At 46.1% G+C, this 72,089-nt stretch overlaps 1 protein-coding gene and 1 long non-coding RNA gene across 7 annotated transcripts; both read left to right on the top strand.

Moving 5' to 3' along the window:
- Positions 1-19,004: 19,004 nt before the first annotated feature.
- Positions 19,005-20,517, top strand: LOC142774418 (uncharacterized). Its single transcript, XR_012886390.1, has 4 exons — positions 19,005-19,122; positions 19,830-19,941; positions 20,300-20,362; positions 20,463-20,517. It is a non-coding gene; the product is annotated as an uncharacterized LOC142774418 (long non-coding RNA).
- A 15,726-nt stretch (positions 20,518-36,243) lies between these two features.
- Positions 36,244-71,502, top strand: LOC119180718 (uncharacterized). Of its 6 annotated transcripts, none has more exons than XR_012886389.1 (10): positions 36,245-36,414; positions 46,885-47,007; positions 47,108-47,275; positions 47,374-47,436; positions 47,539-47,589; positions 51,458-51,618; positions 56,571-56,638; positions 65,731-65,858; positions 66,708-66,773; positions 71,345-71,502. XR_012886389.1 is itself a non-coding variant. In XM_075874780.1 (10 exons), the coding sequence occupies exons 2-9, from the start codon at positions 46,900-46,902 to the stop codon at positions 66,734-66,736; spliced, it is 735 nt and encodes a 244-aa protein (XP_075730895.1). In that variant the 5' UTR covers positions 36,246-36,414; positions 46,885-46,899; the 3' UTR covers positions 66,737-66,773; positions 71,345-71,502. The 6 variants fall into 6 exon arrangements, 5 of the variants coding, with proteins under 5 accessions (XP_075730894.1, XP_075730892.1, XP_075730895.1 ...); XM_075874780.1 differs by having other exon boundaries at positions 36,246-36,414; positions 65,772-65,858; XM_075874779.1 differs by lacking the exons at positions 66,708-66,773; positions 71,345-71,502 and adding an exon at positions 69,956-70,094 and having other exon boundaries at positions 36,244-36,414.
- The last annotated feature ends 587 nt before the right edge of the window (positions 71,503-72,089 follow it).

Here is a 72,089-nt window from a genome sequence, read left to right as displayed (position 1 = left end):
GGCAATAGCGAACGCCACTGGCATCACCCACGATCGCGATATTACAGAAAGAAATACTAAAGACACTACATTTGTCACCGCTGTTTTCCTCTCTGAGCCGTGATCTGAAAATCTGGTGGCTACGTCAGTTTTGCGTCATACTATAAATTGGGTCTCACTGACATTTCGTCAACTGCAATTATGAATACCTGATCTTCTACTGGCCAATTTTTTGCTGCATCTTTAAGAATGTCCAATACATTAGAAATAATAAATAATTCCGGGTATCACTGTAATTTCAGATAACCACATTGGATGGGACCTCGGTGATGGCAAAGCTCCCCGCAATGGTGGTCTAGTGGCTAAGGTGCTCGGCTGCTGATCCGCAGGACGTGGGACCGAATGCTGATCCGAAGGACGTGGCGGCGGCGGCCGCATTTTCGACGAAGGTGAAAGTACTGTAGGCCCGTCTGCTCAGATTTTGATGCACGTTCAGGAACTCCACGGGATCGAAATTCCGGAGCCCTTCACTGAGACGTCTCATCGTCATATGATGGTATTTGGACGTTGAACCCGGCATCTCAATCGATCAATCAGTTAACCAATTAATTATTAATTAAATAATTAGTATTAATAATGATAAATAAATAATTAGCCAATCAGTCAATCATTCATATAAATAATTATTCAATCAATCTTAAATTGTGCTAAACAAAAGGTAAATGAATGACATGAATGACTGACTGAATGAATGAATAAAAGTCCAGCAGTTTCGCACGGTTGAGGCAAGGCGGAGAACAAAAATATGCACGAATATATATATATATATATATATATATATATATATATATATATATATATATATATATATATATATATATATATATATATATATATATATATATATATAGTCAAGTTATTTAGAGACTAAGCAAGCTTCTGCTTCTTCTCACATCTTTCTAAATGAGCATTTCCAGGTGAAACATCAGACGAAGCACACGAGCTGAACTGGGTAGTTGCGTATACGGTGTACTTAGGCGGCGGTTATGCAAGCCGTCATGATCAATTCAAGGTAGTTATAATAGCATCCGTATTATCGCTTATTTTCTTCTACATAAAATGCATAGTCCCATTGCAGTATGCCAGTCATCAATAAGCTTTTGATACGTTTGAGTGTCGACCAAGCTGGACGCATTGTGTAGCGTGCGCCAAATGCTGTACCGTGAACGAGCCATGTCAGTTGACATCATCGTTCGACTGTTGTCGCATTTTTGTGTGAGAAGTTTATTGAAAGTGCACCACGGTGGATCAGCGGCTATGGGCTATGGTGCTCGGCGGCTGTCCCAAAGGTGTCGCGGCTTCAATCCCGGTCATGATAGTCGCTTTTCGATGCAGCCGAACTGGTACCCGTGTATTGTGCGATTTCAGTGCGTGTTAAGAACCACCACATGGCCGAAATTTCGGAAGTACTCCACTACCGCGTGTCTCATAGCCATATCGTGGTTTTGGGACGTAAGATCGCAGATGATATTATTATTATTATTATTATTATTATTATTATTATTATTATTATTATTAACAAAGAAAAGAGAAAGTCTACGAGATTTCGAGCACACAAATTTGCTGCGTCATGCCGATTGAAAATCACTGACGGCTGTGCATGACAGTACTACGTCTACCTTTTGCCGCAGTTACGAGAAGCCCTATTGCGTGGCAAGCGGATGTTCCACCACACGCACAGTCACGCCTGTGCTTGTACGAGAAGCCCCAGTTAACGGTATAGAGTTACTCACAGGTGTCCGGAAAAGCTTATCATGTCACGCTCCTTTTTTATTGTCATTTGCCAAATAGTGGAAAGATCCTCTGTGCATGTTTTTCTATACTGATAAGAGCAAAGGAAACAGAATGCGAGCTTATGGCGCCTCATGTGCTTGTCAGCCACCATGTATAAAGTTACGAAAGCCATGAGCGAAAGTCAGGATGTTCAGCTGGTTCTGACAGGAAGAGGCTCGTTGAAGATAGCCGTTACGAACGAACGAGGATCACGAGGCGGACTTATATTTTACCGTGAAAGCTGTACCAGTTTCGCAAGCGTGGGGAATATACCGTTGCTGGGTAAATGCGGTCGTTGCTTCCACCTAAACACGACAAGTGAAAGAAAAACAAAATGCACACATATAAGAAAGCATACGCATGCTCACACACACACACACACACACACACACACACACACACACACACACACACACACACACACACACACACACACACACACACACACACACCGCTGCGGTGGTCACATGGTTAGAGCGTCCACTTTCAATGTGGAAGGTGCCGGGTTCGATTCGCAGTGGGGACCCACCGGCTTTCCAAATGGGTACAGGAGTACACCGACCTGGTGCTCGGTTGTTCCTGGGTACTCATCTTGAAAGGTAGTCCCATGAGGGTCTGCGAGGGTTCCTGGGCGTACCTTAACCTACCATAACCTTGATGAAATAGTTGAGCATCCGCCACTGCTTTGGGAGGCAGAGAATTGCTGTCGCCAGGTACCTACTGATTAAATAGGACAAGCGCACTTCCGGCATGATGCTCGGCAGAATTAAGTTGTAGTCGCTTGGAAGGGCACCCACCTTGCGGAAAATTCGCGGCATGGGACCACCAGACCTAAAATTAAGGTCATCCTCTCTCTCTTTATATATACATATATATATATATATATATATATATATATATATATATATATATATATATATATATATATATATATATATATGTATATATATATTGTAATGAATTAATGAATCTGAATAACGGACGCTCTGCTGGCAATGAAGAAGACGATGATGATCGGTGGCTGCAGTAGTAGCTCGCGCACGCCGCTCGCCATTAGCCGGACCTGCCTGATAAAGGACATTTTGCCAAGCTACGTCTGAACCTTTCTCGACGTACAACACCTCTATTTTAAGTGGTGGAGGTGCTGGGTAGCGTCCGATTGCGAAGTTCCAGGTTGATGGGAACCCCAGACGAGACCTTTACGAGTTACATTGAAGATGTCTTGTCTCTTTGCAAGCGCGTCGATGAATCTCTAACCGAACGCGACAAAATCAAGCACATCATCAAAGGAGTTGACGACGACACCTTCCAGATGCTCGTCGCTAGGAATCCACAGACCGTCACTGATGTTGTCCAGCTCTGTCAGGATTGCGACGAGTTGTGTAAGCAGCGTGTCTCGACGCGCAGGGCCGCAGAAGATACGGCTGAAGTTTCCGCCCTCGTACACAACGTCGCTGCTGATCACACCGTCTTACTGCCCCAAATCAAACAATTCATTCGTGAGGAAGTTGCGCGGCAGCTTTCTCTTGTGGCCGAAGCATCCGCGCCAGTGACCTCGTTAGACCCACGTCTACGCCAGGTCATTGACACACAGGTCACGCAGGCACTGCCTCCATCGCCATCTGTTCCTACGCCGCTGACCTACGCTGCCGTCGTTGCTAGACTCCCAGCCCCACCTATCTCTGGCGCATACCGGGGAACCGGGTCCTCCTACCCTACGACGCTGCCTACATACACGGCACCCCATCCCGTTTCGCCCCCTGCACCTTCTGTCGTTAACCCATGGCACACCTTAGATAATCGACCCATCTGTTTCGCATGCGGTTTCGTGCGACATATAGCACGCTACTGTCGCCGTCGCAACTTCCAGCCTCCAGACCATGGGAATTCTGCAAATTACCAGGCTGCCCAGAATCCCCAGCGACCATCTTCTCTTATCACCGACTCATTGTCCCCACGACGCCCCGTCGATTCTCGCCGGTCATTGCCACCCCGTCACCGATCTGTCTCCCCGATGCTTCGGCGCACGAGCCCCGCTCGAGAGGAAAACTGACAGCCGCAGTTCCGGAGGCAAGAACTGCGTCGTCGTCGGACTTTCTAAGACCTCCTCTTTGTCCGACCAACGAAATCGATGTGCTAGTAGAAGGTGTTGCTGTACGTGCACTTGTCGACACAGGCGCCGTCGTTTCTGTAATTAGTGAAAAACTGTGTCGCGATTTGAGAAAAGTTACAATGCCGCTTACGAATCTTGCTCTGCGTACAGCCACCTCCCATTTCATCGCGCTGACAGCTCAGTGCACAGCACGCGTTCTTATTCAAGATGTTTGGTACGCCGTCAACTTTGTTGTTCTCCCACGTTCATCTTACGACGTCATACTAGGATGGGATTTCCTTTCTACCCATCAGGCCCTCGTCTACTGCGCTCGTGCTGAACTCACGTTGACGAATCCGTGCCTTGATATCGACCACCACAGTCCCTCAAAAGTGTTTGCCGCAGCTGACGTCCGCATCGCGCCGTTTTCCGCCGTCCTAGTGCCTGTGTTTTCCCCTGCTGCCGCTAACTCGACGCTCCTGTTCCAACCAACTATAGCTAGTGTGCAACACCGAACCATCGTCCTCCCGTTTGCCGTCATCAACTTTTCCAATGGTTCGGCGGTACTTTATGCGTGCAATGTTTCTGCTTGTTCGTACATCCTGCTACGCGGTGAGTGTCTGGGAAGCCTCGAGACCTTAAATTGTATTTTCGAAGACCAGATCTATCCAGACAAGCCATTTTTACCGACTTGTGCCATTACACCCGCAACTGACGCTAATGAACCTATGGATGTATTCCACAAGTCCATTGATTGTAACCTCACGCCTGGGCAGCAGGAACAGCTGATCAAGCTCCTACAGCGTTTTCGAGCCTCGTTTGACCACAATCAGCCTTCCTTAGGTCGAGCGTCATCTGTTGTTCACTGTATAGATACCGGTCAAGAGACGCCATTACGGCAGCGTCCATATCGTGTGTCAACTACCGAACGCCGTGCCATGAATGAACAGGTTGACGACATGCGGACACGTGGCATAATCGAACCATCAAGCAGTCCCTGGGCCTCTCCAGTTGTGTTGGTGAAGAAGAAGGACGGATCCATCAGGTTTTGCGTGGACTCCCGGCGTCTAAACCGAATCACGCGCAAGGATGTCTATCCGCTGCCACGCATTGACGATGCCTTGGACTGCCTACAGGGAGCCGAATTTTTCTATTCTTTAGATCTGCGCTCTGGATACTGGCAGGTACCCATGGCAGAGGCCGATCGTGAAAAAACTGCTTTCATCACGCCCGACGGGCTTTACGAATTCATAGTCATGCCCTTCGGCCTCTGCAACGCGCCAGCTACTTTCGAGCGGATGATAAACTATATCCTTCGAGGCCTCAAAAGAAACGTTTGCCTTTGTTATTTAGATGATATTGTCGTCTTTTCAACTGATTTCGCAACCCATTTAACCCACCCCGAGAAAGTCCTCGCGTGTATTTCTGCCGCGGGGCTGCAACTGAATCGGAAGGAGTGCAATTTCGCCGCTCGAAAGCTTACGATCCTTGGCCACATGGTTTCAAAAGACGGCATTCTTCCTGACCCTGCCAAACTTACAGCCGTTTCAGTGTTTCCTAAACCGACCGCCATAAAAGAGCTCCGAAGCTTCATAGGCCTTCGCTCTTACTTCCGACGCTTCGTCCGCAATTTCGCGACGATCACCGCTCCTTTGACCAAGCTCCTCGCCGGCTCTAGAGACCTTTCAGCCTGGTCTGCCACCTGTGACAACTCTTTCAATGAACTGCGCCGCCTCCTCACGTCGCCGCCTATTCTGCGACATTACGACCCATCGGCACCCACAGAGATCCACACCGACGCTAGTGGTGTCGGGCTAGGCGCTATTCTTGCACAGAAGAAAGACGGCTTCCAAGAGTACGTGGTTGGCTACGCAAGCCGAACTTTTAGCAAAGCCGAAACCAACTATTCTGTCACTGAAAAGAAATGCCTCGCCATTATTTGGGCGATAGAGAAATTTCGACCTTACGTGTACGGGCGCCCTTTTGACGTCGTGACTGACCACCACGCCCTCTGCTGGTTGTCGTCACTGAAGGATCCAAGCGGTCGCCTCGCCGGATGGGCATTACGCCTCCAAGAATATAATATTCGCGTGGTCTATCGCTCCGGCCGGAAACATCCGGACGCAGACGCCCTATCCCGTTCGCCTCTACCCCCTGACCCGGACTGCTGCGAAAGTCTAACCTGTGATGCCACTGCCGTCACCATCACCGACATGCCATCTGAGCAACGCAAGGACCCTTGAGTTGCTTCGATTCTAGACATCCTCTCTGGGCGGACGGCTTCCCCCCCTTCTCGCACGTTGCGTCGGCAAGTCGAGCACTTCACCACTCGCGACGACGTGCTGTACCGACGCAACTACGCACCCGGTGGACGTCAGTGGCTACTCGTGATTCCACGTCATCTGCGATCTGAAATTTGTTCCACGTTTCATGACGATCCCCCATGTGGCCACGCAGGTTTCCTGAAGACTTATTCTCGCATGAGTCTCCGATATTACTGGCGTGGCATGTACCGTTTTATACGACAATACGTTCGGGCCTGCTCGACGTGCCAGAGACGAAAAACTCCCCTTGTCACGCCAGTGGTACCTTGCTACCCTTACCATGCCCATCCCGACCATTCGACCGCGTCGGCATCGATATCTATGGTCCCCTTCCCAACACTGTTGACGGTAACCACTGGATCATAGTTGCCGTCGACCATCTCACGCGGTATGCCGAAACTTCATCCCTTCCCTCATCTACAGCAAAAGACGTTGCGACTTTCGTTCTTCACAATGTCGTATTACGTCATGGAGCACCTCGGGAGTTACTGAGCGATCGTGGTCGCGTATTCTTGTCAGACGTCATCACAGCATTGCTGCGTGAGTGCCACGTCGTTCACCGCACTACAAGCGCCTATCATCCCCAGACCAATGGAATGACAGAGCGCTTCAACCGCACCCTTGGTGACATGCTGTCTATGTATATCTCGTCCGACCACTCCAATTGGGACCGAGTGCACCCGTTTATCACGTTCGCTTATAATACCGCCATTCAAAGCACTACTGGGTTCTCTCCTTTTTTCCTCCGTTACGGACGCGAACCTTCTTGCACTATGGACACCATTCTTTCGTACAAACCTGACTCCTCAGAGTCCACGACTTTGTCTCAAGCCGCTACATACGCTGAAGAATGCCGCCAACTGGCAAGATCATTCACAACCCAAGATCAAGGACGCCAAAAGCACCAACATGACGCATCAAATAACACTACTTCCTACGATCCAGGTTCACTCGTCTGGCTGCATGTCCCTTCTGCTACACCTGGCCTTTCTACCAAGTTGGTCCCCAAGTATCACGGCCCATATCGTGTGCTACAAAAAACGTCACCGGTGAATTACCTCATCGAGCCACTGGAACCATCTTCTGACCAACGTCGTCGTGGCCAGGAAATTGTCCACGTCTCGAGACTTAAGCCCTGCTACGACCCTCCCGTGTTTACTTGTCCATAGGTCGCCAAGATATCTCCTTATTTTGAGGGGAGTAATTATAATGAATTAATGAATCCGAATAACGGACGCTCTGCTGGCAATGAAGAAGACGATGATGATCGGTGGCTGCAGTAGTAGCTCGCGCACGCCGCTCGCCATTAGCCAGACCTGCCTGATAAAGCACATTTTGCCAAGCTACGCCTGAACCTTTCAACCTCTCGACGTACAACATCTCTCTCTCTCTCTCTCTCTCTCTCTCTCTCTCTCTCTCTATATATATATATATATATATATATATATATATATATATATATATATATATATATATATATATATACATTCGTTAGATAGATATATTACTGGGGTATAACGTTTACGAGTGTATGCAGTCCCAGTGAAAGTGCAAGTTACGGGAAATGAGCAGCAGTGTTTCTAATGCCCTCCAACGACGCTGGCGTTCGCGGGAAAGCACGCACTAGCGTTTCAAGTGTAGTGCCTGCTCAGAGTGTATGGCGTAAAAGTTAGTAACGAATGGGCGCTCTTGTTCATTTCACTCCTCCACATCCTCACAGGTCATGTAATAACCTCAGTTTCTTTTGTCAACCAATTTTTCTTATATACTATCTGCAGCTATAGGCTATGCTTAACGCTCCCCTTTTTTTCTTTCACTCTCTTCAAGCCCACATTGTCATTTTCAGTGTCGCTTCGCAACCCCTGGTTATGCTGTACTGTCCACGGATACAATAGGCTTTATCGTTCTTTTCCTTTTCATACTCTCCACCGTCCGACAACTCTTCTATGGCGTGATTTTCCTTTAATACCACATTGCTAGGTGATAGCATAGATGCTCATGGTATACATGATTTTGCTTGCATAATGTCACATATCTATACGCTATTCATTATTCTATCTCCTCATTTCCACTCTGTTCACCCTGACATTTACTATACCCTACAATGCAAGGCTACGCTGCTAATGGTTTTGGCTTGATGAGGCCACTACAATCCTATGAGTTACCTCCTTCCTTCTTTTTTTTTCCTCATTGCACACACATGCTCCTCGCTACCCTTGATTCTGTAAGCTCTCATCATATTGTCACGTCACTCCAGGGGGTGTCGACAAGATTTACTGACGTCTGAGCAACAGGGCTCTAACCAAGCGCGTCGGTTGGGCTTGTTTGCCAGAGCGAGGGCCCACGTGCACTTCTTTCTTCTCTGTGGTGTGAGCCTTCACCTTGGCATACGACCCACTACTAGAAGTAGGTGGCAATATTCCCCCTCAACAACAAAAAAAGAGCATCGTCCCGATGCTGCAAAGTTATTGAAAATAAAAACCAAAACAAAGTAGTTTAAACAATGAAAAAGGGCACCAATAATGAAATGTTAGACGCGATTAGTTCACCAATGATGAGGCAATTGTCGGAGCACAAATAAAAAAAAACACAGGAAAAGTGGTCTTTTAGGAACGCGCAAAATAGGGCTTCATGCGCACCACGTGAACTATGTCAGAGGTCGGTTGTTTTCGTTGTACCCATCGTGACGACGTAGCGTCCGGAACCACTTCGTAGTTTACGTTGCTCACGCGGCGTAATACTTTATACGGACCGAAGTATCTGCTGAGCAACTTTTCGGAAAGGCCACGGCGTCGAACAGGGGTCCAAATCCAAACTTGGTCTCCCGGTCTGTAAGATACGTCATTGTGACGCATATTGTAACGTCGTGCATCAACCTGTTGCTGCTGACCAATGTGTAGCCGGGCGAGCTGGCGAGTTTCCTCGGCACGCTCTGCAAATTCTTCTGCGTCAGTTGTTAATTGATCGGCGCCTTCACAAGGAAGCATCGCATCCAGCATCGTCTGAACTTCGCGGCCGTAGAGAAGGCGAAACGGTGTAAATCGGGTTGTTTCTTGAACGGCGGTGTTATAAGCGAACGTCACATAAGGCAAAATGCGATCCCATGTTTTGGGTTGGACGTCGATGTACATGGAGATCATGTTTGTGACTGTCTTATTTAGTCGCTCGGTTAAGCCATTGCTCTGCGGATGGTAAGCAGTCGTCGTTCGATGCCTAGTGTTACTTAGTCGAAAAACTTCATCAATAAGTTGTGCAGTGAACGCTGTTCCTCTGTCGGTTATCACTGTAGATGGAGCACCGTGGCGCAGAACAATGTGGCACATGAAGAACTGTGCTACCTCAGAAGCCGTGGCTCGTGGTATCGCCTGTGTCTCAGCATAGCGGGTCAAATAGTCAGTTGCAACAATGACCCATTTGTTGCCGTCAGACGATAAAGGAAATGGGCCGAGAATGTCCATGCCAACTTGGTCAAATGGCTTGTGGGGTGGATCAATTGGTTGAAGTAATCCAGCCGGCTTGCTTGGTGGTGACTTTCGACGCTGGCATTCACGACAGCTTTTAACGTACTGCTTCACGCTTGCAGAAAGTCCGGGCCAGTAGTACGCCTCACTTACTCTGGCGAGCGTTCGCGAGTAACCTAGATGACCAGATGTGGGCTCGTCATGACACGCAGAGAGGACTTCATCCCGCATGTCCTTCGGAACGACGAGGAGGTAAGCGCGACTTGTAGGACGGGCGTTTTTTTTGTACAGGACATTATCTCGGAGGCAGAAAGATGTCACGACGCGAGATAGATGGCGAGGTATAACGGCGCTATGACCCTCCAGATAGTCGATGAGCGGTCGAATCTCTTCATCCTCTCGCTGGCGTCTGCTCAAGTCAGATGAGCTAAGGGCGCCCAGGAAACCGTCATCGTCCTCTTCTTCTTGATTGACTAAAGGTATGGGTGCACGTGACAGCGTATCAGCGTCTTCATGCTTCCGTCCAGACTTATATACGATGGTAACATCAAATTCCTGTAGACGCAAGCTCCATCGGGCCAGTCGTCCAGAGGGATCACGAATGTTTACCAACCAGCAGAGGGCATGGTGGTCCGTCACCACTTTAAATGGACGACCATAGAGGTACGGGCGAAACTTGGTGATCGCCCACACTACTGCGAGACACTCTTTCTCTGTGGTCGTGTAATTCACCTCGGTACGGGACAGTGAGCGGCTGGCATAGGCTATGACTCGTTCTTTGCCGTGTTGATGCTGGACGAGCACTGCGCCGAGGCCGATGTTACTGGCGTCAGTGTGCACCTCTGTGTCAGCATCTTCGTCAAAATGCAAGAACAGGGGCTGATTGCATCCGCTGTCGTAGCTCGGCAAAAGCAGCCTGTTGTTCGGTAGCCCATACAAACGGTGTGTCGTCGCGTGTAAGGCGAGTCAAGGGTTCCGCTATCTTCGAAAACCCTCTAATAAATCGTCGATAGTAGGCGCACAAACCCAGAAAGCGCCGAACAGTCTTTTTGTCTGTAGGATGCGGAAACGCGGCTACAGCGGCAAGTTTGTCGGGGTCGGGTCGTACTCCATTCGCATTGACTACATGGCCAAGGAATTTGAGCTCTTCATAACCAAAGTGACACTTCTGCGGTTTGAGTGTAAGATCTGCTGATTGAATAGCCTGTAGCACACTCCTGAGGCGGTGAAGGTGTTGCTGGAAGGTTTCAGCAAAAACGACAACATCATCAAGGTATACGAGACAAGTTTGCCACTTCAGACCAGTAAGCACAGTGTCCATCATTCGCTGGAAGGTTGCGGGCGCTGAGCACAAACCAAAAGGAAGGACTCGAAATTCATACAGGCCATCAGGGGTCACAAATGCCGTTTTCTCGTGGTCTCGCTCGTCAACCTCAATCTGCCAGTACCCGCTTTTTAAATCCAAAGAGGAAAAATAGTGGGCGTGGCGTAATCTGTCTAACGAGTCGTCGATGCGTGGCAGCGGGTACACGTCCTTTTTAGTCAGGCTGTTCAGCTTCCGGTAATCGACGCAAAAACGTAGCGTTCCGTCTTTCTTCTTGGCTAGGACGACCGGAGAGGACCACGCACTGTTGGAAGGCTCGATGATGCCGTCGTCAAGCATTTCTCGAACTTGCGTACGAATGGCTTCTCGTTCCTTCGCTGACACACGGTAAGGCTGTTGGTGTACTGGGCGGGCGTCGTCGTAAGTGATGATTTTGTGCCTAGTGATCGAAGTCTGGCGCACCTTAGAGGAAGCAGCGAAGCATGACTTCAATTCAAGCAAGAGTTTCCGCAGTGCTGTCTGGTTTTCTGGTGTGAGGTTAGAATTAATATCGATATTGTTTAGAGACGTATCGGCGGCCTCCACTGCTTCCGACGAGAAGCAGATGGGAATGGTTCCTAATTCATCTGCAAACGCTAACGAAGTGCCACGGAAAAGGTGCCGGTGTTCGTTGCTGAAATTTGTAACGAGCAGTTGAGATCGGCCATCACGTAGCTGTATGATACTCCTAGCCACACAAACACCTTGAGTCAGCAGGTGTTCAAAATTGCTTTCTGCAATCGCTTCACCATTTCGCAATCCACAGCATGTGACGTCGACAATAACACTGGCTCTTGGAGGAAGCGTTATACTTTCAGCAGAAACACGAAGAACGTCGGTACGTTGTTGGTCGTCCTGCTTGTCGATTGCTCGGTCGGCTGAGAAGGTGATGCGATTCTCTTGAAGATCAATGACAGCTCCATATTCGTGCAGGAAGTCAACACCAAGAATAACGTCGCGTGAACATTCACGGAGCACAAGGAAACTTCCTACAAAAGTATAACCGCAGACCCGAACTCTACTCGTGCAGGTTCCAAGCGGAGAGACGGTGTGGCCACCAGCCGTTCGAATCACGGAGCCATGCCAGGGCGTGATTACCTTCTTTAGTTGTCTGGTCATTTTCCCGCTTAGTATCGAATAGTCAGCCCCGGTATCAACTAAAGCACCTACTGCATAGCCATCTATCAGCACCGGTATATCCAGAGAAAGCCGCACATATCGTTCAGTCGAATCTGCACCCTTTACTGTTAGCGTCGATCGGAGGTCTTCAGCACGTCGACTGCCAGCGACCTCGCCTCCAAGGGTCGCTTGCGTTAGTTTTCCCGGCGGGGACTGGAGAACCGTGCGCCAGCATGGCGCTGTGGCGAAGATGAAAAGCGCCTCGGCGACGGTGAGCGCGACTGCCGTCCAGAAGGCGGTGGCATGCGCTGTTGAGCCAGGTAGTCCTCAATGTCCCGGGGCCGCTGGCCTTACCGAGGAGGCGCTGAATATACTGAAAATCCGCGCAGCCCGAGGCGCCGGTATGGACACTGGCGGTACAAATGGTCCGCTTCACCGCAGTGGAAGCACAAAGGTCGGCGATCAGGAGTGCGCCAAACATCAGATTTCCGAGGCGATGCACGTCTGTCGTCAAGGTAGTGTGCTGGTTGTTCCGCAAGATGCACAGGGCTGGCGTAAACGAGGGGTGGCGGTGTGCGTGTGTTCTCGTAGTATCGTAGAGGCTGCGCCGACTGAAGTGAAACCGTAGGAGGTGCCTGAACAAACAGCGGGGAAGCGGAAGCTGGGCGTTTCAAGGCTTCTGCATAGGTCGGACGGTGGTAGTCAGCCGGGGCGGGTGTGGCGTTATTCAGACTCACAGGGTCACGAAGGGCATGACGCAGCTCGTCCTTGACGATGCTTGCAATGGAACTCACCGTAGGTAGTGGTGGTGTGGCAGCCTTTTGCAGCTCCTCGCGTACTATGGAGCGGATAAGGTCGCGCAGACATTCGGTGTTGCTCCCAATACTCGTTAGAACTTGAGGAGTGGACGTGTTCACTTGCCGCTCATACAGGGTGGATCGATGCTGAAGCATCTTTTCCATCGTGACAGCTTCAGACAAAAACTCGGCGACCGTGTTCGGAGGGCTCCGTACAAGACCAGCGAAAAGCTGCTCCTTAACTCTTCGCATCAGGTGACGCACCTTCTTTTCTTCTGTCATACTCTGATCGGCTCGTCGGAACAGGCGCGTCATATCTTCCACATAGGTCATGACAGTTTCATTGGGCATCTGGATGCGGGCCTGGATCGCTCATTCCGCTCGTTCGTGGCGATCAGCACTTCTGTAAGTATCCAACAGCCGGCGGCGGAATTCAGGCCATGATGTCATCTGTTCCTCGTGATTCATGTACCAGGTACGTGCTCCATCCTCTAAATAGAAGTACACACGTCGTAGTTTGGCCGCGTCGTTCCAGTCGTTCAAAGCAGCCACGCGCTCGAAGTCGACCAACCAGTCCTCGACGTCTTCGAGCTCGGTGCCATGAAACGGTGTCGGAACCTGCGGACTTTCGAGGGTGTACCGAGTCACCGGGGGGTTTTCCGTACCTGTTAGAGTGGTTTGAACGGACGTGCTCATCATACTGGTGTGAACTATAGGGTCAGCTTCGGGAGGCAATCCCCTGATCCTGCGGCTTGTCCGATGAACGGGAGTGTTGACTCGAACTGGGCTTGTGGTGCCGCTTCCAGGGGCCTACCCAGCACTTCCACCAGTTGTCACGTCACTCCAGGGGGTGTCGACAAGATTTACTGACGTCTGAGCAACAGGGCTCTAACCAAGCGCGTCGGTTGGGCTTGTTGATGATGATGATGATGATGATCCTTGACACTCTGGCGCACACCCACAAAGGGGGATCGGCCAAGAACCGGGCGGCAGGATCTTAACTAAAAGGCTAATGGTTTTTCAAAGAAAACGTAATTTTGGGCTAAAAAAATATAGAAAGGAAAGCCGAAAATCGAAAAAGGAGTATATCTGAGCAGGGAGCGATGCAGGCCATCAGATGCGATTTGAGACAGAGGTAATGGTGGGTCTATATATATATATATACATACATATACATACATACATACATACATACATACATACATACATACATACATACATATACATATATACATATATACACATATATATATACACACATACACATACATATACATACACACATATATACATACATATATAGGCAGATTAACATGGCAATCGCTTTGTTTCAATTATGTATTCAAATACCACAGAGCAGACGTCCCTGTGGCTATAACCGAATTTAATGCTGCCAAACGACAAAATTACTGCCACATTTAATTCTAATCCCAATTTTTCAAGTGGAGCTACCAGGTATCTTTTCCGCTGATGAGAATACCGGCGACAGAACAAAAAGAAGTGATCTATCGTTTCCATTTTTTGGCAAGTCTGACATAAAGGTGACGCCTTTAGACCAACTTTATGCAAATAATAATTCAGTTGAGGAATTCTGCAACGCAATCTTGTAAAAGTAACTTCCAAGTGCCGTGTTGCACACCACTGTCTATTCCAGCGGCATCTTAGATGTGCGAAATCTCGATATTTATCCAATGAGTAGCAGTCGTATTCACGCAAACAGAGGTTTCTAAACCTTATTGCTGTCGCGTAAGCCGTATCAGGCAAAATCGGGATAATGGGACCGCTAAGAGATACTGTGGCTAGTGCATCCGCCATCTCATTGAGATATATGCCACGATGACCTGGTACCCATAAGAGCTGCAGTTTTTTCAAGTTTGTCGGTATGAGTTGTCGAAACATGTGCATAAGTGTTAAGTTGGCTCCTGAAGACAGAGCAGCACGTACTGAAAAAGAATCTGTAATTACGACTGCTTCCGATTCGCCCAAAGGAAGTTTCCGTAGTGCCAGTACAATAGCAAATAATTCTGCCATGAATATTGGTGTGTAATCTGGGAGTCTAACCGAAAAGGACCAGTCAAGGGAACGTGAGAAGATACCTGCCCCAGCCTTTTCATTTGATACGGATGCATCGGTCGCAATTATGTTGTTCAAGTTCAAATGCGCCAAGTAATCCTGCAGCCGATCATTTAAATATTGAAATGGCATTTGCTTTGCGTTAGAGGGATAAATATTCTCAAATTCTATCATAAGATCTAAGTTAACGTCTCTTGTTGTGAAAATATGTTTTATTTTGACGTTCAGTGGTTCTAGCAGCGCTTGAACGAACAAGATCTGTGGGCAGTGGAATCGTGACCACCAAGTTTCAAAAAATAAACTTGGTTCTTTAATAAACGCATAAAAGGATGCTCTCTGGGGCACAGCGTATAGTTTTAAAAATGTTTGGATAGTAAGCATTTTGAATCTATTTAACAATGACGGTAGACGCGCTTCCATGTATAGCACGTTGTTAGCAACAAACTTGGGCAGTCCAAGGCACAGTCGTAAGGCCTCCCTTTCTAATAGTATTAGCGGTCTCATTTTATATGTCGCACTGCCCGAAAATAAGACGCAGCCGAATTCCATGATAGGACGAATGTACATTTTATAGACCATTACCAATGTATTTCTTCGCAACCCCCTTTTTATGTTGCTGAGCTTGCGTAACCACCCCATGGCTCGTGTTGCTTTGGACGCAATGTGATCGATGTGGCTTTTCCAATTTAACGAGCTGTTATATATGATGCCTAAGTATTTAAGTGAATCCACCTGGGGAATCTGCTCTGTGCCATACATCAAGGAGATGTTAACAGGATCCCTGAACGAGAACGCTAGAAGCGCGCTTTTGTTTACATTTAGAGACATTCCAATTTTTTGAAGCCATTCCTCTATCATGTTTTGGTAATTCTGTAATGTCTGATAAAGTAATTGCAGATCACTGTTTGTCGCAAAGAAAGCAATGTCATCTGCGTAAAGATATAAATGAATATCGCTATGTGTTGGAATCGAACTGAGGAAGATGTTAAACAACACCGGTGAGAGCACTGCACCTTGTGGTACGCCACGGTATTGTCGATATCTGTTAGAAAAACAACCCCTTTGAAAGCAATAAAACTCTCTCTCCCTTAAAAACTCTGCTACCCATGATGTCATGTATTTTGGTAAATGTGACCTTTCCATCTGCTCTATTAGTATTTTATGCTCCACTTTGTCATACGCCTTGGCCAAATCCAGAGTAACTAATGCACAATACTCTCTTCTACGCCTAGCCAACTGTATACGACTCTCCAAATCCGCGTGCGCACACCATATGGAGCATCCCGATTTAAAACCAATTTGACTGGGGTTCAATATTGATTTCTCCTCAATGTATTTTATCACACGTGCATTCAAAACTCTTTCAGTTAGTTTAACCAAATTAGATGTAAGAGAAATTGGCCTCACATTGTCAAGTGTATACCCAAGCCCCTGTTTTTTAAGTATCGGAATTATTTTGGAAAGTTTCCAATCCGCCGGTATCCAAGAAGTTTTCAAAGAGTAATTAACCATATTACAGAGTTCATGTGGGGAAATGTCATATAGTACTTTTATCATTGCTGAAGTTACTCCATCTGGTCCAGGTGGTGTAGGAGGTAAGTGCCTCACTACACCCGCTAGTTCCGCTACTGTCACCTCGTTGAACTCCTCCCCTGCAATTGGCTTTACTATGTGTCTTGGCATTGTTGATCTGAATCTTTCTTCTAATCCTTTAGCAACATTTTCTAAGATTTCAGTGAGTTCGCTAGGCGATAGAATTGAAGAATTAGTATTGTCTGATGGTGGTATCATTTTTCTGGAACGCAAAAATCTAAAAAGCGCCTTTCTGTTGTATGGTTTTGAAAGATAGCTAAATTTGTTAGTGTCATAGTCATCTTTTGCTTTGCGTACTGTGCGTTTAAAATCTGCTGCCACGTATTTATAGTCACACCAGTTTTTTGGGCATTGGTTGTGGATAAGTTGCTTCCACGCCGCTTTTCGTTTTCTATACCCCCTTGTACAATCAGCGTTCCACCATGGGCTAAACGACCCGCCTGTGCCTGAAGTTATTGAAAAAGTTGACTTTTTTATTGCTCTTTTCAGTACCGCACACAGACTCATAGCCCGAATGTCTTCCTGCATGTCCTTGCGAAGAACCAAAGTGGGCTTCAAGTCTTTTTGTTTGCCAGAGCGAGGGCCCACGTGCACTTCTTTCTTCTCTGTGGTGTGAGCCTTCACCTTGGCATACGACCCACTACTAGAAAGAGGTGGCAATATGCTGTCGCCTCATTTTTTTTTGCATGGCGTAGTGAAGGTAAGACGATGCATTACCCACACATTCACAGCATGCATGACGCCAAGCAATGAGATGAGATTGCAGCACACGAGAGCCCACAGAATAAGACAAACCGGGTGCGTAAAGCGCTGCGCACTTCATTAACGATTTCGTAAACGTTTGAAGGTTACCGTGAGTGAAGAGCGTAAGGATTCTGCGCCAGGAAAAGAAACTTACTCATAGCTACGCAATGAATTCTGACGGTTCTAAGTAGTGTGCGTTACATCATGAATGGTCGCCTACTATTTCGTTCTTGCTAAGAGCTTTCTATTTTGTTCTGGTCAACCTTTTGTCCTGCAACACGCTTTGAGTGATGAGTGGCTGAATGCCGGTGGTCTTGCAGTGTTGAGGTCTTTTGTTTGTTTGTTTTGGTTAACAGTCTTTTCATAACCTTTTTGTTGTTCACAGATGTTTCTTGATAAGGCAGATGCTTGGGCTTGTTGGTGACTCGAATTCAACATATTTGCACAGCGTGAGACTACGATAATAAGGGTTGCAGCGCGAGCACGAATGTGCTAGAAGAAACAGACGAAAGTCGAGGCACGGAAGGCAAAGAGGACAACACAAGCGCTAGTTGGTTTGAATTCATTATCATGAATTCAAACCAACTAGTCCAAATCGCCATTCTTCTGTAAGACTACGAGTTGTTAAGGCGTAATTACGGAAGAAGAGACAAGAACAGAAAATATGTTTCTGTTTCGCCGTCTGCTGTAGATGCCGGGAGGCGGTTTATGGACGGAGGAACATTGGGTGGTTTTAAGGCACCTCACCCATAAAAAACTTCTCTCTTTCGCGCTGCCTCAAAGTCATGTCACTACTTCCTTAAAAATCACGGAGGAGCCATTTGAGCAGAGCTAGGTGACGCATACAACCACCTTCTCAAAGAAAACGAAGTTCTACGGCACTGGTATACCGCTTCGACCGGACTACGATAAGACCACTGGTGTGATTTCTATGAGAAAGCGGACCGTCCATAAATAATGACCATTCAACGACAATCTTGTCTAGTAGTTATTAGAGACTTTTATTGTGACTATCTTACAGCGTCTTCTAGACTGTTGTGTTTAATTTGGCTGTGCTTTCTCTTTTTCATAGAGAGGTTATGAAACGAAAATTTTCTCTGGTTAACGTCAGTGTCCTTCCTTTACCTTTGTGATTTTCTCTCCCCCTCTCCCCTCTCCCCTGCATTACGTATAGTTGTTTGAAGAATGTTAATTTACTGGGCTCACTGAAACAGATGCGTGGCTAATGAAAATCATACCAATCATAGCTCTAACTAGTGATAAAACGTGCAATTGTAGAAGTGTATAGAGGAAAAGGAAGACAGATGTTGCGTGTGGGCATTTCTATCGTGGTGTTTTTTAAAGTCTTTTTTTGATTAACTGCTCAGTAGTATGTTTCGAAAGCATATGCAGGAAGGACTGCACTTTTTCACCACATACCATGGGTACTGCTAAGCATCTCGTGTAAAGCATCGTGCCCATAAATCTCACTGAACGTGGTATGATAGGCCTGCGCTTGACATGCGGATATGGTATTAGTTGTTGAGTAAGTATACCGACATATATACGTAGCCATAATACCGGAATAGTAATGAAGCGGGCACTTTTTTTTTGCACGTTAGTTGGTCGTTACGTATTTAGGTTTAGCATGCAACCGGCAGCACATTCGTCCTAGTTGCCACTTAGTAAGCGTGCTTTATTAATTGAAGAAACACCCCATTCCTTCGCTTATCTTCGAGAATTCGGCCAGTATAAGTACACTGAGGTGCGTGTCGCAAGTATTCTAGATATTTTATCTTATCATTCGTATTAATACAGGTTGAATGACTTTCAAGGTTATTTATTCCTACCACGAATTGAAGCGCGCATCAACGCTTGATTGGTCTTATGTGACGTTTCCTGCCTTCGATACAGTAGCAAATACTCTTAGAACCACGTCATTCCATATACTCCTGAAGTTTGTGTTTTTTTATGCCAAAGCACTTTTGCACATGTACAACAGGGAATTCTATGTGTTTTTTCGTCTACGCGACACGGATACAACCCCGCGAAAAAAGCCTAATAGAGAATTTAGCATTCCCTACGCCTTGGAGTGCTCATGAACTCACGCGACCTCTAAAGATAGAGCTGCCGAACTACCCAACGCCCACATCGTAGTTTTCGAACGTAAAACCCCACATGATATTATTGTATCACCTGAGAAACTCGCGGATGCGTCGCAACGATCATTGAATCACCAACCACAGCTTTCGTCAACATTGTAAGTGGCTTTACCATATTTCCTCATTTGCGCATGACACGTGGGACAGAGTAAGGCCGCTTGCCCGTAAGTGTAGTATGCAGGACTCACGCGTTCCATCTACATTCGGAGTGCCTGCTCTTGTATTGCGCAGAATGTTCTAAATATTTTTTCATTTAATGTCACTGTTTGCCGCTTTTGCCGTGCTCCCTTTCCTGGCTCGATAATTTTAGGATGATAGGAGGACAAGCTGCCAGTGCACTTTTCAGCGTGCGTGTGCAGTGCGGCATAAGTGAGTATTCTGCAGTTGCCGATGGGACCGTTTTTGCCAAGAAAGTAATGAAGGTAAGTGTCCCTAACACACAGTGGTTGAGGGGTGAGAATTTTACGCAGCGAAGCGTAGTCTGAATCGCATAATTGAGTTTCTTTGTCTTTTTTTTTCGGTAGGAATATTATACGGATTGGGAAGTGAACGAGCATAACGCCACCGTTGTGTGCGTCCATAGGTACCTTAAGAAGTGCATGCGGCTTACACTGCGGGACTGCCACAAAAAAGTACCCGAAATTCGTTTCACTGTGAAAGGCGTTACTCTCCGCCCGAGAAAAATGCCGTGTCTCCGGTGCACTATAGCAGTGCAGAGAGCATTTTACAATGTAGTGTTGGGCTACCCGGAACCTTGATTTTTTTTGTCTTTATCAATAGGAAATCAGGCCATCTCTTGAAGCGGACACAAAATATAGAAGTTGCTCTGACGACTTCAAGAACGTGAGTGTCCCTGACGTTAGAACTATGCAGGCAGTATTTTATCGCGATGCTTTGTGTGACTCGGATTTGTTTTGTTGTTTTTTTCCACCTTTGTGAACAGAAAACCAATGTATTTTTGAATGGAACCTATACTTACAGCGAAACCGAAGCGGTGAGAATCTCTGATTACACTACAGCAGCGCAGAGACTGGTTCGAGCGCGATCATCCTGATTACAGTGTGGTCACTGCGTCGTTGAATCGAGTTTGAAATTAACGCATGTCGCGTTTTGTCCAGAATATCACAGTAATTACCACTGGCGGCTCACGGCCAGTAGTTATAAATTAAAACTTGAAATGAAAATTCTGCGTCAATTTTTTCAAAGTGATTCATTCAGAAAGTGCAAATCATTCAACAAAGTGAGGCAGAGGCTCGGTAATTGCGTGTATTCATTTACTGACCTATGAAGAAAGTCATTGTGCAGCTTTAATCAACCTTGCCTAATATTATTTATTGTTTGTTTATTTGCTCACCTATTAATCATTGACTTATTTTAACGGGTGAAAAATGTTCCGCTGGGTATTTTATAGACAAGTAAAACACTGAAAAAATTAAACGTAAATAATCATTAAAAGTGTATCAGAAAGCAACACAAGTTATGCAGATATGAAAAAAAAGAAGTTACGTTACGGCCGCAAATACCCTAATATGGGGAATAAATGAAGTCATGATATATCCATGAAACGAACACGCTTTATACAAGAAAACCACACTTCAGTGTGAAAGCTCCTTAAACAGTACAGGTTTTCATATTAAAGAGGTACATGATAACTACGTGGCCAGTGGGACACCACTTCACAATTTCGCTAGTACGAAACAGTCGTTGTGGCATAACTGAAAGTATCCAACAAATAATTAAGCCGACTAAATCATAGGGTGGATTACTACTTCATGTGAACTTTATTGCAACTTTTGCGACGTCAATTGGATGAAGAAAAGTCGATGGTAAAACAGTATTTACTCGCATAACTTGCGCCCTCACATAATTTGCACCGTCGCATAATTAACGAACCCCTAGCGCTTTGCCCGCTTTTCGGAAAAAAAATATTTACTCGCATAATTCGCGCTCCCCGACTCACCCGAGGCAGCTTGCCGCTGTGCGCATCTTTGAACCTTTAGATGCTTTGGCCGGGTGCGCGCCTCGCCGAGCAGACGATTGCAGCCAACCAGGCTGCCAGTGCTAAGTCCCTGCTTCCGAAGAAGTAAAACTGAACCATGTACCCACTCCCTCTGTTCCCTTGAGCAGAGCTCTTTCAGCTGCGTAGTGGCTGTTGCTTCAGAAGAGAGTGGAAGGTTGGTTGCATGGTGTTTGTCTTGTCTTGTCGTGGCTGCTGCTGCTTGTTCAGGGATGGAGACCAGCGCCTTTCAATATTGTTACGGGGATTACAAATACACGGAAGAGAGAAACGAGTGCAATTGCAATATTTACAGGTAGATGTGACACCCCAGGGCTGCTAGGATCTCGCGCGCCGCATCCACTTCTTCATCGATGCGTCTACGACGGCAGAGCCATGCCCACAGCCTCGTACCATCCCCCCCGGTGAACGAAGCGCCGCTAAGTCAATCAGGACTGGCAGTGTAGTAGCGTTTTAGTCGCGACAAATGAACATCAGTAGGTGGTGTGGCAGAAGATGAAGGTGGTTTAACGGGAGTGAAGAGGTAGTCGACGTCGGTGACCTTGCGGAGAACTTTATAGGGCTCGGTGTATCGTTGAAGAAGCTTTTCGCACAAGCCTTCATACCGATGCGCCGTCAAAAGTAGGACAGAGAGTCAGTAGGGTAGTCAACGTCGCGGTGCCAGTAATCGTAGCGGACTTTTTGTGAAGCCTGAGAAGCAGTGAGCCTAGTGTGTGCGATTTGGCGAGTGACGCAGGCTCGAGAAGCGACGTCCTGAGCATACACTGTTGGTAGTATCAGAAGGAAGTAGTGTGTCGAATGGCAACGCATTGTTGCGGCTGTACAGAAGAAAGAACGGAGAATAGCCGGCGGTGTCATGCCTTGATGAATTGTACGCAAACGTAACGTAGGGGAGCATTTCGTCCCAGTCACAGTGATCAGCAGAGACGTACATGAACAACATGTCTGTAAGAGTTCGGTTGAGGCGCTCTGTGAGACCGTTGGTCTGGGGATGGTAGGCAGTAGTAAGGTGATGTTCGGTAGAGCAGCTACAAAGGATTTCGTCGATAACTTTTGCGAGGAAGCAGCGGCCACGATCCACCAGAAGCTGGCGCGGAGCCCTATGCCGCAGAATGACGTCATTCAGTAGAAAGTCTGCGACGTCTGTAGCGCAGCTACTTGGCAAGGCACGAGTTATAGCGTATCTGGTCGCATAGTCAGTTGCGACAGCGATCCATTTGTTGCCTGACATGGACGTTGGGAAAGGTCCGAGCAAGTCGAGGACGACGTGGAAGAATAGATCCGGAGGAATGTCGATAGGTTGGAGCAGGCCAGCCGTACGGAGAGCAGGACGTTTGCGACGCTGGCAGCGCTCGCAAGCAGCGACACAGCTGCGCACAAATTTATATAGGACAGGCCAAAAGAACCGTTACCGCACGCGGTGATAGGTGCGTGAAAAACTCAGGTGTCCTGCCGTCGGAGCGTCATGCAAATGTTGAAGAATGGTGGCACGCAGGTGTCGAGGAACAACTAACGAAAATTTCGGGCCATGAGGATTCATGTTGCGGTGGTCCGGAATTTCTTTGCGGAGGACATAATGACGGAGCGAAGGGTCGGAAGGTCCTGAAGATACTCGCTCAATGACCATCTTGAGGGTTGCGTCCCGGCGCTGCTCTGTGTAGATGTCGCGCAAATCAGATATGGCGAGCACACAAGAATCGCTCTCATGGACAGCGAGGCTAGCAGGGTCCACCGGATAACGCGAGAGACAATCGGCATCTTGGTGTAACCTGCCAGACTTATAAATTACGTCAAAGTTATACTCCTGGAGACGTAGAGCCCAGCGACATAGGCGATCAGTTGAGTCCTTGAGCGACGACTGCCAACACTGAGAGCGGTGGTCCGTAATAACTGAAAACTGCCGGCCATACAAGTAGGGACGAAATTTCGCCCAGACCAATGCAAGACACTCGCGCTCCGTTATCGAATAGTTTCGCTCAGATATGGAGAGAAGGCGGCTGGCACACGCAATAACACGCGTTTGTTCCCCCTGGCGTTGAGCGAGGACGGCGCCGATGCCGCGAGCACTGGCGTCTGTGCGAACTTCAATCGTCGCGGACGGGTCGAAGTGAGCCAATATTGGTGGTGAAGTGAGCAGCTGGATCAGCGTGGAAAACGCAGCTGCTTGGTCTCGGCCCCACGAGAAGGGTGCATTCTTTTTGAGAATATCAGTGAGTGGTCGTGCAATTGTAGCGAAATTGCGTATAAAACGTCGGAAGTACGAGTATAAGCCCACAAAACAACAAACATCTTTGGTAGTAGAAGGCAGAGGAAAGTTTTTGACAGCGCTAATCTTGTCAGGGTCCGGTTGGATGCCAGCAGCACTTACACGATGACCAAGGACCGTGATTTCTCGTCGGCCGAAACTGCACTTTTTCAAGTTCAGCTGGAGTCGCACTCGACGAAAAACGGCTAGAATGGTTGACAAACGAGTTAGGTGGCTTTCAAATGTTGGGGAAAACAATCATATCGTCGAGGTAGCAAAGGCAGATCGACCATTTATAATTATGGAGGAAAGAGTCCATCATGCGTTCGAATGTTGCCGGGGCGTGTTGCACAGCCCAAAAGGCATAACCTCGAACTGATAAAGGCCGTCCGGTGTGACAAAGGCAGTTTTTTGCGGTCTAAGTCGTCGACAGAAATTTGCCAATAGCCAGAACACAGATCTATAGATGAAAAGTATCGCGCGCCATGAAGACAGTCAAGGGCGTCGTCGATTTGTGGCAGCGGATATACGTCCTTGCGGGTTATCTTGTTCAAGGCACGGTAGTCAATGCAAAATCTCCGATTGCCATTTTTCTTTTTGACTAAAACAACAGGTGACGCCCATGGACTTGAAGAGGCCTCTATGACTCTTTTGGGGAGCATCTTCTTGACTTCTCGTTGTATGACCTGGCGTTCGGAATGGGAAACACGATATGGTCTCCGCCTAACAGGACTAGCATCGCATGTATGTATTTGATGACGCACGACGAACGTTTGACCTAAAGGGCGGTCATCGATGTCGAAAATATCTCGGTAGGTGGTGAGAACGTGGTGGAGTTGCGCAGCCTGAAAGGGCAGAAGATCAGGGGCAATCATCATCGCGATTTCATCGGTAGGTGCGTTTGCTCGGCTGGCTGCAATAGGAGACGAGCAGTCTTCAGGGTCTAATGCCACGATGCTACATGCACCAAGTGGGGAAACATGGCCTAATGAAATGCCTTGCGGGAGAACTTGGGTGGAACTCCTAAAGTTGAGAATCGGAAGCTGAACGTTGTTGTCCACGATAGTCACGATGGTATGCGGCACAGCAACACTTCGCGCCAAGAGCACATCCACTAATGGAGACACTATGTAGTCACCGTCAGTAAGAGCTGGTGATATCGTTAAGGCCAGAAATGTGGTGGCTTACGGTGACAGCCGAACATAATCAACAGCGTACAAGCGGTGTGACGGTGAGGACAGCACAGCCCCAATTTGAGGCAGTTCAAGTTGGAGAACGCCGGTTGCACAGTCACTGGGAGCGGCATGAGTGGACAAGAAATCCAATCTAAGAATCAGGTCATTGGGGCTCTGCTCAATAACTGCAAAAAGAACAGATGTGGGATGATCGGCGATTGTGATGCGTGTTGTACACATTGCTGTGATGGCAAGACTTCTTTCGTCGGTGACACGAATGATGCCAGAAGCACCCGATGTGAGAATTTTCTTCAGGCGGCGACGCATTCAAGCACTCATCACAGAAATATGGGCCACGGTGTCAATATGTGCAGAAACAGTCAGGTCATCAACGTCTACGTCGATCAAATTTCGTCGTGTCGGCAGTACAAGGAGAGGATTTGAGGTCGGTATCGAGGATGCAACTTCACCTCTAAGAGCTGCACCGCTTAGTTTCCCTGATGAGAATTGAGCGGGGAGGTCGGGCGTCGTCGTAGAGGAGAAGGGGACGACGGGCGACGTCCAGGCGGCGAACGAGACTGATGACGTCGAGGCGACGGTGAGCGGCTGTGCTGCGTAGCAGGGGCATCGAAGGGTGGAAGGCGGCGGTAGCTGTCGGGGATCGGTGCAGGAGGCTGGAAAAGGCGGTAGCTGTCGGCGCTGCGAGCAGTGTTATACTGTGTTCGGGACGAAGACCAATGGTTGCGGCAATACTGTGCAACGTGCCCTGTGCAGCGGCAGCTAAAGAAGATCGGCCGATCATCCGCCGTTCGCCATTCGGCCAGATTGCGAGAGCGTGGAAAAGACCGTGCCTGGGGCGGTGACCTGGGGCGGGGCACGACCTGGGGCGAGGCGGAGACCTCGAACGGAAGCAAATCGGTTGAGACTGAGCAACGGCGCAGACATCGAAGCCCAAATTGCTGAGTTCTTCCCGCACAATCGACTGTACCAAGCAAACATAAGGTGCGAATTGACGTGGCCGTTGGTGGGAAGAGCGGGAGTAATTGCTTCGATTTCCCGCCGGACTATTCGCGTAATTTCAGACGCCGGTGAAGACTGCCGATGAGAGGTCAGTCTATCTTCGCAGGAGGACGTCGCAGCGGTGTTCGGCAGTCGAGTGAATGATCTTAAAATACGCCTGCTTTTGGCCTGTTCAAAACGCCGGCATTCCTGAATAATTGCCTCGACGGTCGCGCAGTTCCGGCACATTAGCAGGTTGAACGCATCGTCCGCTATCCCCTTGAGGACGTGGCCAGCCTTATCCGACTCCGACATGTCGTTGTCGACTTTACGACATAGAGCCAGCACGTCCTGTATATACGAGATATACGGCTCTGTGGACGTCTGAGCACGTATAGAACACCCCTTCTTTGCAGCCGCCTTTCGGCCTATGGGCTTCCCAAATAAGTCGCGAAGCTTCTCCTTGAACGTGTCCCAACTACCGATCTCCTCCTCATGGTTCTCGTACCAGACTTTGGCCGTACCTTTCAGGTAAAACAACACGTTGGCCAGCATGAGAGTCAGGTGATACCGGTTGAGCGGTCTGGTACGTTCGTAGTCAGCTATCCAGTCGTCAACATTAACCTCGTCCGTACCGCAGAACGTTCCTGGATGTTTCGGATGCGTCAGCACGTACGTGGGTGGGGGCGGGGCTGGTGGAGGCGTTGCCGTGGATGGCGTAGGCGTCGCTGAGGCCGATGGAGAGGGGGCCGTGGGATCAGTCCCGTGTTCCATCACGGAAACTCCGATTTGACGACCACTGCGGAGCTCTGTTGTATAGCGCTTCGTTACCCAGCACGTCCACCAATTTGTTACGGAGATTACAAATACACGGACAAAAGAAACGAGTGTATTTGCAATATTTACAGATAGGTGTGACACCCCAGGGCTGCTAGGATCACGCGCCGAATCCGCTTCTTCTTCATCGATGCGTTTATGACGGCGGACCCGCTCTAGAGCGGGTATGTGCCACAGAGAATGCGAGATGTGAGATGGCGGCACTTGGAGTGTTCCCTAGATAGACGCACGCACGGACGGACAGAGAGACTACCAGATGGACGGACGGATGGATGGGCGCACGAACAGACCGATGGATGTACGCGTGGATGGTCGAACGGATAGACGCACAGAGAGACGAACGGACACATAGACGGACGCACGGATGCTCGCTCAAACGAACGGAAGCAAGAACAAATGGACGGACAGGCTGACGGCCGCTTCGCCCCACTCATTTCACTCTGTGGATATGCTGTGATGTTTTTTGCCTCTGCCTTCATTTTTTTTTTTGCGCGGAGGATAACTACTGCTTCCTTTTACTATCTTTTTCGCCGTATGACGAGCGATGAACTGGCATTAGTGGTGTAGCCTGGCAACTTCTCCACAGCAAGCGAGCTGGAACCGACTAAAAGAGAATGTGCTTGTGGTATATCAGTGTGCTTTAGGACTGTGTTGCTGTGAAGCCTCATAAAAAAAAGAGAGAGTGCTGCTGCTCGTTCAGCCGATTCTTGAGTAGCCACGTAAGAAACTGTTTTTGAAGAAACGCGTTCGCCCTTTCTTGAGTGGAAGGACTCTAATGACAGTATAGTGATCTCCGAAGAGCGTTTTCGGGTCTCTCGGGAGAGAGTCATACACGTGGCAAGTGAGGACTCGAGATAAGAACGGAGTCAGCGGACTCTCCTTTTTTCTTAGAACGTGGCCGTATCCCAACGACGCTGCTGTGCATTACGAATGCCAACCTGAGTAGGTGCACATAAGATTTTTGTTCTTAAAAAGCATTTGTATACCGAGGTCGTAGTATTGCAACACACACAAATCAGTCGTAGTGTTGTCTGTTTGGGAATGCGATGGAATAATCTTGGTAATGTATAAAAGTTCAGCACAATTTGGGTCTATTCAATATCCATGTGTGTGTGTGTGTGTGTGTGTGTGTGTGTGTGTGTGTGTGTGTGTGTCGGGATGTTTTCTATTGGTGCTGTTTAACACCTTACAATATTTGCAGGTGAACCAATATTCAAGATGGCCCTCAGTCTAGTCTATACTTGGTACCCATTCCGAGCATGTGCTGAACGGATCAAGCAGAATGACAAGGTTTACTATATGTGTGAGCCCGAACAATATTAATGACAATAAAAAGCTCGTTATTGGAAGTACGTCTCACAGCATTTTTATACGCAAGAATCACCACTAAGGGGGGAGTAAAGGAGCATGTTTTCTTGGAGACAAAAGTGTTCTAGGTGTAAATAAGGGCCGTAATTTTACTCTCTGTGCTGATAAAGAAACAGAGTAAAAAAGATGCGGTATATTCTTGCATAACCAAGAAAACAAATTATAGAAGGGGGGGGGGGGGTCCCTTCAAACTATCTGACATTTCGATATTCATTGTTTATTGTGTAGGCGTCTGCTCAATCATCCCATTTGTGATGGACATGCATTGATTGTAGGGCACTACAAAACACTACTCCGTGAATTGAAGCAAATGTATCGTATGCGCGCGAATCGCCTCTGCAAAACACCACATCCTTCCCCATATTCTACACATCGTTGTTTAACTAGAAGCTCGAAAAAGATGCTCAAAAAAGAGTGCAAACTGAAGCTCAGAAGCTCATCGCTAATGTTCTGAAAACAACATTAGCGTTGCCATAGCTCTTTAGATCGATGAGAAGCGAGGATTGTTCGCAGCAGCCATTTCGCGGTTAATATTTTGATTTCGAAGCGGCATAGCTGGGAAGCGACAACTGTCGCATGCGAATAAGAAAATAAAGTCCCTGAACTTGCACATTGAAAAGAAGAACATCGGCAAAAAGTGATTTGATTTTCATTCAGATAAAGCATGGCAACGCCGGGCTCACTTCTTCCCACTTCCTTCCCACTTCTTCCCACTTCCTTCTATGTCTCACTTCTTCTGTCTTTACCATGTTGGTAGTACTCTCCATTCAAGACGCCACATGAAGCCATGGGGATGACCAGGCAAACACGATGCCATTGTCGCGCTCTACGAGACATGCCTAGATTGTGCTAGACGGGCTGAAGGAATTAGAGGAAGCAGAAGAGCCGCCGTCATATATACAACAGAGCTTTCTAGAATGTCCACATCGGGACAAAGTTAATGCGCTTGTCGATAAAATGCTACTGCCGTGTTGTAGAATGCAGGCATGTTAAGTGCTTGCGGAGCAGAATGAAGTCGTGCATCTCGTAGTAAATAGGGTATCTTGTTGCCATTGTCAGCTAGGAAGGAGACGCAGTGCCGAACGCTTTGTCCCAGCATCTCCCGTAACTCATCGACCCAGCATATCTTGGTGCCTGCTAGCGAGTTTCTTGATTGAAAAAAAAAATGAACTGCTCACACTACAAAGCCGTTCACTGGCCGCTTCTCAGGTCTTGACCTCCAAGGTAGTGCCGGCGGGAGATTTCTTCTGAGCGTAGTTAAAGAATGAAAATTCACAGATTGAGCCTAAGGTAAAAGCGGACTGCGGGTCTCTATGTCCAATGGCAGTCGCCAGTATTTTGTTGCCCAATGACAGCGATAGGCATGTTCCAGTAAGAAACACAGATTCATCATTGCGTGCTTTTCGCTTTCTCAGGTGTACCTCCTGCGCTGCGCTGCAATAAACACCAGCGTCAACGCCAACGTCACCGCCAGGGAAAGCGTCAGCACCCGATTCTTCGCATCTACACATGGTTACATTTAGAGGGAAAATTGTCTAATTTCTTTAACAATTGTGCTAGCAGCAGAAATGAGTCTACTCTTGAAGGAAGTTGGTGCACTCTAGCTCGACCAGATTGTAAAGTTCTGCAAGAGAGCAGAGTAACTTCCACAAAGAGTGTATGAACACTATTTTAGAAGCGTGACTGCACTCAGGAGAGGGAACTTGTTTACTCTCGTTCAGAGAGTACCGGCACTCAGTTAAGAGAGTGTGCTGAAGGTGTGCAGCAAAGGAATTCCCAGCCCTCCTGAAAAGGGAATTAATGATGGAACATGAAGTAACTCCAGCAAAAAGAGTTGTCAGCACCCTCTTGGGAGTGTTAGTGTACAGTTCATAAAAAGGAAAGTATCAGTCAAAGAAATGTTTTCTTATGCAGAACACTGGATGGACAAAAAAGTTGATGGTTCTACTGGTACGAAATTTTAGGGGCGAAGCTCCTTATAGCGGAACTCGTTCATCCCTCGTAGCCATTGTATTGTGTAACAAGTATAACATTTCGACCTCCAAGGCGGCGCAAGTAAGAGATTTATTCTGTGCGTTGTTGAACAATAAAAAAAGTGTTCAATGTACATGCCAATGGCTGCTAAGGGAGAATGAGAGACAGGAGCATTCGGCTTTTAGTTATTGCGCACGCTCCAATCCCCATTAGCAGCCATTGGCATGTACATTGAGCACTATCTGACAAGAAAGGGTTGCTACGTTATACTCGTTGGATGTAACCTCCTTAGTTTTAGAAAGGTCTAGAGAGCGTTGAGCCGCAGTGCCATGAATACAATGAACTTGTATATACCAAGAATGAACTCGAGGTGGTTAAAAATGGGAAATAAATACGAAGCGCAAGCCGTAAGAAAGTAAAAGCCGAAATTTCCGCCTCTCATTTCCCATTAGCAGCCATTGGCATGTACATTGAGCCCTATCTGACTGAAAAAGTTTGCTACGTCATACTCGCTGGGCGTAACCTCCTTGGTTTTCGAAAGGTTTAGCGAGCATTCAGCCGCAGTGCCATGAATACAGTGAACTGGAATATACCATGAACCTTAGGTGGTTAAAGGTGGGAAGTAGACCTGCAGCGCAAGCTATAGAAAATTGTGCGTGTGCCACCTCTCGTTTAGTCCTTGGAATGTCCGCTGGATGGCGGTGCTTCTATATGGGGACTATATGATGAAAAGATGCGAGATGGTGGTACTTGGAGTGTTGAATAGATGGACGAACGGATACACAGACAGATGCATGAATAGACGCATGAACGGACGCAGGGGCGGATGCATGGACGAACGCAGGGACAGACGCACGAACAGACGCACGCACGGACGGGCGGCTGGACGCATGGATGTCCACACAGACGGACGCATGGACGGACGGAAGCAAGAACAAATGGACGTACGAATGCTTCGCCCCACTCTCCATCATTCACTCCGTGGATATGCTGCCAATTTTTTTTTTATCTTAGGAACTGAAGACGGAATCCAAAGCATCTTGCACATACATTGTTATTGTGTCATCACGACGCAATACCATAATGCAATGGCTGTGGCAGTTTTACGACCACCTTTTTCGTGCATGGCGGTGAACTATATTGCGTCATGACGACCTAATAGTTTACATCAATCACCGTGGCAGTACTGTATTGGATATTTCTCTAAATGACGAGGAATGCTAGATAACCGCACAGTTCGTATACTCGCGAAATACAGCAATTCAATGTTTCTTTTATGTTTATGTACAGACAGGGAGTAAATTACCTCGTATTTTGCCTACATGTCTTCGCATACCGATAACCATAATAGAACTAGCTCACGAATTGATGGCGTCGCATGCACATTTGAGTCACACGTTTTCAATATTTCAATATCAATTAGTGAAGTGCATAATGTACACAGGCTGAACAGCCAGGCAGTCACTATGGACGGCTGTTATGCCTTTAAAAGTACCACGAGCTGTTCTAGCATTTTGCCGTCAAATATGAGAGTTGGGGAACGCAGCGGGCAAGAAAAAATCATAGAGTTTCTCAATATACACTAGAGGGAACTCTGGCACTAGTGTCTATGGGAGCTGCTACACACGGCTCTTCAGCGAGCATGGGAATGATGGGTAGTACACACGTTTGTCTAATTTTCGTACTTCTGGCCTGCTTCTGACTCCGTGTGTGTTTGTGTGGCTTGAAGCTGTTTTTTTATGAAAAACATAAATTAGCAAATGTTCACCGTTTGCGCTTCACAACCTTATTCTTTTAGGCTTACCATTTCGAATAAAGTCACTAAGCTGAAAAGGGTTTGTTTTTTCTTTCAAAACAAAACTGAAACACAGCAATAAACGAAGCCGCAAGTACGATTCGCCACCCGCAAATACGAAGACTAGGCAAATGTGTATACTACCCATCATTCCCATGGTCGCTGAACGATCGCAGCGCCAGAGTGCCCTCTAGTTAACTTTGAAAAACTCTATGGAAAAAATGAACGTGGATGTTTCCCGCGGTTGCGACTCAATCTGACGTGATAACGTTAAACAGGTGAATTAGCATAAATTTTAGCAACGGTGTTGATGTCGTCATTGGTGCCGCTGTAAGAATCGTCTGGGCATTGTCAGTCGTGAGCGAAAAATCGTAATCTTTTCCGTGACTAAAAATTCAGAAAGACGCGAATGAAACGAACAAAACTTACCGGGACCGAGTGAGGATTAAACTCATGCTATCCACGCGGCAAGCAGGCGTTCTACCACAAAAACACGATAATTAATGTTTCGCATAAAATAATCAAGTGTTCGAATGCGCAACAAAAAAAAACAAATGAAGCATACAAAAATTTCAGTGGCGTGGTGACAATAAGCGCTCAAGTGCCACCAAGAATACACTGAATGCCTAACACAACGATTGTTGTAGAACAATGAGAGGATTAGGCATCGCATTACACAGGAAAGGTTGTGGGCTAACCATCTCACTAAAATAGGGTAGGTACTGCGGGACATCTTGCGAATGCAGTGTAAAAAAAAAAAAAACACCATGTGGATGTCGTGCAGTGAAAAGGACTCCTCAACGCATACTATTTTGCGACGCGAAAGCGTGGAATCACGCCAGCGTCGAAGGTCCTCAAATGAGCAACGAGCGGTTGTTTTAAAGACCTACTTATCACAAAGCAATCAGAGATACTTATTCTTTATCATCAGCAGAACCAGCAGATAAATTAACTGCTGTGTAGGCTCACCTGTTGTTCCACAGACTCGCGAAGGGTCTTCACTGATTAGCAAAATAAGTAATTGTGGCGTAGTGGGTAAATAACAACTGTGCTTGCAGTAGGTTTTCAATGATACTTTGGTATGGCCAATGCTACGCGTGCAGTCATTGGCTTCCTTAGGGCATGGTTGAGGCATTCACTGAGAATCGAAGCAAGTTAGCAGTTTAGATGACAATGCGCCCGAGTCCCCATCACGCTATGAGAACTTATTCTTGAAAGTGAACCTCAAGCATCCACCAATTTTTTTTCACCTTTCTCACAGGCAAACACGCGCGCTGGCGTTTCAAATGTGTTACCTGCTTGTATTCTTTGGCAGGAAAGCAAATATCACGTAAAGCAAAGGAGTTCTCTGTGTCCTCCTAATGCCCCTGACACACGGGCACCCTGAAGTCCTTTAGACAAGGGGACATCTTGCGGAAAGGCGTTCGGGCACAGTGACACACGACAAAGGAGTAACTCCTTTCCGGCAAATATCCTTTTCGTAAAAGCAGGTCCCGCATCTACTTTTCTGTCAGGAAGGGAGTACTCTCGCATACAGTGTGCATAATGTATCAATAGAAGAAAACGTGTCGCAACACTGCGGTGCCCTGTCAGTATTTTTTTGCGCTGAGAAAATGTTTTCAATTTCAGCAGCAGTGCGATTTGTTCAAAAGTGAAGGCCTATAGTCTGTCCATACTCTCAAACGCCTGCATTACGTCACTAGCGCGATCATGTTAGGGTTGGCAGCGGCAGTTTCTGTGTCGGGCTCACTCGAAAACACTGCTTAAAGTGGCCGTCGCCTAATAACGGCAATGTGTCTTCAAACCAGCGTTCGTTGCGCACATTGGCCCAACTTTCACGGTTGATGGCTCGGGAGGACAGTGCGGAAGCAGTCAAAATGAAGCTGTTTATGACGAGTATTTGTTCGAGGCTCATCACTCTTGCCTTCGCAGCGTTTAGCTCATCTTCGATGGAGCCGAGGGCGACAAGAGTCAGGCCCACCTCAACTGTTGCTTTATCTCTGCCTCTGCGCTGAGACATCGCAGGACCACGATGAAACGCGGCACGCCGTCACTGACCCAGCTGGACGCAGCCATGTAAAAAGCACGACAAAAAACAAAAACAGCAAAACACCGATTGTTCATAGTTGCCAGAAGAACTTAAGTTGCTGCTAAAAACGCAAAAAAGCGAAAGAAAATTACAGGTATGCGCATTATAAGCCACCAGACAAAAAAAAAAAAACGGTTTTATGCTCCGGCGTCACTGAATGTGATGTACATGCGCAGATTCTTTTTAATATTTCCAATCTTGCTGCTTCCACAAACAGCGCCATTTTTTCTGCAGCGTTCTTCTGAGGCACCGCCTAAAGCAGTAGTCCGGTGCCGTGTGTCATCAGCGCCACTCCTTTCTGCAAATGGTCCCTTAGGCGACAAAATGGGTTTACTTCAAAGTACTTTACTTTTGCCCGTGTGTCACAGGTATTAGACTCCTCCTTACCATCTCACACCATTTCTCACCTAAACCTCTCCCCCCCCCCTTCCCCTTGGTGTACTGTACTATGTATATTTATGCTATGCGCTAGCTTCTCTTTTCTTTTCACTCTATTCAACCTCCCACCATCCTCTTCACTGTCACTTCTGTTTCGCTCTCCTTGTTATGCATTAATATACGTGGCTACACTAGGCTTTATCGCCATTCTCCTTTTCGTACTCCTCGCTCTTTCACAATTTCTCTTTGACACGACTTCCCTTTCCCACCTCGTTGCTATGCGATACCATACGTGCTTGTACTATACATTTTATTGCTTGCATGACGTCTCACATGTATATGCTATGCTTTGCTTTTTCCCCTCATTTAACTTGGCTTCACTCTCACTTTTCTTTCCCTCACAATTACGATACCACAACTTCCAAGCCTAAGCTGCACATGCTTCGCTACGCCGTTACTGTCCTATGAGTTTCGTTCTCCTTTCTTCCTATCCCTTTTAGCACAAATTGACTCTCCCGATTCTTCTTCTTTCCCTTTTCGGCAACGTTGCATGACTATGCTATGTATTGTCTTGTTTGAATCACGCTAATCAAAGACATGAGATGGCGGCAAATGATGAGAGCATGCAGAAAAGAACAGGCCGGTTGCATAAAGTGCTGCGCATTTGATAAACTATTTCGTGCATGGTTGCTGTCTCCTGTGAGGGGACAGCGTTAGCAATGTGTGCCAGGGAAAATAGTTTTTACTTTTGTGCTGCTTATAAACTTAGAGAGTATAGTGATCTCTGCAGCCCCATATATATATATATATATATATATATATATATATATATATATATATATATATATATATATATATATATATATATATATATATATATATATATATATATATATATATATATATATATATATATATAGGTATGGGATATGGCACAACGGGAGCGTTGTCAACAAGGATAAATATATTTATTTCCCAACAGATTCAGGAGGGGTCCTCCCTTCATCAGGGGATATATATATATATATATATATATATATATATATATATATATATATATATATATATATCTATATATATATATATATATATATATAGGTAACGTGTAAGACCACCGTCACCCGTAAACTGAAATTCTGCTGGGTTGGTGAACCAAGATTTCAACAAAAATCACAATGAGGTTGTTGGTGCAAGTGTTTCGCGAAAAACCAGACTGTCGAACGCACTAAGATAGTTAGCCCAAAATGTTGATGAGTGATTTTTAGCGATTTTTATTGTGACTACCTGATGTCATCGTCCTATAATCTCCTGCTCTATTTTCCTGTCTTTCTCTTTTTTAATGAGATGTTAAGGAACGAAAGGGTTCTTTTCGTTAATCTCAGTGGCTTTCCTTTCACTTTTTGTCTTTTTCCCTCTCTTTTTCTCAAACCCTCTACCCCTTCCTCTGCAATACATATGATCCTTTGAAGAATATGAATTCGCCAAGCTTATTGAAACATATGCGTGACTAATGGAAATTATACCGATGATAGCTCCAACTGGCCATAACACGTGCAATCGTAGAGCCTATAGAGAAAAAAAATACAAATGTTGAGTGTGCTTATTTTCATCGTGGAATTTTTTCATTTCACTGCTCAGTCGTATATTTTGAAAACATGTGCAGGAAAAAGCTGCACTCGTTTCAACATATACCAGGTACTCTTAAACGTGTCAGATAAAAAAACCACAGCCATAAATCTCACTCAACGTAGTATGAGGACTGATGGTGACATCCGGATATGATAAGACACATTGTGTGAGCACACTGACAGTTAAACGTCACCATGATACCAGAACATTAACGGAGCAGGTGCTTCCCTTTTTCTGCAGGCTATAGTTGATTGTTACGTATTTAAGTTCAACATGCCACCAGAAGCAGATACGTCCGACTCCACTCAAGTGAGCTTGCTTTATTCATTCAAGAAAGGCCTCATTTTTCCGCTTATCATCAGGAATTAGACCAGTCTGAGAATACCGAGGTACGTGTTGCAAGTATTCAAGTCATTCTAGCTTATCGTTTATATTAATAGTGGTTTACAAATTTTCAAACTTATTTAATCCTGTATTACATTGAAAGGAATCAAGGCTTCGTTCATCCTATGTCACTCAGTACTGCTCAAGTTTGCGTTTCATATATACGAGAAACACTCGTGATCACATACAACTGCCAACTCCCGATGTTGCCTGGTCTACGAGACAAGGACACTAAAACGCAAAAAAAAACTTAATCAGCAATCTAGCATTCTTTACTCGCTAGAGTGTTTAGGAACTATTACAACCTCTAAAGATAGAGGTGTAAAAATGCCCAAACCTACAACATATCTCATATTCGTATTGTCGTTTTGGGACGCAAGAACTCAGACATTAAACAAGTATTCCTTGAGGGTATAGAAGACGTGTTACAACGACCATCGAATCGCTGGTAACGGCTCCCAGTTCTCATTCGCGCATGCGACGATGCACGTAGTAATGCTACTAATGCACGTAGGGCACGGTGCAAGATACAAACAAGTCACACAAAATGTTTCAGTTTACAGAACACCTTGCTGGTAAATCGGTGCCGGAGGATTTCAGTAATGAATAAAACATCAGGCTCGGTTTCACGAGGGCTTTGGAAATTTATTTTTTGTATCACCACGCACAGCAAGCTTCCGTTATTACGTGCACGTCATCTGTCTTTTACTAAACACGGCAACTCTGTAATCCTTAACACAGCATGGCTCTGTAACTCAGAATACAGCGTTTCCCTTATCTCAAAAACCGAAATATGGGGTCACCTTAGAACGAACTGACCCTCAATTATTTCCTGATTGAATGAAAACACAGGCTTTTAAAACTCCTGTCACCTTAGAGGAAAAACTTCGACGCAATACGAAGCACAGAAAGAGAGTAACATGAAGCTCTTTTCCAGTGTTTGGGGGTGCTTAAGCGTCTAAATTTTTTTAAGTGTGTGCCAACTATCCTAGCAACAAGTTTTTCAAAGTACTCCTGTCAGCGTTTCTATTTTTTTACATTTTTGTCGTAAGTGATAGTGGAAAACGGGTCATTTAGTCTAATGGGTGGATCTGTACTTGACTGGGCTGCTTTGTGTTTTTGTTATTTTAAAGTAAAGATTACTGTTTTACAGGTTATAAATTACAGTTAGTGTTGAGGATAACTTAATTTGCAAAAATAAGGAAAGTTTTTGTTGAATTGTGGGCTGGTGGGGTCCCTAAGTATTGTGAAAAGCTGATGTTTCATACGACAGTTGAGGCTTTTTATGTTTTGAAAGCAGCGAGTTTCATCATAGTCAATGTACACACAAAGAATTGATGTTCCGTATCACATGTGTGTTTGTACGTTTGACATTGCTGCTTCAACTTACACTATAATGCTGTCTGCATCTACTGTGCATACAACACTCCTGCTGCAGCAATTTAAATACATAATGTCAACCCATTCAACAAAACATGGGTTCATTTGTATGAACGAATTAAACAGATGTCATTAACCGGCTTTTGACATTTTGAAGGTCCTGACACTGCCAATTCAGCACTTTGTTTACTCCTGAATGGAATGTGGACAATAAAAAGTTATTAAGTCATTTCCGTTGAGTTACAACGTACACACTCCCGATTCTCGGCAAATGTATACGGCCCTTGGTGTGCTCATTCCCATAATTCCAGAAACCAGGGGCTGTGTGCTACAGGCATTGCCCGACTGGCTCTCATCCCGTCAGCAGTCAGCAGCATCATTTTCAGAAATTCTTGTTGCTATCATAGAGAGAATATAACATTTCAAAAACGTGAAATGGCACACGGCAAATGTTATTATTGTATGTGTTTGTGGGAAGCGATTGATGCAATAAAGGTGGCAATGGAGAAAAAACACGACCAAACAAGCAGCGCCAGCTAGCGTTTTGTTTGCTTGCGTTTTGCCACTTGTCGCGCTAATTTAGTGTGCTGCTTAGCACAGGCAATATGTGACTCTTCGGCCCCGCGTGGACGAGTTGTCGGTCTTGGTGCTTGTATAGCATAGACAGCCGTCCTGCCGAACTATACAGGCTCAGCTACATCTTCATCTATATCGGTGTATTATACACTTCGCGGTGCCAACAAAAACAGCGTCTTAGTGGTCATGTGCTAATTGGAAGATCGGAGCGCTTCACGGCTGCTCGGCACCGCCACCGGCTGTAAGCACCTTTGTGCAAGCGCTGTTTCATATTGGACAGCCGTAATGATAACTGCTTGTGTTTAATTGCGACCACCAAAAGTTCGTTAACGTGCACTCAGAATCTAAATACACGGGACTCGAGCATTTTCACTACCATTCCAAATGGGTCATTCCACGCCAAATGTCCCAGCCATTTTGGCGACCATCTCAAATGTATTGGAGAATAATCCATCTGATTTACTGCATTGAGGACAGTAAATTGCTAGAATATTTTGCCTGGTTAGAGGCGTGCAGCCAACTTTTGATGTTGTCGAAAAGCAGTTTTGAAATTTGGACAGTAGATCAAGGAGTCTGCGTCGGTCGTCTTTCGGCAAAGTAGTGCTAACGTCCAGAAGAGGCGCTGAATCAAGATTTAGCGAATCATCGACTACCGCCAAGCAACCTTCGGCATCTACGACATCGTCGAAGTAAGCGACAGCCGTGCCTTCAGGAAGGTGCCGGCGCTCAGCACTGAAATTGGTCAGCAGCAAGTCCGTGCGTGCAGCAGCAACTCTGACGATACCTCGTGCGACAGAAATACCGTGGGTGAAGAGCAGCGAGCTTATTTGTTCTGCAACTCCTTCGGCGTCAAATTGAGCAGCGGCGGCCACCGAAACAAGCGTGCATGACCTAGGAGGGAGAACCACGTCGTCATCAATAATACGCAGTTGGTTTGGTCGCGCCTCTGGAGAATTGGGTAAGCCCGAACTGTTGCAAAACGTAATCAAGCTCTCTGGTATGTTGAGGACTGCGCCATATTCCCGTAAAAAATCCATGCCAAGAATTACATCTCTGCAGCATGCGGCGATAACGACGAACGACGCAGTGAAAGGAGAACCTCTGATGTCAACTGTTGTAGTACATCTTCCAGAGGGCATCAGTAACTGGCCCCCCTGCTGTTCTTATGTGAGGGCCCGTCCACGGCGTCATCACTTTTCTGAGGCTGTCGGCGAGGTCTTGACTGATAATAGAGAAGTCGGCACCAGTGTCGACTAAAGCTGTCACTTTCTGACCGTCAAGAAGAACACTAAGGTCAGCAGTCACAATTTCATTGTTTTCACAGCTTATCGGCTGTACGACATCATGCTGTGGGGGCTTCTTGTCGTCATATTTATGGCCTGCAACCTTGCCCCCGGAGGTCGCCGCCCTCAGTTTTCCCGTCGAGGGCTAGGTGACCTTCTTGTATTAAGATCCGCGTATGTGCAGCGGTGCGACAAAGGCGAACGTGCGGGGGACGGAGAGCAGGATTGACGTCTAAGACTAGGAGGGTGAGTAGGCATTGCCTCTTCTGCAGTGGTACAACCATCCTCAAAGTGAGTACGGGCTCCATAGAAAGGGGTGTCGTCACGGCGTGGTGTGTATTCGTCGTTGGTACGTCGACCGTCAAACCAAGGTCGATGAGGACGGAATGAATCGCGTCGATGCCAGCAATGACGGGCAATATGACCTGCCCCTCTGCAGTGAAAGCATAATGGACGTCTGTCCACTGTGCGCCATGCATCGGTTTTCCAGGTCGATGGATGTCTTAGCATTTCCCCTGGTGTCACTGCCCATGGGGTGGCTGTGGGCGGCTGGTTGTATGACCGTAGCGTGGGTGGTTGATGCAGTGTCTGCTCTTGTGGCGGGGACCAAGGAACCATGGGCACCTGGTGGTATTGCGTCGGCACAGCGGGTGGTGCACATCGAAGAGCGGCAGCGTAGCTCATAGGACACTGCCGAGTATCAGGACCAGTCTAGACAATGCTTGGTGAATTTCATCGCGTACGACTTCAGCGATCGACGCGATGGGATTTTCAGCAATTGTCACAAGTCCCGTTAATTAGGGAGGCGATCGCCGGGCTAATTCCAAGGGCCGAAGTATCGGCCCCCCGAATCGCACCACGAAAGCGTGGACAATTTAGAAGTGGTCCTTTTTGGCGCGCCAGCGGACGCCGGCTGTGGCCCAAAGAACAAGTCAGAGCTGAGAGTTGATAAACAAACGAAATTATATTCTCAATAATGGCAGATCAAAACCACACACAAGTATGCACACTCCACGATAGTTGAGTACATTATGTCGTCAAACAAACAACGTACTACACAGTACAATGAGCCACACTCTAAACAACGAACACAGACAACAATACACACTACACTGCAGTCGCATGCATTGAACCACCAAGACAGTTAAAGACTAAAGGGATAGGAAACCTACTCAGTCCAAAGTTCTTGGAACAAAAGTCTGGATGATACTCTTCCGAGAATCACTCACTCAAAGTCCAGCGTTGTTGTCGTTCCGCTGCCCTCGAAGTTTCTCTTCCAGGAAACCTCGCCGAAGTTTTTCTTGCAGGAAACCTCGCGTCTTCAACAGGCCACTCTCCAAGCTTCAAACTTCTTCGCCGGAAACACGTCGACTTCACACACGCAGCTGTTGCCACGCGTCTTCGCTCGATAGCGCTAGACACACGCTCTTGCCTGTAGCTCGAGCCTTCACCCCTCAGGTGAAAATCCTCTTCTTCTCCTGCTTTGTCCCTACGGACAAAACCTTCGCCGACTACACGGCGGAATCCCTACGCACTCTGGCGCTAACTTCCGTCTTCTCCTACTTTCTCGTCTCGGCCGCTCGATTAAATACCTTCCGCGCGAGATTCCAGAAGGTTCTCGTCATTTCGTCGGTGCGATACGCAGCGAAGGCTGGGGAGGGAGCGAGACGATTCGAATGCTGTCCACGACAGATGACTCAACCCGGCTTCAACCACACCCCTTTCCATCTAGAAAATTCGAGTGCTTGCTCGGCCCCCGTGGTGGGGTGAGGAGGTTCGTCGGCGAGCCTACGCTTCTGAGAGGGGAGGGTCGCGCGCCCGGGGAATCTTTAGAAGTTTGTTTTCTCTTTTTTTTCTTTATCGTTGGCCTCGCGGCTCCACTCCAGCGTTTCGTAGCGAGAATTTGGCGGCGCGCCCTTTTGGAGCGCTCGTTCTGTGACAGTAACAGGAGTCCGTAACCTCTGCAGTTCTTCGCGAACTATCTCCCTAATCAACTCTCGTAAGGAGGTCTGATTATCAGAAGTCATGGCGTTAGCGTTGATTGGGACATTGCAGGACATGCGGTCATATTGCCTGCAGCGTTGAAGAAGGGCCCGCTCGATAGTCGTAGCTTCCTTATTGAAGTCAACCACGGTACTTGGAGGGTTGCGCAGTAGCCCGGCGAAAAGCTGTTCCTTAACACCGCGCATGAGGTAACTCAACTTTTTATCTTCCGTCATGTGCGGGTCAGTTCGATGAAAGGAAAGAGTCATGTCCTCGGCAAACATCGCAACGGTTTCGTTGGGTTTTTGAACCCGTATCTCCAATAACTTCTGCGCACGGTCCCTTCTATCGACATTGGCGAAGGTATCGACAAACTTCTGTCGAAAGTCAGGCCAAGCTGACAAATTCCCTTCTCTATTTTCATACCAAGTACGAACACCGTCGTCAAGGTAGAAATAGACGCGAGAAAGCTTTTCCTGTTCCGACCACTGATTGACCTTGGCAACACGCTTGTAGTTGTCAAGCCAGTCGTGGACGTCTTCATGGGCACCGCCACTAAAGCGATCGGGAACGAGGGGTTGAAAGATGGTCACCTGAGATGGGAGCGTCGGAAAGCTGCCTTGGGGCACCTGTTGTGGGCTTGCGTTGGCCATTAGTGGAGGTGTACGGTGCCTAGGAGGTTCCGGCGAGTGAGTGAGCTCTGGCGCGAGGCCTCGCAACCATCGACTGGAGCGATGCACCGGAGTTGCTACCGGTGACAATGATTGTGGACTCGATGAACGGCTCCCGGCGGACGTGTGGAGCATCAGACAGGGTTGCGGCCCAGCTCCTCCACCAGTGTCGCGGTACAACGTGAATAAAACAGAGGTACACCTTGAGGCAACGAAAGCAGCATGTTTTCAACAGCTGAGCCACAAGATCGTCTTCTTCGGTCTCGAGTGAAGCTAGAGGCCCACTACCTCGTGTCCACTAAATCTCCCATCATTGTTTTCGTCCACATGTAGACACGCATCAATATGTTCCAGGTTGTAGTCGGGTCTCAACGAAAGTTTCTCGAGACAAGCCTTTTGTTGAATGGGCTCGAACTACGTGGGACGGCGCCAATGTGGCTGTTGTCTTGGCGCCAACCTCTCGACTCGGCTGTCGTCGCCGACTAGAAATTTCCACAAAAGCACCGACAGCCCGGAAGCCTACGAACGCGTCGAAGAAGCCGTTCTCAGGGATCGAGCGTTTGGACTGCCATGTTCGAGAGAGTTCTGGAAGCCTGTAGCTGAAAGCAGCCATGAACCGCTGCTGACGTTCGGGTGAGTGGCCATCTCCCCGGAGGACACTTTCCCTCTCCGGACTCTACCTCCTCGCCCTGTGGTGCCTTCCAGGCGTGGGCTGGGTGCATCATTGTGTGTGCTCGTGCTAACACTGGACCTTTTCGCCCAGCCGCGGGGTGCAATATCTGCATGCCTTCTGATGGGGGAGCACTAAGACTTCGTCACCTGATTTGTGGCAAGAGTGGTAACCGCCTTTTTCGGACCTCCGTGTAAGGACAAGGCGGGCTATAAAAGCCGACACAATTTGTAAATAAGAGGGGAATCATTAGCTGAATATTTGTACGTAGCTGATTCACTGCTGAGTCTCTGTACAGTCCCATCTTTCCACTATCATGTAAATAAACCTCCATTCTATCTCTTTTATGAACACATCTCCTCACAGGTGAAGATCAGCAACGCGGACGACGGCGGGGAGCCAGCTACCCTAATAAGAACCCGCCGTACATGCCATCATCAACCTTCGAACCTCTAACAACACGCGCCGCTCCTATATAACCCTTGGTTAGTGCGCGCGTCCCTTGCCCGACGCCGATTCGCGTTCCCTGCGGCGCGCACAGGGACCGCGTGCGTTCCTGCAGGACGCGTGCCGCATTCGAATGGTACGCCAACGAGCGTCCCTTGGAGGTCATGTTCTTGCTCTGCCGGTCATAACAGGACGTTGGGTGCTTCGGAAAAACACACACAGTAACGCACGTGTGGACGAACAGCACACATAGCAGCGCAGAGCGCACCGAGGAAGACGCACTTTCAGCACGTGAACGTGTCGCTCCGCCAAGGTTCGACGACGAGGAAAGAGCAGAAAGCGCGAAGTTCGCCGCAGCCAGCAATAGTGCAGGACAGCCGCCGTGTGCTTCCACATTTCATTTAGCAGTAAGCGGCTCAATACATACGGCGATAACACCTGACACAAGATTCAAACACCCACGAAAAAGAAAAAGCGAGCACTTGCCTGCACCATTCGTGATGACAGGATCATTGACCACCAGCAATGGCGCATAATGTACCGCCACGCCGCCACGGCATGGCAGAGCCTCGATGTATCCGTTTTAGAGAGAACACAGCCGCTTTCAAATGCGAAGCATTTCTGAGTGAACTTCAGCGACTTTGAACGTATCTATCTATCTATCTATCTATCTATCTATCTATCTATCTATCTATCTATCTATCTATCTATCTATCTATCTATCTATCTATCTATCTATCTATCTATCTATCTATCTATCTATCTATCTATCTATCTATCTATCTATCTATCTATCTATCTATCTGTCTGTCTGTCTGTCTGTCTGTCTGTCTGTCTGTCTGTCTGTCTGTCTGTCTGTCTGTCTGTCTGTCTGTCTGTCTGTCTGTCTGTCTGTCTGTCTATCTATCTATCTATCTATCTATCTATCTATCTATCTATCTATCTATCTATCTATCTATCTATCTATCTATCTATCTATCTATCTATCTATCTATCTATCTATCTGTCTGTCTGTCTGTATGTATGTCGGTCTATCTATCTATCTATCTATCTATCTATCTATCTATCTATCTATCTATCTATCTATCTATCTATCTATCTATCTATCTATCTATCTGTCTGTCTGTCTGTCTGTCTGTCTGTATGTCGGTCTATCTATCTATCTATCTGTCTGTCTGTCTGTCTGTATGTCGGTCTATCTATCTATCTATCTATCTATCTATCTATCTATCTATCTATCTATCTATCTATCTATCTATCTATCTATCTATCTATCTATCTATCTATCTATCTATCTATCTATCTATCTATCTACGACTTTTAGCTCTCCTGGCCGTATCGTTAATGGTATCTATACCAAATTTTGTATGGCATAACATGACGGAATGTCGAGCATAATTGACTAGTCATAACATGATTATCATGACATGTGTGTCATGAACGTCATTATTTACATTTCATGGCCTTGCTGCTCTTCCGGTCGTTTTGTTCACATGACATGTTACGAAATTTGCGTGGTATGACATGACTGCATGGCGAACACAATTTGCAGACCCTAACGAGGAAATCATGGTATGCATGCCATGTAAGTCATCAGTCATGACTACGCACCACGCGCATGATACGCTCGCAGTCAATTTGCTATCTTCAGATATACAAAGTTTTGTATTAAGGGACGTGAATAGACGGTGATTGTATGTGAAACGTCCAAACATGAGAATCATGATATTCGTATCATGTAAAACATGACTACATGCTACGCTGACAGCATGCTCACGGCCGTTTCGCTGGCTGCACATATCTCAAAATTGGTATCAGGTGACCTGAATAGATGACAAAGGCAAATGACACATCCAAACGTGATAATCATGACATAAAAGTCACGTACGGCACAGTTTACTTCCCCCTCCTAACGTTGTACTGATTTTAAAGTGACATATCAACCTTCTTCATTCGTGCTTCGCATATCAGCTATTCGCACTGTAGTGGCATCTGCAAATTTATTCCGCGAAGATGACTGGCTAACGGATAAAGTGTGGACGCCATATTTCATTATACCACGCCCAAAAGCAATCACATGTATAAGTTAACGAATTGCTACGTGCGAACAAGAAACACAAAATATCACACGACGTCCCATTACCGCCGCCGCTGAGTCCAAAAGTGTCAATGGCGTTGCTTCCGGCTTCTCGGATGGCAGTGCGCCACGTGACAAAATACATCAGCTTGACGTGATTTTCTTCTCTTTTATGGAATGTGCACAGGAACGAAAACTTGTAGTGCTCATCTATGGTCTTTCGCTCCGTTTTATTAAAAACGCAGCACAAGAATGTTGTTGTGCGTCCACTTCCGCCATTTTTCGGGCAACTAACCACAGTCTGTGATCTTTACGGTCAGTTCCGACGCTGAAACACGATATGTTTACAGTGTTGTCTATATCTTACACCGTGCCATATGTGCACATATATGCCAGGACTCGTGCGCTCCATTTACATTTGAGGTGCTTCCATTTGTATTGCGTAGTACGTTCCCAATAGTTGATTACCTGTTGTGCATCGATATTCGGGTACAACTTTAGAAGGCAGCAGCAGTTTTCCCTGAAATATGGATGCACACAAGCCTCTACCTATAGGCGCCCCCTTGAGGGGACGTCGTAAACCTGACGGCCAGTGAACTCACCGACGGAGAACATGTTGCCTTCGTTGTTTCCAGTTCAGCGCGCAAACGAGTGATTGGGGGGGGGGGGGGAGGTGATTTTAAATGAAAAGAAAAGTGAGCTCCGTAACTGTCTCTCAGGGGGAGGACACCTCAACATTAGCTCACGAAGGGTGGGGGTAAAGGAGGTATTAAAAGAAAATGATTTAAAGGTAACGAGATAGAGAAAGAGGAAGGAGAGAGCGAGGCTCAGGGATAGGGAATGACGAAAATAAGATAGGAAAGATGGACATGGTCGCAGGAGTCCGAGGACGGGTAGCCACTCGGCGCGAGCTCTTGTCGGCGTCTGGAGATGGCGTAGGGCGAGCCTAGTCGGCCAGAGCTGCGCTGTCGTCGGAGATCACGGGGGCACTACTGGTCGGTACGAAATCCAGCAAGTGAGTCACCCAGAAAGCAAATGCGATCGTTGGCAGCAGAGTGACTAGGCAGCTGAGCGTCCAGCTGCCCAAAGTGAACATTCTGAGCTCGCCAACGACAATCAGGGAACAATAGTAATTCAATTCAGATATATACCAGCTTTCAAATGTGTTTATATGCCACTTCTCCCATCCAGGATGATGCGTGAGGGAAGTTGCTTATAGGAATAGGCATTTTAGAAGCACTCACAATCATTTTTTGAGCAGAAATACTCCTTTAGGCACGGAGCGAATTGGCTGCTGCGCTTCGGTCATCTGAACGGAGCCTCTCCTGTCTTCTAAAGTTGTGCCCTACTATACAGTGTTTGACGCTCTTGTACTGCTCCTTTCACAGGCCACATAGTCTAGGATGATAGGAGGACACGTTGCCGGTGCAATTTTCAGCGTGCTTATGCTGTGCGGTATCAGTGAATCTTCTGTTGATACCTATGAGACCGATGTGGCCAATATAATGAAGGTAAGGGTTTCTGACACGTAGCAACTGAATAAAGAGAATTCTACCCTAACGAAGTCGTGTGAAAATCGGACACATGAGTTTCTTTCTTTTTTTTCGGCAGAAAAACTTTCCTGATTGGGAAGTGACTGGAAACAACACTATCGCCGCATGCGTCTATGATATCCTAAAGCCCTGCGTGGCGAATTACACACCATTGTACTGCCAAGGCGAAGTACGCAGATTTAGTGCCTACTGTAAATCGTATGCCTATACGACACAGCGAGAAGTCGTGAGTGACTACCATGCGCTTAAGCAATGCAGAGAGCATTTTAAAATGACGGTTTGTGGGAACCAGAGCCATGATTTTTTATTTGTCTTTGTCAATAGGATTTCAAGCACATTTTTAAAACGTACTCAAGATGCAGAAGTTGCTTGGATGACTTTAAGAACGTGAGTACGCCTAATGTGCTACAATTATTGAGATAGTATTTTACCATGATGCGTTTTGCGACTACGACACTCATTGTTGTCTTTTTACACCTTTTTTAATAGAGAGCCGACGCATTTTTGAACGGAATCTATATTTACAGCGAAACCGAAGCGGTGAGTATCTGTGATTACACTACAGCAGCGGTGAGAGTGGTTTGAGAGTGATCATCAGAATTAGAGTGTTGCCATTGCGTCGTTAAATCAAGTTTCAAAAGCGCATCTATTAAACGCGTGTCGCGTTTAGTCAAGGGTATCACACTAAGTACCATTGGTGCTTCTTGGCCAGTAATTAAAAATTAGAATCTGAAATGAATATTCTGCACCAATTTTTTTTTAAAGTGCAACATACTCAATGTGAAAATCATTCAAGAAAATGAAGCAAAGGCCAGTTATTCACGCGCCTTTTTTTTGCTGTATTTCCAAAAATGCAGTTAATAAGCACAATTTAACCGTTACTAGGATTATTCATTACCGTTAGTTTATCTATTTACTTCTTATTCTATTTCTTTCACCGGGTCACAAATGTTTCTCTGGCCATTCTGTAGGCAAGTAAAACACCGTGAAAAAATTTAACGGAAATAATATTAGAAAGTATATCAGAAAAAAACACAAGCTACACTGAAATCAAAACAACAAATTATGTTACGGCCACAATTGCCTAAATATGCGGAATATATTGAGTCATGATATATACAAAAAGTAAACACGACATATGCAAGAAAACACACTTCAGAGTGGGATCTCTTTAAATATTACACTTTCTCGTATTACAATATGTACAATAATATTACGTAGTCTTCTGAACAGAATTTTGCTAGTTCGGAACTATGGTTATGGCATAACTGCAAGTATGAATTAAATATTTCAGCCAAATAAATTATGGGCAACATTGTTACTTTATGTGAACTCTATTGGAATGTTTGCGAGGTAAATTGGGCGAGTTGAAATTCACGATGATACACCTCATGTGGGCGGAACCTAGGACCTCGGAGTTCCAAAATGTACACTGAGTGGTCCACATTCTCAGCTTTGTCTTTGGCTGGAGGTGGTTATTACGCTCCGGAAACAAAACACAAATAAATACACAAAAATAGAGGTATGAGCGCCATCTATTGTCGTGATATTCGTGGAGAATCGGCTGTAGGTTGTAGGTTGGGATTCCATCCGATGATGAGGGCGCTTCTTCGTCCACTGTATTCATTCTAACTTAACGACAACAACGTTCAAAACAACAAATACTGTCCTTTGTGCCATACTTTGCCTGAATGTCTCGTTGAGTGCATGTGATTATTCTAACAAAAAAAGGCTCTTAGCTTCTCTGTAACGTGAGTTTCTATCCTATATATATATATATATATATATATATATATATATATATATGTATATATATATATATATATATATATATATATATATATATATATATATATATATATATATATATATATATATATATATAAGGGAAAGAAGTGTATACCCAGGGGCTCGTTTTTCCGTGTTTTAACACAATAATATTGAGATATAACAGGCAGTAATGCCAAGGAATGTACAGGGGAAGTTATTAGAACCAATAGAATGTAAATAAAAAGAAAGAAAAGTGGATGAAAAATAACCAGCCGCTGACTGTCACTCCTACTTCTAAATTCACATATAAACCCAAAAAAGTGGATGGAGGGAAGGCCGCTGTGGTAGCTCACTGGTTAGAGCATCGAACGCGTTATTCGAAGGTCGTAGGTTCGATTCCTGCTCACAGCTGGTTATTTTTTCATCCACTTTTCTTTCTTCTTATTTACATTCTATTGGTTCTGATAACTTCCCCTGTACATTCCTTGGCATTACTGTTTGTTATATCTCAATATATATATATATATATATATATATATATATATATATATATATATATATATATATATATATAGTTACGACACAGTTATACAAAATCGGGAAGAAGTTTGAGTGAACACGTAGATTTTTTTTTATAATGCAAACGGGACAGTTGCTCAATACTCCCCATATAGCTTTTTAGGATATTCGCGACTCACTGATTCACACGATTCACTTTTTTGCTCGAGTGTCACTGCGAAAATAGTTTTTCCTGTGACTGCATAAAATGCTACTGAAACCACATTTCGTTAACCGCACATTCTTTCAAAATATTAGTGCGGGATAGGCGTGCGATGCCTTGCCTCTTTCCAGCAAGCGCTGTGCACACCAGCCCCCCCCCCCCCCCCCCCCTTGAGTTTAAAAGGAAATACCAAGGGCAGTGTTTTAAAGAGATTGTGATTTAGAAAACGTGACGACACGAATAATCTATTCGTAGAAGACACTACAATGCATTATTTAACACTTATTTTAAGAAAGGTATGGCGTTTTGCAATCTCGTATGGTGTACCTTCCATTCTGTCACCTAAATATTTGAAATGAAGTAAAAACAAAATGAAAGAGCACTGACCATAATGAAAATGTTTAGAACATTATAATTAACGTTCCAGCTACCGTAGCGTAGCCTTGTTCATAATAAAGTCTGTGAACAAGACGAGCTTTGGCTACCGTACGGTAGCAGAAACGTTTTTCTTTTATGCTTTGAACATTTTTGTTTTGGTCGGCACACTTTTGTTTTGTTTGTATTTCTTGTTTCTTCCCGACAAAACGATGTTTTGTCATACTATTGATTTCCCTAAATGTCTTGCCGATATAACACATGGTCACCACACAGTGGCAGATGCCAAATTGCGATGTGAAAAGTGTCATGACGTGTTTTGTGTCAGCCTGGTCACCGTATAGGAAAGTGGTGTCCACAAAATTTGTTTTATTTATTTCGAAAGTATGCCAAATGCATTGTAACTTTCTATTAAAAATACACGTGCAGGGTTGCTTCATTTATAAAGTCCAGTAATCAGTGGTGGAGATGTCCACGAATGAAGCGGTCAACGTCGGGCGTCGGCCAGACGTCAGGCCTGTTGCGCGTAGGTGACCACGACACGACGAATTAGCGGCATATACGCATGCAAGTACAGAAAAAGTGTGAGGCAGTTACATCCGGGAGATGACACCTCTAGAGATGAGAAATTCTTAAACATGGGGTGTTGTTTCTAAATGTGTAACGCCCGCCGTGAAAGCAGAAACATTGACGAAGATTGGTCCACTTATCAGAACTTATGCTCTAGAGACATTAATCGAACTTTGAAGATTTTTAATACCTTCCAGCCTCGGTGTTCACCTGAACTTCTATCTTGTTTGAATATTTGGTCTTTTCGCTCGAAAAAGTTCGAGTGCCAGCGTGGCAGGGATATGAATCTCGGCAACTATCGCCAAAATCAGATGATCCTAACTCGCTCCCAAACAGGACATTTGCTGTTGCTGCTGCGGCTGCAGCAGCAGCAGTAGTAGTAGTAGTAGTAGTAGTAGTAGTAGTAGTAGTAGTAGTAGTAGTAGTAGTAGTAGTAGTAGTAGTAGTAGTAGTAATAGTAGTAGTAGTAGTATGTAGGTGGCGTGAAAAGATGGGTAGGGAGCAAACACATGAATGGGACGAACTGATAGGGTTGATGATTGGTATCTTCACTTCGGGTACAAAACATCGGAAATGCAATTTGTGATTTCATTATTAACATAAGTTAGAGACTGACATCACTGGCAAAAAGCTTCTCGTACACTTATGCTCCGTTGTGTACAGTTATAACTGTCTTCATGTGGTGAAGCTGAGGTCCATATCATCTCAACTACTTCTCATTGACGAGTTTTGCAGCAAAAATTAACAACAGTAATGAAGATTACAAAAAAACAACAACAGCGAAGGCCTTTTCACCGTCCGTGACGTTTACGGCGTCGAACTGGCCCTTGTTTACGCTCACACCATCCTAACGTACTTCACATTCACCCGAAAGGACGAGTCTGTCCTCCGTGCATAAATGGCGGCGCATGGCTCGCTGCACGCGTCTACACACCGCAAAACAATACCAATTACAGTTGTTCATATGCCCAGATTATGCGAGACTACTTCCACTTCGTCTCGGTGGCCTCATCAGAGTCCGACTTCAACGGAATGTGCCAAGCTCTTCAAAGGGTCGGCTGCATCAGCTGTAACAGTCATACCGGAGAAATTTCGCAAGACTATTCTTATATGGAGTACCTTCCAAATAACCAGTAAGTGAACTTTTGTGAGATCTTTCTTAAATATATTCGTACAACTACGGCAATGTAAGGCCTAGTCCTGGCTGCATAAAGATCAATTTTTATTTATAGTTTTCCATTGTAAGGCTAAAGCCTATGGGGGCACTAAAGTAGATTATAAGGTTGGATAAGACTGATAAATTACATTGTTTGTTTGTTTATATGTTGAACTGTATATGCTTAAGAGTAAATTACTGTTTAACAGTAATTGTTATTCATTGTTACAAATGAATAACAATTAAATAAATAATGTAGAAAACATATGCGCGACATAAATGCAAACATAAATTCAAAGGCACCGCTTGCTTCAGAGATACGCAATGGACAGTCAAAAGAGGAATGACGAGAAAAGCATGATCGCACTTATGGCGAGCACAGCGCGAAGTAAATGATGAGTGGTTAGAAACACCAAATGATCAGAATAGCTAAGAGTATGGAGTTTGTTTAAAAATGCAATAATAAAAGGAGAGGGAGCCAGTGAACCGGGCAGTATGTTTCATTAGTTAATTACTTGAGAAAAGTAGCTATACTTAAAGAAGTCAATTCGTGTTAATGGAGGTTCTATAAGCATATTATGTCTGTGTGAAACGTGTATTTGGTGACAATCTGAACAACAACAACAACAACAACAACAACAACAACAACAACAACAACAACAACAACAACAAAAACAACAACAACAACAACAAAACATTAATATCCATCATACATTATTATCCATATTATCCATTATCCATATTATCCAATATTATTCATTATTATCCATTATACATTATTATCCATATTATTCATTATCGATATTATCCATTATTATCCATTGTTATCCATTACACATTATTATCCATATTATACATTAATATCCCGTTAATATCCAGCTAGTTATGAACATTAATGAAAAGAAATTTTAACCTTTCCACTGCGGTCACTCATTCTTAAGTAGGCCGATTTGCTTTTCAACACAGTTTGAATATCAGCAAAGTTTGCATTTTGGCACACTGTACTATCATTAATAATTATTAAAAGAAGAGCAGAGATCTTCTGCACTGTCTCGAAGTGCCCCTGATACAAGTGGCCGAACATTTTACTCTAAAACACCTGTTTTGTCGTATAACATCTAGAATGAAAATAAGAATCAATTCAGTTGCGTAAGTTTATAAAAAACACGAATTTTAAGCAGCGATGTTGCGTGCGATACTTTCACGAATGATTTGAAAAAATGTAGAAAGATGAGAACCATTTCTTCATGGCTAATGATTGTTTGAGAGATATCAAGTATTGATTCTACAAGTTGCGTTATGGTAGAAAGACCCTTGCGGAGTCCGGGCTTTTCTTGAGACAATAAATTATGTGTTTTGACATAATCTGAAAGCTGTCGACTAAGAAGCATAGAGCTTAGAACAGAAGCTTAGAGCAGATTGATTTGATTGACTGATATGTGTGGTTTAAGGTCTCAAAACCACCATATGATTATGAGAGACGTCGTAGTGGAGGGCTCCAGAAATTTTTACCACCTGGGGTTCTTTAACATGCACCCAAATCTGAGCGCATGGGCCTAGAGCATTTTCGCCTCCATCGAAAATGCAGCCGCCGCAGCCTGGATTCGATCCCGCAACCTGCGGGTCAGCAGCCGAGTACGTTAGCCATTAGACCACCACGGCGGGTCATGCAAGCTTAAAGCAGCAGCCTAAACCAGAAGTGAAGTAGAAAATTGGACGAGGAATCTATGACGGCGCTGCGATCGTTCAGCGACCATGGGAATGATGTGTAGTACATGAACTTGCCTAGTCTTCGTACTTGCGGGCGATGAGTCGCCTTACCACCTTTTTCACCTCACCTTAGGCAATGCGCCGTGCTGCCAATGGGGCTGCAGAAATTAGGTGCTTTTCTCCTCTTCTAACCACTACCGCCATCACCTCACCTTCTCCCAGTTCCTCTCGCTCATGCGAGGAGTGTGCGTAGGTTGTGCGCATGCGCAATAAGGGTGTTCGTGCCGCATAACACGTGCTTCAACTTTGTCATAAGCTGTTTTTTCATCTAAAAACCAACAGCTACATGTGCGCACCACATACGTTGGAGTGACCTGCTTTGTCCACCTAGGAATTGTAATTCGTCACTTGAAAATATCGAAGAGCTGATATATTACTGCTATGAAAGACGCCTCAACGATTTCTCTTTCAGTTCTCGACTTGGCATTCGATGAAAACTCGGTTTTTCCAGATGAGGCGAGCAGCTCTTGCTTTCGCACCTTTTTCATTGCAGGGCGAGATTGCCGCCCATCCATACTGGTGCGCAAAGATTGGTTGTGCCCCTGCGCACGCTTACCGAAACAACTGCCGGTGTAGGCTTTATAAGACCAAACGCACCAAAGGGGTATTTCATAGGTGACGTTGGAAACGCAAATATGAAACCTAAACTGATGGTTCTTTCTGCATGACATCTCATCTTTTTTTTTTTTTTTTGTTAGAAGTGGGCACACTCCTTGAAGTCTGCAAGACACGGAAGAGATGAAGCGTACCCATACCACCACGCAGCATTGTTAACGTAGTGGGACAGGCAGTGCCGATAGTAGCAGATTGTAAACATTCAACAGGTGTTTGTCTGCCTGGTTAGGTTCACTGGACAAACAACTTCAACTCCAATCAAAGTAAAGTAATGCGAAAATACGTAACAACCCAGCGTTTCTGAACGAATCTTGCTTCCTTCCTTAGGGGAGACTGTAGCGACATTCCAGTGGAGTCTTGAAGGCACTGGCGTGGTGGATGGCGACTCCCATCCCGCGTGTTTTGCCGCAGAACGTAGTCTGTGTGCTTATAAACTGGGGAGGAGGGCGGACAGGTTCGAGAGAATGGTTGGTGTTTTGGTCCGTTCCCTCTATATTATACATCGCCAGTTTTGTGTATCTACGAAGGATCTGGTAACGTAGGTGACTTGGTAGTTTTTAGTTAAAAACGCGTACCTGGTTACTAACGGCCGAAGTTACAAGCTTTACTAGCTGCTGGATAACAAATGTATAAAGCCTTAAAGAAAAAAGGAGTGACCGGTGCCACCATAATGGCACCGACATCTCCTATTTCACCATTTTAATAATTAAAAAAAACGTAGGTAGTAAAGTACACTGGAAGCTAGTGAATACACCCGTTTACTAACTGTTTACAATATTTTTGTAAGGGTGTATGCCAGATAATCATATTCCTTTCAAATTGACTCTGGTAGTCTTACAGATCAACTTACACACTATGTGTTCTCGTCTTAATGTCAGCGAGAAAAAAAAGTAAAATTACGCCATCTCCCAATGAAGGGGATCATGAGCAGATGCGAAGCAGCGGACACTAACGCTTAGACTGGCGATGACGTTGGTGCAGAGGAGAAACATGGTGAGGCGCAAAACACGCAGTGCTGGACTGGCGTTTCCTGATGGAACGAGTCAATCACTGCTAACGGGCGACGTGAGACGAAAACACTCCGATCGTACACAGAGACCGACAGTGTGGTTTCGTATAGTTAACGTGCATGCTTGGAACTTCGTTTGTTCGACAACGCACAGGAGAAATCTGCCACTGACACTACCTTGGAGCTGCCTATTATACAGTGTGCCCAGTGAGCGGTTGTGCAATGCGAGCAGTCGTTTTTTTTTGTTTTAGGGGCGAAGCTCCTTAAAGCGGCACCCGTTCATCCCTCGTCGTAGTGCGTAACCAGTCTTACGCTTTGACCTGCAAGGTGGAGCCGATGGGAGATTTCTCCTGTGCGTTGTTGAACAATAAAAAATTTGCAGCGTGCGCGTTAACTAAAAGCCAATTTCTCCTGTCTCTCATTCCCCCTTCGCAGCCATTGGCATGTACACTGAGTACTATCTGACAAGAAAGAGTTGCTAGGTTATACTCGCTTGGCGTAACCTCCTTGGTTTTACAAAAGTTTAGCGAGCGTTGGGCCGCAGTGCCACGAATACAGTCAACTAGTATATACCAAGAACTCGAGGTGGTTAAAGGTGGGAAGTAGACACGAAGCGCAAGCTGTAAGAAAGTGTACGTGTGCCACCACTCGTTTAGTCCTTGGAATGTCCGCTGGATGGCGGTGCTTCCTTATGCGGAATATATGATGAGAAGATGCGAGATGGTGGTACTTAGAGTGTTGACTAGATGGACGAACGGACACACAGATAGATGCATGGACGGACGCACGGATGGCTGCACGAACGAATGGACGTATGGACGGACGCAGGGGCGGATGCATGGACGAACGCAGGGACAGACGCACGAACAGACGCACGCACGGACGGGCAGATGGACGCACGGATGGTCACAGAGACGGACACAAGGACGTACGGAAGCACGAACGAATGGAAGGACGCATGCTTCGCCCCATTCTCCATGATTCAGCTCGTGGATATGCTGTCATTTCATTTTTTTCAATCATGAAAGTCGCTAGCAGACGCGTTCTGCGTCGACGTTGAGAGGTGAGAGAGGGGAAGAGGGTAGGAGAGGAGAAAGGGGGAGCGTACCCGCATGCCCTGTAAGGGTATCCACGCCACGCACAGGATTGAGCTCGAACCTAAGCTGCTTCGCATCTAAAAAAGAAAACGCAGTTTAGCAATTACTACCGAGGCGTGAAAGTCATGTTCGCACTTCAAGCTTACGTACCTCACAACCTGAAAGACGTTTCATTTCTAATTGCAAGTAATTGTAATTTGAAACGCAGTAAACACTTCTTCAGTCTTCTGCAAATCCCTTACATTTAGTTTAACGAGCATAAGAAGATCAGCCTCCTTTCAGTTTTCTTTTACGAAGATCGAATCTAGAAGTATTGATATCACTGATGCCTATGCACTGCTGTGATTGTGTCCACAGCCAAAATAATAGAAGACAAACAGTGACTTTCAGTTTTACGATTTCCACCAGCACAACTGTTCTTTTCTTCTTTCTTCACAGGAACTCGAGGATTGCAAGTACTTTAAAGATATTTGCTGACAACACCTTTGATTTTTTTAGAAGAGATGGTGAGTCTACAAAATCATTGTGAAAGTGACTGCGTCTTTTTCAATTTAAAAGTGCTACGCGGTTCGCTTGTTTCACTGTTTATTCGCTAAAGTATTTGTTTGTTTCAAAAACACACGTCTGTTTTCAGCTCTGAATCAGGCTGACGAAATCGCGCGAAACAAATAACAAAATAAGCAAAAAAATCATAGATCCACGCACGCTCACTTTTTTTCTCTTGCTGTAATGGCATTTCAGCCACAAGATACGTCAGCCTCACTCGGCGCATGCCGTGCGGCAGTGTTTAGGAACCTTAGTGGTGGTTTCAGATTGTTCTGTCAATATTGTGCGCCCCACGCGACTAGCCGAGCTAATTCGGTGCTTACGCACACAGCAGCGTTAACGCTGGCAGGTTCTCTGTCTGATCATGGCCTCCGAGATGGCGGGCGAGCGGCGTATTTCTCTCCAGCCGTCTTAATCGCACGGAGAGAGCGTATTTCCAGAGGTTGGCGTGGCCCGCGGTTTTCTCTGCACCGCGCCGCTCCTACAGGGAATCGAAAAAGCTGCCGCGCTGTTGCCGTAGCTTGCATGTGGCGCAAAAAAAAAAAAAACAAAACAAAAAAACAGCATATTCGCGGAGTAAATGATGATGATTGGAGCGATGCATCCGTACGTTCATCCATGCTTCCCTCCGTAGGTTTGTTCTTGTGTCCGTCTATCCATGCATCCGTCCATGCGTATGTCAATCCATACGTCCATGCGACCATCCGTCCATCCATCTCTGCGTCCGCCCGTATGTTCGTTTGCCCATGCCGTACATTCGTTCATGCGTCCATCCGCATGGCCGTGAATCCACCCGTCCGTGCGTTCCTCTGTCTGTTCATCTGTCCATGCGTCTATCTGTCTGTCTGTCTGTCTGTCTGTCTGTCTGTCTGTCTGTCTGTCTGTCTGTCTGTCTGTCTGTCTGTCTGTCTGTCTGTATGTCTGTCTGTCTGTCTGTCTGTCTGTCTGTCTGTCTGTTTGTCTGTCCTTTAGTCCGTCCGTGCGTGCGTCCGTCCATCTAGTGAGCACTCTAAGTAACACCATCTCACACATTTTCATCTTATATTCATCATATACAAGTACCACCATCCAGTGGACATTCCCAACACTAAACGAGAGGTGGCCAAATACTACTACCACTAAATCTACTACATACACCAGGGGACGCAGGAACCATGGCTTAAGAAGCTTCGCCCTTAAAAAATGCTCTCACGCATTCATATAACCTCGCACTCATTTGGACATGTCGGGTCAAAGTGTAAGAGATGCCAAGTGAATGCTGGGATGTATATATTCTCAAATGAGCTTTTTTTTTCACTAGTGCGGTGGTCTAGTGGCTGAGGTAGCTGTGTGTGTATGCTGACCCGCAGGTCGCGGGATCGAATCCCGGCTGCGTCGGCTGCATTTCCGATGGAGGGGAAAATCCTGTAGGCTCGTGTGCTCAGAATCGGGTGCACGGGAAAGAAACCCCGGTGGTCGTAATTGCCGGAGCCCTCCCCTAATTATTATATGGTGGTTTTGGGACGTTACACCCCACATAGCAATCAATCAACTATGAATCAAAAAACTTTTCTTTTTAATTTTTGTTGTAGATTTGCGCGACATTTATAGACGCGATGCAGAGATACGCTCGTGCTGGAAACTTACTATACTTCGAAGTTTGCGGGCTGTATAGTAAAGGGGGCACTGGCGAAGACAAAAAAAAAACAAAACAAAAACGGAGAGCCCAATCCGCAAGCGAAGTCAGAAGAGTGCCGTGATTTACGCTTGCCGGTTACACTCGATCAAATGAATGCTTCCGTTTTCTAGGAGTGAAGCTTTTTAAGGCGTGGGTCGAGCGTCTCCTATATGTAGTTTCCACCTCTCATTTTAGCCCTTGGAATGTCCGCTCGATGGCGGTACTTGTATAGAATGAATATATCATGAAAAGATGCTAGATGGTGCTGCTTGGAGTGTTCACTAGATAGACCGATGGAGAGACATACAGACAGACGGACATGCGGACAGACCGATGGACAGACTGGCGGACATACATACATACATACCGATGGACATACAGGCATACAGACATACAGACAAATAGACAGACGGACAGATGGACGGTAAGGTAGACAGACAGATTGATAGATAGACAACGGACGGACGCGGCTAGTGAATGATTCATGGTTTGGCGATTACACCCTTCAAAGCTTCGCCCCACTCATCATCATTCACTACGTGGATATGCTATAACTTTTTTTCTTTTAATAAACTAGCTCTGCTTTTAATTGTAAGGACATATAAAAATTCTTGCAGATGGGATAATATAATCACAGTGGCTCAGTGGTCCCGGTGCGAACAGCCACCCATTCGCGCTGGGGGTTGTACGGTGTTCAGCAGATATTTTTTTCTACTATTCTTTTATTTCAAAATACCCCTAAGGGCGCTAGACGAGGGCATTACATAGGGGGACATTTAACGACAAAATTGAGAAAGAACAGAGTGAAAGCAATGGTAAAAAAGTTAAATCCAGACAATTGGCTGGTGTACATTCGGCAAGAATACAACAATAACAAAAACAACGGAAAAGAAATAAGTGCAAACTACAACTTATCTGAATTGAGGAACTGAAGTGACTAGACATAAGTGGTAAAAAAAAAACCAGAAGTACAAGCATAGAAGGCAATGCTGGGCAATGTAAGAACGCACACCAAGATCTTTTCTTCAAGAATAACGCAGCACGCGTTCAGAGTTTAGTGTGTTTGGTATGAAACACTGGGTGTTCCATAGCAGCGATAATTTCCACTTTTTTTTCTTCAGTAGTCTACCTTGGCGAATACTTAGTTTCAGAAAGACGCCGTTCTGCCACATGTGCGACCTTTCTATTTGGATGCAGTCTAGGGTAGGGTAAATGAGCACGATACTGATTTTCCTATAGGGCTGCCAAAACAAAACGAAAATACGAATGACGAAAAAAGGGGCGATGGAAATTTAGGCCCCTTCTCTGTGAAAGGCGTAGGGGATAATGTAGGTTGGCTGATCAAAGCTTTTCACAATATTGCGGCGAAATTACTTATCACCTTATCTCAGTTATAGGAGAAGAGCACTCATTTATTTAGAGCCTAACTGTGCTTCGGCTGACCACCTTATAAATATCCGTAGGCATTTTAATACTAAAACGATGCGTCTTAATAGGGGGACAATATAATTCAATGACGATAATCAGCTTAGTTTTCACCCATACACGTCTCCAGAAAAGAGGAATGGTTGTATGCCTCCGTATTTCTGAAATATAGGTATTAAGCACCAAGATGAAATGGACTTTCATGAAAAAAAGTTAGTACTGCCACATACAAATTTATAGCTCCTCGGAATGAGATATACAAGGAAAATTCGTCAGTTGCCAAGCTTTTATTCGCGAATTGGACCAAAATAAATGGTGTAACAGAAAAAAAAAGAGCTACTTCTCTTCAGTACAGCTAGGAGATTCCGGCGGGGATTTTTGCTCGTACGCGGAAAGGAAAAAAAAATATTCACAAGCACTCTGAAATTTCGTGTGCTCTGCTTTATGCCTCAGTCTCCGCCGCCGTCGGAAACCACGTCCACTCGCGGTAGCCGGGCTCTGAGAAGCGCGGCGATTGGGATGGTGGTGACAAACAGGCGGTGCGCTTGCCATCTCGGAGGCAATGGTCTGGTATACAAAAAAAAAGCGAGTTTCGCCCCCCAGGTGAAGCAGTGAATACAATAGCAATAAATTGTAATGTTATATGAAAGACTAGTACCAAAATTTTGTTAATTCGATTAAGCATAACTCTACCAATCCCGTGCGTTTACTTGACTCTTGAAGGTCCTGCAACCCTTTGCAGCATGGTCAGAAAGCGCTACCTCAAAAAAAAAAAAAAAGGAAATCCAAGTATTACGGCGCAGCACGCAGTCTTGAATCCACAATTGATTCCGATTGTCAGCTAGAAGCTCCCTATTTTTTGTGCCCGCCGTGGTACTGTAGCGATTACGCTGCTAGGCTTCTTAAAAGAAGGTCACAGGTTCGATCGAAGCCGTGGCAGTCGCATTTCGATAGACGCAGGATGGCATTTTGATAGATGCAGAGTATTATGAGTTGTATTGTGAGTTGTCGGTGGACGTTTGTGATGCAGGGTTCTTGTTGCTGATTTGTTTTTCTCCCGGGCTGAGCCTCAGAGAGTTTTGTTAATAAGGACAAAGCCGTTCGGTTTCCAAGAAACACACAAAAAGTTTAATTGAAAAGAAAAAAAGGCAAAGATTCCTCACAAAACAAAACACTTAATAAACAGTTGACTGGACATGACGAAACACATCTGTAAACACCCAACAAAAACGTTCAAAGTCAGTAACTAAACCTAACGTTCGAAAGGGGCTGAGTGATGGGAGTAGCGCAAGAGTATCGGTGCAGTCTCACCCACAAGTTGGTTTTCGGCGGTGATGAGAAACCGGAACGCCGTGACTCCTGCGTCAGTGCGTGGGCTGGACGAGGACGAGGGAACGCTGGCTGCTGGCGACACGTCGAAAAGCCCTACCAAATCGTGATGGTTTCGGCTTGAGGAGCGTGGACACGTCGGAGACGGGAGAACGCAGGCTGGTGGCGACGCGTCCGGGAACTAGGGTCGACCTAGTCAAGCAGCTGGGCGCACAGCTCGGGCCCGGAGCCCGACGGCTGTAGCTCGCCTGCCGGAACCAAAGTCCGCAGGCCCTGGAAAGGAGTTCAGGACCGGATGGCCACGGTCCTTTGGAGCGGGAACCCGACAGCAGGAGGCCCCGGCCGGTGGAAGTCCTGTAGGCTCGGGTCCGGAACCCAACGGCCCATCTTCAGCGCCCGGTCCGGTGACGACCTTCCGCTTGCCCTGCCTGCCTCGAATTCCCCTTGCTCTGGTCTCCCCAGGCTCCTGCTTCAGCTCTGGCCCACTTGTCTCGTTCTCATTGGAGATACTACTGTTTCGTGGTGTCAAGCCATTGGGCCTTGAAATCTCCGTGTTCGCTGCCCATTGGATGTTTTACCTTTTGTTTACTTCACGTCCTGCCACGCATCCTCGTGCTTGACGCTCTTTAACGTCGTCATTCTTGTTTAAGCAGCACCGCACGTGCACTCTGGTATTTCTCCTTTTGTTTTTTTTTTTTTTCCGTGACGCGCACTTTTCGAAGGCGCGCACTTTGAACGCGCACCACACATCACATACGCCCCCCTTTTATTCAAGTTTTTTTTTTTTTTAGAAAAAAAAAACTGCCGATGAGTGCGCGTTCTGCACTACGTCACAATTAAACCACATATTTGCACCACGCAGTTCAACACATCACCGGGCTACAGTTCGCTACATCGTCCAAATGTCCACACTTAAACTTTAGATTCACCCAATTGCATTTAAAAGTTCTGAAACCCGGAATAAACCTTTTTACTACAAAATCGACTATGGACAAAGCTACTTGTGTCCGCATCTAAAAGTCGAAGTCCAGAAAGAGCTACCGGTTTTCTAACCCTACACTCAGGTTATCGCGTCCCAAACCAGACGCACTGCCCTTCTCGCACGTTTCGAAAGTAACTGTGGCAAACATGCTTTTATGCACTTTCGCTGAAACGCGTGTCTGCGCCCCCGCCGGCCACATGAACGCTTACCGGTCACAGAGGAACAGGGCGCGGTCTCGAGCCGTCGGCGTCGACACGAAACGCACTGAGACACGAATGTCCAAATGCCACAATCTCTCACACAAATGCTTTCTTTTAATTCACCATCTAATGAACACAAGCTCGGGGTGCCCTCAGCAAGCCCAAACGCTCCGACAAGCGTGTGAGGTTCCTGGATTCTTGAGAAGGGATGCCGTTGTGCTCGGTCATTATACAGCTCATCTTGAGTGGACTTAATTATAGGTTCAAAACCAATCACGTTCTCAGGTTCAAGACCCTGTCTGGCATTCCCCATACCTACTATCGAACCCACCTCCGATTCGATACTGTTTATTTTGAAGAGTGCTTCAGCACTCCCATCGTGTTTTCTCGGACAAATAGCAGTTACGCTATCCTGTGAACTAGAATCCCCTCTCTCTCTGAGTGAGATATACGTATGGTCTAGGACCATTGACGTGGTGCCTGCTGCTACCTCTGTCGGTACAAAACAATCAGTGGCCACTATATCAGAGCCTTCATGGCATTCGCTGCCATCTTCCCAATGACGTTCTAGCGCTCCTTCCATGGAGCTATTGAGAGGTAGCCCTACCCCTTCCCGAAATGTGCTCGGCCTCTGAGACGTTCTGATACACACCTCATTCTGAATGGAGCGTCTTTGTTCCCTGCTATCGAAGCTTTGCTCCACAACATTTTCCACAGCTTCTAGGTCGCCCATATCCAGGCGCTCTTCTTCATAGGTGCTTGGCCTCTCAGAGGTCCCCAAGCAGCTAACGGAAGTAATATGTTCCCAGCCAGAGGAGCTTTCCGTCGCTTCAACAAACTCCTCATGACTCCTGCCTTCTTGGCTGTCCACCTCTCTGCCTTCCTCTATCTGAGCTTCTCGCTCCGAAGTAAGGCTGTCGCGAGGCTCGAGGCCAACCTTGCAGGAATCGACTTCCCTCCAGCAAACGCTGCTATCGGAGCAAACATTCACCGCTTGCTCGACCTTCTGCATCGCCAGCTGCCCCCTTTTCGCCATCGCAAGCTCGAGTCGCCGCTCGAAGTCCACCCTCTCTAATTGGAGCTGCTGCTTCAGTATGCGTGTCTGACGCTCTAGCAACACTTTATTTTCACGCGTTACGCGCTCTAGCTCCTCCTTCTTAGCTCTAAGCACCAATTCAAGCTTTTCCTTCGCCGCCTTTCGTTCTGCAGCCCGTTGCTCACGCTCCCTCTCCATCCGCTCCTCGTACCATACTCTAAACTCCGCTCCCGTCAGTCCCATTTTATCCGCCAACTCAATTAACTCCCACGTGTTCGTCATCGTGTTAACCGCGTCAAAAAATCTACTGGAAAAACAAACGACTTTGTCCTGTCGCGGACGCCAATTTGTGATGCAGGGTTCTTGTTGCTGATTTGTTTTTCTCCCGGGCTGAGCCTCAGAGAGTTTTGTTAATAAGGACAAAGCCGTTCGGTTTCCAAGAAACACACAAAAAGTTTAATTGAAAAGAAAAAAAGGCAAAGATTCCTCACAAAACAAAACACTTAATAAACAGTTGACTGGACATGACGAAACACATCTGTAAACACCCAACAAAAACGTTCAAAGTCAGTAACTAAACCTAACGTTCGAAAGGGGCTGAGTGATGGGAGTAGCGCAAGAGTATCGGTGCAGTCTCACCCACAAGTTGGTTTTCGGCGGTGATGAGAAACCGGAACGCCGTGACTCCTGCGTCAGTGCGTGGGCTGGACGAGGACGAGGGAACGCTGGCTGCTGGCGACACGTCGAAAAGCCCTACCAAATCGTGATGGTTTCGGCTTGAGGAGCGTGGACACGTCGGAGACGGGAGAACGCAGGCTGGTGGCGACGCGTCCGGGAACTAGGGTCGACCTAGTCAAGCAGCTGGGCGCACAGCTCGGGCCCGGAGCCCGACGGCTGTAGCTCGCCTGCCGGAACCAAAGTCCGCAGGCCCTGGAAAGGAGTTCAGGACCGGATGGCCACGGTCCTTTGGAGCGGGAACCCGACAGCAGGAGGCCCCGGCCGGTGGAAGTCCTGTAGGCTCGGGTCCGGAACCCAACGGCCCATCTTCAGCGCCCGGTCCGGTGACGACCTTCCGCTTGCCCTGCCTGCCTCGAATTCCCCTTGCTCTGGTCTCCCCAGGCTCCTGCTTCAGCTCTGGCCCACTTGTCTCGTTCTCATTGGAGATACTACTGTTTCGTGGTGTCAAGCCATTGGGCCTTGAAATCTCCGTGTTCGCTGCCCATTGGATGTTTTACCTTTTGTTTACTTCACGTCCTGCCACGCATCCTCGTGCTTGACGCTCTTTAACGTCGTCATTCTTGTTTAAGCAGCACCGCACGTGCACTCTGGTATTTCTCCTTTTGTTTTTTTTTTTTTTTTCCGTGACGCGCACTTTTCGAAGGCGCGCACTTTGAACGCGCACCACACATCACAACGTTAAAGAACGTCAGATGGTCGAGGCGTCTCTTATAAATAGTTTCGGGAGGTAATTATTTTTAATTGTTAATGTTTAGCGTCTGAAAACCACCACATGATAATCAAAGGCGCCATAGTGGAGAGCTGCGGAGATTTCGACAAACTGGGTTCTTTTTTGACGTGCATTTAAATCTAAGCGCACGGGCCTCCGACATTGGTGCCTGCATCGAAAGTGCGGCAGCCACGGCCAATATTCGATCCCACGAGATGCGAGACCACCGTGCTGGGCGGGCTTTTGGGACGTCAAATCCTTGATATTTTTATTAGGTTCCCTATTATCCCTACAAGTGACGCCGTATACCGCAATCACTAAGCCATATGCCCAAGTCCAAAGCCATCAGCTGATTTCAGCATCGTGACCTTCGTAATTCTTGTGACAGGCACGAGATTATCCCACGTGCTCTCTGACGCACTGGTAATGACAGTAAAAGTAAGCTGTGCATTCTAATCACAACAGTCTACATTAAACGTATCGTGCCTAGAATATATTCTAGGCACTATAGTAAACGTAATGTTGCTGGATATTCATACACGGCGTGCTCATGAGAGGCAGTTGTTTCACGTGCGTCGGGTCGGTTACACGAACATCGAAAAAGAAGCTCGCGTTACAATGCGCGTTACCGTACAGTATCACCATGTTCTGGCTATTGTTAACTAATCTGATTTGTTGTAAAGCGTTAATGTCACCCAGGCGAGACAATGCCACGATTAGCATAAAAAAAATATACCACTGCTTTGGGGCAAATGATGATCAAAGAAAATTGCTGTATTTAATTTATGCCTTGAAAGTGAGGCCAAAGGTGCGCCATCCCACTTGTGTTGAAATAAAACAACAAAGTATGACGTACAAAAACCAGCGCAGAGCCTACCCTCTTAAAATGGGTTATAATGTTTTGTGGTTTGGAGACATGACCCACAAGTATTTTCTACAATCACATCTTATCGCAAGCGAATGCCCTTTTTTAAAGAGAGGCCTTTCGGTACCTTTTCGTTTGAACACTGCAACCAGACAAACAACACTCTTCCGGCCAATACGGACACTACATATTGGTCGAAAACACAGGAGGCTGCTTCATTGTTCAACGCATAATTGATGGTAAGTGCTTCTCTTTTTTGGCTAAGAACGCCACGTGGGTTGCGGATTGTGCAACAGACACTCAATGCTGGGATATTGTGAAATACAAACTCTTATCATGAGTAGTGAACAACTCTTCGTTTCTGTCTGCAGTGATAATTTATCTTGCTTGAGTCATAGTGACGAGTTAAGTTTAGGCACCGCCGAACAGAAAAGCCATGCGAGCACTTCAAAACACTCGCGCGCTTTTTTTTTTACTCCGGCCTCGGCGTAGGTTGGTGCGCTCAGTCATGAGTCGAACCTCTTACTCCCGTATTCAGAAACACCCCTCGACTCGAATTGCGCCCTTCACTTGACTGAGTGGAGCACTGCGCCGCTGTTCGACTGAAATTGACACTGCGCTTCTTAAGAATCGCTGCAGTATATTGCCGATATGCAGTGACTTGGTCTGCCAAGAGAGGACGCTCCTACCTACTTTTGCAAGTCATGGTGAAACATTGAGTGAAGGAACGTTCTAGAATACGGTGGTTAGACTAACATTTCACTCGGGATAAGTGGGACTCATTTAGAGTGTGACTGAGGCCTGCTGACAAAAAAAATTTCTTGCCTATGAGTCCGATAGACTTCGCTGGACAGACATTTTGCTTAACCTGAGTCGGGATTCAGTGCACCTGATAATTTGTTTTGCGGGCATTAGTGTGAGCGAGTCTACCTGAGAAAACTTGTGATGTGGATCTGCCAAAGTGAGTCCGGTTTACGAACATTGTCGTCCGCCTGTGTCCGAGTTAGCCCGGTAGAGAAAAAAAATTTATGACAACTATAGTACAAGCGAATCCACTTGAAAAAAGTTTCTATGTGTCTGATTCACAGAGTGTGCACTTGAGAAGATTATTGATTAGCCTGAATCCGAGTAAGTCCGAAGCAAGAGCCAATATGGTGAGGAAGTCAGAATCGACTCTCTTTATTTTGCTGACCCTACGGTGCAAATACATCATGATAGCTAGCTAGTTCACAACGACTTCGCATTGCCAGTTGCTCTATTTTAAGCTAGTTTTAATGTTTGGCCTGGCGAGATAAACTACAACCACTTACATGTAAAGTGCACATATTTTACAAAAGAACAGTGATACCCGGTCATCAAACTCTTGCAGAACGCGCCTTGTTCGCCCTTACTGAAACTCCATAGGTTTTTTTTTTTTGAACCTCGCCTGTTGGGGTTTATTGTTAATCACAAAATATCGGAGGTATCTCGCTCACATTGACAAAAAGTTCAACCTCTGCATCTTAATACGTAGGCAAATTCATTTAAAACCCTGTGATGTCAGCGTATCAAACATCCTAGTGAGCACAGAAGAAATACGAATGGAGAGAAACTGCTATCATATATGATTCATAGTTCGACATGCCTAATATTGCACACCAGGAGGTATATGCACAGAAACGCTAAACATATAGCTGATCTGATTCTGATTGGCTGGATTCATAAGCGTATTACGGTATACGTCACTAAATGAAGCTGACTTTATCCTGGCGCGCTGACGGCAATTTTTGAACTCAAATGAACCCAGACGTAAACGCTGCAAAAGCATGAACACTTCCGCTTTCTATTGTGTACGCATTAAAAACTGACTTGAACAACCAACCACACAGAAATAGTTTCTTCCAGAAGATACACCGATGCAACTCACCCTGTGGTGCTGTAATAGCGAAAATATTACCCTATCTCCCGCCAAAGAAAACCATGTGTGGATGTGAAGCAGCGGGCGCTAACGTTTACACAGGCGGCGGCGTTGACGCTGGTGCTCATCGCGGAGTTGCGCAAGAGAGAAACTTGATGAGGCGCAAAACACCCAGTGATGGACTGAAGTTTCCTATTGAAACATGCCAATCGCTGCTAAAGGGCAATGAAAGACAGAAGGCTCCGACTGGACGCAGAGAGCCGCAGTCCGCTTTTAGTTAACGCGCACGATGCGAGTTTCTATTGTTCAACATTCAACAGCACACAGCAGAAATCGCTCACCGGCTGCACACACACACACACACACACACACACACACACACACACACACACACACACACACACACACACACACACACACACACACACACACACACACACACACACACACACACACACACACACACACACACACACACACACACACACACACACACACACACACACACACACACACACACACACACACACGCACACACACACACACACACACACACACGCACATATATATATATATATATAGGCAGGCATGGTGGTTGAGTGGCCGTAGCGTTGCATATAGTCTAGTAGATCCTCCGTGAGCGGTCACAACGTGGTTTATTTCGACGTTTCGGCCTAGAGTCTGGCCTTCATCAGGAATAAAGATACAGTTTGTCGGTGCTCAGCTTTATACAATCTCAAATCAGAGGGCAAAGAAAGAGGGAAAAAAAGGAAAGAAAAAAGAAAAGGAAAGAAAAAAAGGAAAAAAGAGAAAAATATTATACGGTGGACGCCCCTCGGGTGCCCCCCTTCCTTTTTTCCCTCCACTTCCCCCTCATCTCTCTCCCCCATCTCCCCTTCACCTTTCTGACGTCAGCGGTCTGTGTATGTTTCCGTTCACTAGCGCATTCCTCCCGATCAGACGGCCCCTCCTGGCACTGGCGGTTCGGTGTGGTCCCGTAAACGATTCGGGGTCCCGTAAACAATTCGTCGTAGAAGGACGGGGGCCGCGTATTGTGGCAGAGGCTGGTCAGCGGGCATTTTAGGAAGTTCTAAGCCTTTAACTATTCCGCGCCCTGTCAACATTTTGTCGTAAAAATAGGGGCTTTCGCATTGCACGCGCTTGCACAGCCTACCGCAATACGGGGCACCCCTATTTTTACGACGAAATGTTGACAGGGCGCGGAGTAGTTAAAGGCTTAGAACTTCCTAAAATGCCCGCTGACCAGCCTCTGCCACAATACGCGGCCCCCGTCCTTCTACGACGAATTGTTTACGCGACCCCGAATTGTTTACGGGACCACACCGAACCCCCAGTGCCAGGAGGGGCCGTCTGATCGGGAGGAATGCGCTAGTGAACGGAAACATACACAGACTGCTAACGTCAGAAAGGTGAAGGGGAGAGGGGGGAGAGAGATGAGGGGGAAGTGGAGGGAAAAGTGGAAGGGGGGCACCCGAGGGGCGTCCACCGTATATTATTTTTCTCTTTTTTCCTTTTTTTCTTTCCTTTTCTTTTCTTTTTTCTTTCCTTTTTTTCCCTCTTTCTTTGCCCTCTGATTTGAGATTGTATAAAGCTGAGCACCAACAAACTGTATCTTTATTCCTGATGAAGGCCAGACTCTAGGCCGAAACGTCAAAATAAACCACGTTGTGACCGCTCACGGAGGATCTACTAGACTATATATATATATATATATATATATATATATATATATATATATATATATATATATATATATATATATATATATATATATATATATATATATATATATATATATATATATATGGTGGGCATGCTCTACAGTGGATTGAGCTCGACTCTAAGCTGCTTCGCATCTGCTGGTTGGCTGCTCCAAGGCGCTAACTGATGCTTCTGAGCCTCAATTCACATGCATACAACACTAAGTCAACGGGAGTAAAGCCCTTGCGGTAACACAGTGGGTAGATCATCGGGCGCGTTATTCGAAGGTCGCAGGCTCAATCCCTTCTGTTCTAAGGTCGCAGGTTCAGGTCGCAGGTTCAGTCTAATTTGTTACATTTACATCTATTAACGTCCTCTATACTTTCTTTGGCAGTAATGTCGTTCAGTTTCGATTCATCTTGGGTCTAACAAAGAACAGCAAGCCCTTATAATTTCAACCTTTTCCTGCCAATTAAAAACGCAGATTTAAACAAGCGCCTTTCTGCATTATAAATATTTGTGTGACAATTTTTACACCAACCTGTGCCTAGCAATGACCAGCCTTGTGATAAACAGCCATGTGCAGTTATATGTGTGATGTGATGCGTTCCGTTAATGCGGGCAGAACCAAGAAAAATGTGCGTGAGCCGCTTCATCGCACCGTGCAATATTGCCGGTGAGCTGTGTATGACAATCTCGGTTTATTTTTTTTTACAGCGAAAGCTACTATGAGATTACAACACCGGTTGCGTACGCCGTAGTTAATCACCGCCACCACCGCCGGCATCCATAACCACTATCGTACGAAATGAGAAAAAAACTTTATTAAATAAAAAACACCCAAGACACTACGGTACTTGCACATGGGTGACTGCGTGTCAGTCCACTATTGTACCGCTGAGCCACGCTGGTGCTTGGAACTTCATTAAAAACTTGCCTTAAGCAGGCTTGATGTCAGGAAAGGAATCGCGTTATTATGAATAATAAAGAGTTTTAGATCAGCAAACAAACCAGTTATATTGCGAATCGCGCAACGCGTGGGTCGTCGAATATCTCAACCCTTCGCAAAAGCTTGATCTTTTTCATCTATCAACAATGGCACGTATCCACTGCGGGAGATTGTGGGCATTACAAAACCTTCTGGCATAGTTCTCCGTCATCGTCAGTACCAGCATGCACAAACGCCTGCCCACTACACAATGAATAATGGCGTAGTGGGTACCCTGCATGTGTGCCTGCAGCAGTTACCTAAACAAATAAAAAAGGGCTCTGAAGGGTCACTCTTCCAGCTTTCGCTGGGACAGTGCTACGCGTTCAGCGCCGGCCTGGTAGTTTCGTCACAACCCTAAAGCTTTGATCTTGATAGATATCTTTTTTTTTGGTAGCTATTGCGCTTTTTACTTTCTTTCTCACTGCATAACCAGTATAACGTAGATAAATAAACTAGCAGCAGTGCTGTATACATAAACTTTTTCCTAGTTTTGAACGTAATAGAATAAAACATGCTAGTGGTAGATCAATGTCTTTTGAAGCTGTGGTGTTGCACGCTCTTTCACAGAAAAAAAAAAGAAAAAAACGTTACTGCTACAATTTATGCAAGTTTCGATTTGCCACGTATAAAACTCTCTTCTTTAGCGACATGCCAGCTTTTTTTTTTTCTCTCTTTAGTCCCTTAATTTTTCCTCGGGAGTGTAGTGATCTGCCGAAAGATTTCACATGTCTTTCAAAGAGAGTATTACACGTTGCAAGTCAAGACTGAACAAAAAATCAGTCAGTGGACTCCCTTTTTAGTTAGAGCACGGCGTTATCCCCGCGGCACTGTTGTGCATTGCGAATGCCAACATCAACAGGTGCTCATGAGACTTTTTTAAGTTGTTTTAAATCAAGTAGGTATAGTATTGTGCCAACGTTCTGCAAACACAAATGAGGTGCACTGTTGTGTGTTTGGTCACAGCGTCCAGTGATCGTGCCCGTTCACTCAATTCAGTCAAATGTGTATGTTTCAATGTGCAGTGTGTGTATGCGTGTGTGTGTACGTGCGGGTGTGTATTTGTGTGTCATGACGCTCTCTGTCTGCGTTGTTTGCACGTCTCTCCTTATTTATAGGGGAACCAAAATGGAAGCGGGCCTACGCCAGCAGCAGTTTGAACGAAAACAAAAAGAAAGCTTGTGCGAAACGAATCGAGGAAAATGGCATGGTTTACTATATGTGTAAGCCTTAAACCATTTTGCCAATGAAAATAAATCGCTCGTTTTCGACAATACGTTTCAGGACGTTTCTTATTCACGAGAATCACCACAAAGAGGCGAGAGGGGGGCAGTAATGTTAGATGTATTTTTGGGACAAGAGTGTTGTAGGAGTAAATAATCGTTGTATTATTACTGTATATGCACAGCGAGATTGGGAGTAAAGTGATGCTGTTATTTTTGCGGGCATGAAAAAAGTCATAGATATACCGCAAATGCGAAGCAGTGAATGCGATCGCAACAAATTGGAATGTCAGGTGAAGAACAGCAAGCAACTCGAAAGGTGCTCCGCGTTGCTCACGCACAAATGACGCACGAAACGCCCCCACAGGTACAGATGAACGCGAATAAGTGTGTCAGTTGTTACTTTGAATAGCACACATTTTCCACAAACACAGACTGCAGCGAGTGTAGTGACCTTGATAAAAGAGTGGGTGAAAAGATAACTTGCCGTGGGCAGGATCCGGTAGTAGAGCATCGAACGCGTTATTCGAAGGTCGCAAGCTCGGATCCTGCCCATGGCAAGTTATCTTTTCACCCACTTTTATTTCTTCCCATTTACATTAAAATTGGCCCAATAACTTCCCGCATATCTTTCTTGGCA

Source organism: Rhipicephalus microplus, chromosome 10, assembly GCF_043290135.1.
Source record: "Rhipicephalus microplus isolate Deutch F79 chromosome 10, USDA_Rmic, whole genome shotgun sequence".
In the NCBI taxonomy this organism is placed as follows: domain Eukaryota; kingdom Metazoa; phylum Arthropoda; class Arachnida; order Ixodida; family Ixodidae; genus Rhipicephalus; species Rhipicephalus microplus.
Note: the sequence above shows the minus strand (reverse complement) of the source record. Positions and strands in the feature narration are given on the sequence as shown.

Coding starts and splice junctions, on each gene's coding strand:
- LOC119180718 (XM_037431848.2), top strand. CDS start 46,900: ATGATAGGAGGACACGTTGCCGGTGCAATTTTCAGCGTGCTTATGCTG. Junction 47,008..47,107: donor ATGTGGCCAATATAATGAAG/GTAAGGGTTTCT, acceptor TTTTTTCGGCAG/AAAAACTTTCCTGATTGGGA. Junction 56,639..65,771: donor TGATTTTTTTAGAAGAGATG/GTGAGTCTACAA, acceptor CACTGCAACCAG/ACAAACAACACTCTTCCGGC.